The sequence below is a fragment of the Muntiacus reevesi genome, chromosome 9 (genome assembly GCF_963930625.1).
Source record: "Muntiacus reevesi chromosome 9, mMunRee1.1, whole genome shotgun sequence".
Lineage (NCBI taxonomy): Eukaryota > Metazoa > Chordata > Mammalia > Artiodactyla > Cervidae > Muntiacus > Muntiacus reevesi.
The window spans coordinates 37,045,563-37,110,073 of NC_089257.1; the positions used below are offsets into that span (position 1 = coordinate 37,045,563).

The 64,511-nt window shown below is 44.5% G+C and overlaps 2 protein-coding genes across 2 annotated transcripts; one reads left to right on the forward strand and one right to left on the reverse strand.

Annotated features, from left to right (window-relative positions):
• Nucleotides 1-3,016: 3,016 nt before the first annotated feature.
• On the forward strand, nt 3,017-3,982 carry LOC136175985 (olfactory receptor 2AT4-like). The gene has a single exon (XM_065946154.1). It carries the CDS (start codon nt 3,017-3,019, stop codon nt 3,980-3,982), a length of 966 nt encoding a protein of 321 aa, XP_065802226.1.
• A 40,623-nt stretch (nt 3,983-44,605) lies between these two features.
• NEU3 (neuraminidase 3) lies at nt 44,606-60,640 on the reverse strand. The gene is made up of 3 exons (XM_065943963.1): nt 60,085-60,640; nt 55,659-55,870; nt 44,606-48,661 (listed from the first exon to the last, which is right to left on the reverse strand). Exons 1-3 carry the CDS (start codon nt 60,107-60,109, stop codon nt 47,582-47,584), a joined length of 1,317 nt encoding a protein of 438 aa, XP_065800035.1. The 5' UTR covers nt 60,110-60,640; the 3' UTR covers nt 44,606-47,581.
• Between the last annotated feature and the right edge of the window lie 3,871 nt (nt 60,641-64,511).

The following is a 64,511-nucleotide window of genomic DNA, read 5'->3' on the forward strand; positions in this document are numbered from 1 at the left end:
AAGAGGCAGGAGCCCAGAATCCGGGTTGGCTGTGCACACGTGGGTTGTGAGACCTTGGGCCACACATTCTGACAGGTCCAGGCAAAGGAGGACTCTTACATGTGGGGTTCAAACCACATCCTCATCAAATTATTTCCTCCCATAGGAAATCAAGGCTGATGGAGCAGTAACCCTTGGAAACACGAGGGCACTCTGCATGCTTACCTGCTCCACGCTCTCGTGTAGCATTGTCTAAACGTTCTCTTCGCATTCTCTCCACAAGGACACAACAATCTCGGAAGGTCACAAATGAGGGAAACGAGTTCAGACAGAGAAAAGTGACTTGCCCAAGGTCACACACCTGCAGGTACGAGCTGGAATGGGACTCCAGTCCTTTCTGTCTCATAAGTGCATATTCTTGACCACTAAGGCGCACAGGACAGATGAAGGTAAAGCCCCTGGCTGGTAGCAGGTACTCAGGAGAGCTGGGAGAGCCATGTGACATGACTCTGCCAGACACAGAGTGGACACTCAGGAAAGGGTTCATTGGAGTGGAAACCCCTCAGAGATTTTATCTAAACCTCTCACTACACAGATGAGAAAACCAAGTCTCAGGGACCCAGAGTCACAGAAAGCAAGTAGCAGAGCTGGTCGAGGAGCCAGGACTCCTGGTTGCAAGGTGGAGTTCTCTAACAGCAGTTTGCCTCCTAACCATCTCTGCTCTCACCCCTCGCCAGTTGGGACCTTGAACAAGGGCTTGTCTTTCTCCAATCCTTGGTTTCCCATTTGCTGAGGGGCGTAACCACTCCCTGAAAGGGCTGGATGAAGGAGGAGATGATGTCCATCAAGTGCAGCATCAGGTTGGACACTCAGTGATTGGTCTTTCTGTCCTTCCCTGTCCCCACCTGCACTGTAACTCTCTCATAGACAGTCCCACCAGGGAGGACCTTCTGGGGCAAATTCTGTGCCCCATTAGTCCCTAAAGCACAGGATGGCATCACTCAGATGTAGTGTGTAATCTAAAGCAAAATAAGAGCCCTAACTAACCTATAAAATAAATGTAAGAAAGTTCAACCAAATTTGGATATTCCCTTTGATGGGCTAGTTGAAAGGTGCTTTGAAAGATAAAATGCCAAGTTCTTTCATAAAGTACTTTTGGTGTCCCTGTTTGGCTGGTGTCCCAATATGCCCATTGGATGGTCCAGTACCACCTGCAATAAAAAGCCATGTCCCACCCCTCCACTGAGGTCTCAGCATCCCTCCTTCATCGTCTAAGCAGTGGAACAGAAGTGGGATGAGAAGGGTACCAAAACAGATGCCTTTTAGGGCCCCACTGGCCTCCCCTTTCAGCCTTTCTGCCCCTCAGATCACCTGCTCTGCCTCACCCAGGACTGCAGAAACGACTCCCTGTCTGAGAGCAAAAATGTCTATGGTAGTGCAAAACAGGTTCACTTTTTTTTTGCTAGATCCTGGGGTCTGATTTTTGGAATATTATTTTAAAGGAAGATTTGCATTGCAGATACTAGTTCTCAGTGCTTATCCTATAGCGACTCAAGATAAAAACTTGAATTATAAATTTGTCTGATTATCAATGAAAAAGTGGAAAGGGAAACAGAAAACCTTGGTCTTAATATGATCTCCCCTGAAAAGCTGAACTTCTGGATTCCCCAGAAGACATGGGGAGTAGAAGAGAGTCCTCTCCCAGGAATCAAAGACCTGAGTTCTGGGGATGACTCTGCATCCAGTGCCATTGGTACCTGGGAAAGTTCCCACCGTTTTTGTGCTCAGCCTCTTGCCTTCAGGAGGAAAACTGGTTAGATCTGAAAATTAAAAGTTTTTTCCAGCTTTTTCATTGATGGTTTTATGCATAAGAGGTGTTTCTAGAAGAGAGAGAAATTAGAGGTGACTCTAGGAAAAGTGTGGGGCCCTGCTCACAGAATCACCAGGATTAACATGGACTTGCTTGCAATGGGAACAGAGATTGTTTAGCCCAAGGGGCAAGTATCAAGTAGATGGCCAATCAGTATTTCTCTTAATTCAATCCCCCCATATCTACGAAAACACTTCCTCCTGATTCCTTCTTGGCAGGGGGTAGGGGGGTTCTTTGGCCTTGGAGCAGTCATTGCAAGCAAACCTCCAGTTCCTTTCCATCTAAAATGCTTCTCAAGCAATGACCAGGGACAGAGAAGCCTAGTGAAGAATGGGCGTGCCAAACAGGAGTTTGAGCTGAGCTGCATGCCAGCAGAGAGGCAAGTTCAAGAGTAACACAGATATACTCCCTGGATTCTCTGTTGCTGCCCAGTTGCAGGAGAATCTATACTCAGTTCCGACTCCAATCAGGAATGGCTCTTTCCGCCAAAGGGATTTTCAGTGTCACTCCCGTCACTGCAATGTGACAAAGAGCCCCACATCCAGAGACAGAAAAGGGAGTACTCAACTTAGAGACAGGCAGAACCACTGCATCAAGCCAACAAGGAAGAGGGAGCCATTCCTGGTCAATAATTACGATGAGAAGATAGCATGTTGCTATAAACTTCAGAGAAATCAGGCCTCCCTAGCAAGGTGGTGACAAAGATGTCATTTTTTAAAAAACTTAAAGCAATGCCAAAGAGAAAGGAGCTCAAGGACATGGTTTAACAGACTCAATATCCCTGAAGGATCATATGCGACATGGACGAGGGGACCAACAGAGTTCTTCCACAGCACTTAGCACAACTGAAATTAAATAATTATGCAATTCTTTGCTTAATGTCTTTCTCTACTGCTGAAATTTCAGCTCCATTAAGTTAGAGATCTTCTTTGTTTTGTTCAACTTGTTATATACTCAGCATGTAACATGGTTTGGTATATTGTAGGTAATTTTTTAAAAGGAAAAAGGGAATTCTGGGAGAGGATGAAGACAGAGCCCATCATTTCTCTTCTAGTGTTGGTTACATTATACAGTGATCACTCTATAATTAATATTCCAGAATCACCGATTGCTCTGGTTTCCAAGTACTCCCACCACCCACTTCCTGGGCATCCACCTTAAACCATCATGGAGACTATAGCCTGTAATGAATCAGAGGAGTCATGGACCATCTTCTACCTTATGGGCATCCCTTCTCTGCCGAAATCCCTCTTCCTTCCTATCTTCTTCATCTTTCTCCTCCTCTACCTGCTCATCCTGGTGGGAAATGCCCTGATCCTGGTGGCTGTGGTGGCAGAGCCCAGCCTCCACAAGCCCATGTACTTCTTCCTGATCAACCTCTCAGCCCTGGACATCCTCTTCACCACAACCACTGTCCCCAAGATGCTGTCCTTATTCTTGCGTGGGGATCGCTACCTCAGCTTCTCTGCCTGCTTCCTGCAGATGTACCTCTTCCACAGTTTCTCCTGCTCTGAAGCCTTCATCCTGGTGGTCATGGCCTATGACCGCTATGTGGCTGTCTGCCGCCCACTGCACTACCCTGTGATCATGACCCCACAGACCAGTGCTGCCCTGGCAGCCAGTGCCTGGCTCACTGCCCTCCTTCTGCCCATCCCAGCAGTGGTGCAGACCTCCCACATGGCTTTTGAAAACATCGCTCACATCTACCACTGCTTCTGTGACCACTTAGCTGTGGTCCAAGCCTCCTGCTCTGACACCACACCCCAGACCTTCATGGGCTTCTGCATCGCCATGGTGGTGTCCTTCCTGCCCCTTCTCCTGGTGCTTCTCTCCTATGCTCACATCCTGGCCTCAGTGCTTCGCATCAGCTCCCAAGAAGGACGGTCAAAAGCCTTCTCCACCTGCAGCTCCCACCTCCTGGTGGTTGGCACTTACTATTCATCCATTGCCATAGCCTATGTGGCCTACAGGGCTGACTTGCCACTTGACTTCCACATCATGGGCAATGTGGTGTATGCTATTCTCACACCTGTCCTCAACCCTCTCATCTACACGCTGAGGAATAAGGATGTAAAGACAGCCATCACCAAAATGGCATGTCCCTGGAACCCAAATAATCCTGCAAAACCCTGATTGATAGTGAACTTTATTTTCTCACAAACACCAATAACAATAGAGGTAAAATTGGACAATTCAGATAGCCAAATAATTAGAACAATACTTCTTAAAATACAGTCCTAGGTATTCTTCCATTGTAACAAAATAATGATTTTCTTTCCTTGATTCACAGACAAAATGGATTGGGCTTTTCAGTTTTTAAGCTGTGACTCCCAAATTTCACAAGATTTGTGGTCACATTTCCATTAATTCAAACAATTTTGATTCTCAGAGACTTAAGTATTTGACTAGAAAGAAATTCAGTTTTTTTCCCTTGTAGAGCTTCTAATATTTCTAAATGCCCCCAGGATTGCTGACACATAGATATGAATCAGCCTTGCCGTTTTTGCTGGAGTAGTAACTTAGAAATTCTCTTCAAGGAAAACATCTGAAACTGCTACCATCTCAATTCTCATTTCCTGAAAATACACTGCTACTACCAATGTGTCAATAGCAGTCATGCAGGAAATTTACCACTGGTGTCTAGGCCTTCATAGCGTCCTGAAAGTAGAGCATACCCTTCCTTGAGCTTATGCTTAGGCAAGAAGTATTCCTTAGCAAACCTGTACAGGCACCAAAGCATTGCATCCATAACAATGAGAGCGAAGTCGTTTTCTCTTATTAGTAGCACGCGGTGTCCAGGACCTGCACTCTTGCTCACAATACAGCCCTAGGTATTCTTCCTGGCCCTAGACGCCAGCCCAAGCTCTTTATTCCCTTTCCCTATGCCAAATTTCCTCTTGAAGAATATTTTCCACCTATCACCTCACCTGCTAATTGGCACAGTCTCTCTGTATCTCCCGTTTTAAAAAAAGTAATTTCAACTTTTGTGCATCAAATGACACTATCGGGAGAATAAAAAGACAATCCACAATGGGGAAAAGTATTCATAAATTAAGGAATTAACATCCAAAATATATTAAGAACTCCTACCACTCAAAACAACAACAGTGACACCCAATTTAGAAAATGGGCAAAATATTTGAATAGACATTTCTCTGAAGGAGACATACAAATGTCAAATAAGCTCATGAAAAGATGCTTGACATTACCATCCATCTGGCAAGTCAAAACCATAATGAGATAGCACTTCTAACCACTAGGATGGATATTATCCAAAAATGGAAAATAGCAAGTGTTAGAGAGAATGTGGTACAATTGGAAAGCTTGAAAAAAAAATGATGCAGCAACTGTGGGAAAACAATATGATGGTTCCTCAAGAAATTAAATATAGAGTTAATGAATGATCCATCATTTCCACTTCTGGGTATATACCCAAAAGAATTGAAAGCAGAGTCCTAAGAGACATTTGTTCACCTGTGTTTATAGCAACACTATTCACAGTAGCCAAAAGATGGAAACAGCCCAAATGTCCATCAGCAGGTGAACAGATAAACATATACACCCAGTGGAATATAATTCAGCCTCAAAAATGAATGAAATTCTGATACATGCAGCAACATGGATAAACCTTAACGACATTATAAGTGAAATAAGCCAAGTACAAAGGGATAAATATTGTGTGATTCCATTTACATGAGGCACTTGTCATGGTCAAATCATAGAAACAGAAAGTGAAACAGTGGTTACGGGGAGCTAGGGGTGAGTGGGGAAGGGAGAATTACTGTTTTCTGCATATGGAGTTCTGTCTGGGATGACTAAAGAGTTCTGGAAATGTACAGTGGTGATGGCTGCACAACATTGTGAATGGACTCAATGCTACTTTATGTACATTTAAAAATGGTCCAAATGGTAAGTTTTATGTTACATATGTGTACCACAATAAAAGATATTTTTTTTAAATAAAAGATATTTTAACAAATAGTTTCAAATCAGACCACAGGTCACAGATCCTTGAGTAGCCCATGGGCTGGCTGCCATTTTGTCAGATGTCCATCTCTAGACCCACTGATCAGCTGTGGTCAGAGGAAGATGTATGGAGTTCATCACATGGTTTGACATGAACACAAGAATTCATGGAGCAGTTTGCCTTAAAAAGTGGGGTGGGAAGGCATTTGAAACCTGGTACATTTAGGGGACTCATTGTCCTATCGGTGTCAGGCAGGTGTTGGGAGGTTGTTGTGAAGATTTGGGTGAGACTGGGAAATTTCATCTCTCAAATATCTCTAGCCTGCCTCTACTGCTCTCCATCCCGCTTCATTCACTCTGGTGCAGGTGTTGGTTACCACCTTCTCTCTCCTAAAGGAGCACAGCCATCTCTCCAACCATCTCTCTGCCTCTGTGCCCACCCTCCACTTCATACGTGACCAGAATGGGCTTTCTGGCAGACAGATCTGGTCACCCTACCACCCTCAATAGAACTTAAAGGCTCTCTCTGCTCTGGCTCCCCCTAAGTGACTTCTTTGACCTCACATTCTCACCATTGCCTCTCTCATGGCAATTCTGAATTTCTTTCAGTTTGCCAAACACGCCAACTCATTCTCATTCTCACCAGTCACTCACCCTTCTCTCTTCCTCTTTGTCTATTTCAACTGAAATCTTAGTCAGGCTTCTCCTGAAACATCACATTCTGAGGAGCCTGCCCTGGCACCTTGCCCTGAAAAGTGAGGTAGATACCTTTGTGTGTGCCCCCTTAGCACTTCATTACTCCCCCATCATAGTGTCACGTTAGTTGCTCAGTTGTATGACTCTTTGCGATCCCATGCAGTGTAGTTCACCAGACTCTACTGTCCACGGAATGCTCCTTGCAAGAATACTGGAATGGGTTGCCATTTCCTTCTCCAGGGGATCTTCCCAACCCAGGGATCAAACCCGGGTCTTCTGCATTGCAGGCAGATTCTTTACCACCTGAGCCACCAGGGAAGCCTCATCATGGCACTTTTGAATTTTTACCTTTTGAATCTTAGGAGAAAAGAGCTCCGAGCTCATGATACCTATTAGACTGTATAGGCTTCTTGCTTGTTTTATCTTCCCCTTTACCTCCAAGCCCCCAATTCCCACTCCACTCCCCTTTCTCACATTATGTATGTTCATAAATATAAGCATATCTTTGAAAAGTAGATAGTGTTGTTATATGCATGTATGTACATGTTGAATTCACATAAAAAGAATTATGTTACACATCTCCATTTATCTCTTACATTTTCATTCAGTGTCTCTGTTGCTATTTATAAATCTAGTTTCATTGGTTCTTATTGGTATTCCATGATATGATTTCATCACATTTTACTTTTCTAGTGGAGGCCACCTAAATTACCTCTAACTCTTTGCTATCAGTGTGTCTTGATAAATGCCCTTGTGTATGTCCTTGTATGAATCCATGGAAGATTCTCCCTAAAAGATAGAACAAGGAGTCAAACACATTAGTCATGGGTGTACACAAACTTTAGCTAAACATAGTTCCTCTTCATTATTTGTAGATTCTGTGTTTGCAAATTCATTTACCTACTGAACCTAAAACCAATTCTTATGGCACTTTCAGGGTCCCTCAGGGACACACCCAGAGCAGCAAAATATCTGAGTCATCATGTGCATGTTACCAGTTGAGGTCTAACAAGAAAACACTTTACCCTCTTGTTTCAACTCATATCATGATCAAGTGTCCTTCCCACGGTCTACTTTTGCCATGCTTTTAGCATTTTTGTGCTCTTTTGGTAATTTCCCTGTTTAAATTGGTACCCAAGCACAGTGCTCAAGTGGTGTCTAAGACTTCTAAGCATGAAAAGTCTGTGATGTGCCTTGTGGAGAAAATACATGTGTTATTAAGCTTCATTCAGGCATGGATTATGGTGCTGTTGGCCATGAGTTCAAAGTTAATAAATCAATAGTGTATATACTAAATGAGGATTTTTAAATTAATTTTTATTGGAGTATAGTTGATTTCAATGTTGTGTTAGTTTCCACTGTACAGCAAAATGAATCAGTTATACTTATACCTATTGTTGCTGTTGTTCAGTCGGTAAGTTGTGTCCAACTCTTTGCGATCCCATAGACTGCAGCATGCCAGGCTTCCCTGTCCTTCACTATCTCCTGGAGTTTGCTCCAACTCATGTCTATTGAGTTGGTGTTGCTATCTAATCACCTCATCCTCTGCCACCCCCTTCTCTTTTTGCCTTCCATCTTTCCCAGCATCAGGGTCTTTTCCAATGTGTCAGCTCTTTGCATCAGATAGCCAAAGTTATTAGAGCTTCAGCTTAAGCATAAGTCCTTCCAATGAATATTCAGGGTTGATTTCCTTTCGGATTGACTGGTTTGATCTCATTGTAGTCCAGTGGACTCTCAAGAGTCTTCTCCAGCACCACAATTCGAGTGCCTCAATTCTTCGGCATTCAGCCTTCTTTATGGTCCAACTCTCACACCCGTACGTGACTACTGGAAAAATCATAGCTTTGACTATACAGACCTTTGTGGGCAAAGTGATGTCTCGCTTTTTAATATGCTGTCTAGCTTTTTCATAGCTTTCCTTCCAAGGAGCAAGCATCTTTTAATTTTGTGGCTACAGTCACACCACCCACAGTGATTTTGGAGCCAAAGAAAATAAAATCTGTCACTGATTCTACATTTCCCCCCTTTTATTTGCCAGGAAGTGATAGGACCAGATGCCCATATATACACATACATATATCCACTCTATATTTTCCCGTATAGGTCATTATAGAGAGTATTGAGTAGAGTTCCCTGTGCTATACAGTAGAATCTTATTAGTTACCTATCATATATAAAATAGTGTGTATATGTCAATCAGAAATACCCATAAAACAAGGTTATATATTTGATCACATCAGTTGATGAAAATGTTGTGACCAGAGGCTCACAGGAAACTAATCTTGTGCTCCTCCTAGAGGAATGACTGAGTGTATTCGCAGCAACTCAATAGAACACAGCTACCACAGATAATGAGAATTGACTGTGCTGAACGTACTTCAATATTGTTTCCTTGAATGGCTATGCCTTTTATACTCCAGCAGTAATGGACTATAGACTATAGCTCCCACCCCCCCACATCCTCACCAACATCCTCTTCCAACTCTCTAATTTTTTCCTTCTTTATCAGGCTAAAGTGGTACCTCATTCTGTTTCATTTGCATCTCTCTGATTACTAATGAAGCATCTCCTTGGTAGCAACTAGCATTTTCCCATATTGCTTATGGAAAAACTGCTTATTTTCTTTGGATTTCCTGTATTATTTCATTGCTTTCAGGACTTCTGTATGTTTGCTCCTTGTCAACTTTAAATATTACAAGTATGTTTTTCAAGTTTGTGATCTGCCCTGCCTGCATTGAGCAGAAATTCTTCATTTTGATATACTTAAATCCATCACATTTTTTACCTTTTAATATGTGGGGATTTAGCCTTTCCTCACCACAACATCACAGCTATTCCTCAATATTTTCTTTCACTAGCTTCCTAGTTTTTTTCTTATACTTTTACCTTGAATTCACGTGGAGCTCTTCTTTAAGTTGTAAGGTAGGAATTCTGCTTTATTTTTCTTCATATTTGAAACCATATTTTCCATCAGTCTCTTCTTCTCTCTTTTTTTTTGGCCATGCCTTGGGGTGGGATCTTAGTTCCCCATCCAGGGATGAAACTTTTGACCCTTGCAGTGGAGCCACAAAGTCTTAATCACTGGGCTGCCAGGGAAGTCCCACCAATTGCTCTTAAAAATCTTGTCTCTCCTCGTTGTTTTATAGCCCTATATTTATCAAGTTTCCATACACTTTGTGTACTTCTGAGTTATTTATTTTGTTCTACTGTCTACTTGCCTATTGGAATGTCAGTACCATATTATGATACTATTATAGATTTGTAGTATGTCTTTTTACATATATGATTCAGGAAGCCCCTTCTCACCTTTCATATTTTTTTAAGTTGACCTACCTGTTTGAAGTTGACTTACCTGTAAATTTTGGAAGGTTTGTAAACTCCCTCAAAAATGCAGTGAAAAATTTTTGAGACTTCATTAAGCTACCACTCCCACTTATTTGATACAGCTCCCCATTTATTAAAATCTTTTACGTCTTTATTTTAAACTTTTCAACAATCATGGTTATCATTTTTGATAGTATAAACTTCATCATTTGTGTTACTATTGTAAAAAGCATTTAAAATTTTTTTCTAGTTATTGCAGCCTGGATGGGAGGGCAGTTTGGGATAGAATGGATACAGTATATGGCTGAGTCCTTTTGCTGTCCACTTGAAACTATCACAACATTGTTAATTGGCTATACTTTAAAATACAAAGTTAAAAATTTTTTTCTAGTTGTTATGCTAGAAAAAGATCTATTTCTAGCTAGTATAGAGTTCCCCAGTCACAGCCCTTATCACACTGAATTATAATTCCCTTTCTATTGCCTGTATTTATTCTCCATTAGATGCCAAGCTATGTGAGGACAGGCACTGCCCCTGCCTTTTCCATCTCTATATGCCCAGCATCTTTCGTAGGGCTTGGCACATAGCAGTCGCTTAATAAAGAACTCAGTCCTTGGCACATGGTGTCATTTGATGTTCGTTTCCTCCCACTGTCTGAACAAAAACCACATCAGATTCCGCGTTTTATAGATGGATATACTCACACTCAGAAGATGTGTTTCCCATGGACTCAGCATAAATTAAAGAAAAAGTTGGAGTCACATCCCAGGTCTCCTGGCTGAGATGCATTTCATTTCCTTTACGCTATCTCTGCTGATTAAATGCCCCTTGTCTTAATCTCATGGGAAGAACAGATGGCAGATTCTCTAGTCAAGGTGTAAAACCAGAGACAAAGGTCAGTTTTCCTTGAGAGGGTCAAAGGACCTGAAGGATGATTCCTGGTGACACAGAATCCCAAGCTGTCCCTTGTTCTCATCTCCATACCAGTAGGTCTCAAACTTTTGTGTGGGTTGAAATCTCAGCGAAGGCTTGTTCAAATATAGGTTGTTTGGCCTCCTGCTCAGATTTTTAAAATTCAGTTTGTTCTAAGTGAGGCTCAAGAACCTGCATTTTCAACACAAGTAGGCGCACAGAAGGCACTCAGTAAGCATGAGGTTTTAAAATACCGTCTTGCAAAACCAACAAGTTGATAACAGTGCCCATTACAACACTCAGCACTGCCCTATAACTTTCTCCTTAAATGCAGTGTGAGAAAAAAATGCTTTGTTAAAAGTCAACTCTTTTCTTTTCTTTTACCAGGCAATGAAATCCTTCCTACCCAGATTCTTTTTTGCCTTGTTGGACAGGAAGTCAGAGCCTCTTTCTCACCTACTGTCCCTCTCTTATTCAAGTGCCTGAAAATATCTATTGCTCTTTTCCCTCCCTCTAGATTATTTTTTATATTTTGTCCTATTTTACATTGTCTTCAATTTCTACAGCTGTCTCAAACTGTTCTTTTACATAGAATATAAATAACATATATGTATTATATATGTTATATTAATATAATATATATGCATATAATATATAATATAATATATATGCATATATTATATATGCATAGGTATCATTAAGAAGACATCTGCTTAAAACAAATAATGACCACCAGAAAAGTTAAGGACTAGGTACATTTTTGTTTTATTCTCAGTAGATTTTCTAGGATAATCTCTAGTTTCAGGGGATTTTCCAACACCTGAACTGCTTAATTAATGTTAAAAGTGGCAAAACGGTGATCAGAAACCTGAATAAAATGAAGAAAGTACTACGATAATAAAGGGTAATACTATCAGGCCCTAGATGGGCTTCCCAGGTGGCGCTAGTGGTAAAGAACTTACCTGCCAATGCAGGAGACATAAGAGACGTGGGTTCAAACCTTGGGTTGGGAAGATCCCCTAGAGGAGGGCATGGCAATCCACTCCAGTATTCTTGCCTGGAGAATCCCATGGACAGAGGAGTCTGGCAGGCTATAGTTCATGGGATCGCAAAGAGTCGGACACAACTAAAGAGACTTAGCACGCATGCACGCATCAGGCCCTAGACAGCAGTTGCTGTCATGGCATGTTGCAAGAGCCTGGTGTGATTCATTGGTATTTCCATATCTTACAAGAAGCCCCCTCCAGGGCTAGGATCTCCATTCCAGTTGCCAGTGGACTAGTATTCAGAGAAGACTTCATTGCCTCCAGAAGGCTCACAGGACCCCTGGGAAAAGGTCTGGCAGGGAGCCTGTTGCCCTCTTCTACTGGCTCACCTGCCTAGTTATTGGATCCTATTCATGTGAGTAGTCACCACTGGAAGCTTGTGCAGGCTGGCCCCAAGAAGAAGAGAAGCAGTCCCAAGAAGACAGGGTGGTAAGTGCTAAGGGTGCTGCAGGTACGGGTTCGAGGATCTGCAAGCAAGTGTGAGGTCACTGGGCAGGGTGCAGGGCAGGTTTAGGATCAGACAACCAGGACAGAAATTGAACTGGGGACTCTGAATCTAACGCTCACTGCCTGTCCCGGTGCCTCCTCATAAAGGCCTCAGACATCAAAGAAGGTTCTTCCCTGACTTTAATTCCTGACAGTTCAGAGGTCTTAGGGTCCAGTGACCTGTAGTCTGAGCTCAGACTTCTCTGATTCTGAAGATTTATGATTACACAGCCAAAATTCTGACAGTAAGATTCAAATATCCTAATACTCTATTATCTTAAACCATTCTTAGTGTATAAGATGCTAACATTCTCAGATTCAAGGTCTGTGGTTTTAGATTGTAAAAATTTAAAACTGAGAAACAAAGATTCCAAGGAAAATAGGATTAAAAATAGAAAATTCCATGATTTTAGAGATTATAGATTCTTAGAGTCTTAAATGCTAAGATCTTTGGAATCTAATTCCCATTGACTTCAAATTCTTAAAAAATTTTAATTTGAAAAGTGTAGAAATCTAGAATCTTAAGTTATGACTTTACACCTAACTACTGGTGGTACCTGATCAAATAAGTCAACTTTCCAGCCCACCTGCCAGGAGAAGCTTTGCACCTTCTGACATACTTTGCATCTTTTGCTCAGGGGCAAACCTAAATCAATGTCAAAGCTGCTGATCTGCACAGTCACTTACTGGTAAGGCCAGATTGTGTATAGACTAAATGTCTTCTCTGCCTTCAGTTTCATCACTGTGTTGCTGGAATGGACACCAATTACTTTTTTGTGTGCCCAGCATCTCTTCTTTTTAGAAACTGCAACTCCCAACTCCATGCAAATCTGACGGGATTGTCAACCACACACAGCATCACCTTCCCTTCCTCATGGACACATGACCCAGTATGACTAGAAAATTTCCATATCCCGAACACAGCAATCCTTCCACACAACAACATATATTAATACAATGAGAAAAAGAGCTCTGTGAGTGCTCATAAACGCCAGGTTATGAGCAGTAAGGACAATGTATATACTGTGAGTCAAGTTTTGCTCCTGCGTGAATGAACCTAGTGTCTATCATACAGAGTGAAGTAAGTCAGAAATAGAAAAGCCAATATAGTATATTAACTCACGTATGTGGGATCTAGAAAACTGTTACAGATGAACCTATTTGCTAGGCAGAAATAGAGATGCAGATGTAGGGAACAGATGTGTGGACACAGGGTGGAATGAATCGGGAGACTGAGGGTGTTTTTTGTGCACTTCCATGTGTAAAACAGATCCAGATCCAGATCCTGCCATGTCTAAAACAGTGGAAACCTACCTTATAGCGCAGGGAGCCCAGCTTGGTGCTCTGTGGCGACTTAACTGGGATTGGGGTAGGGACAGAGGGAGGGGATATATGTGTACGTGAAGCTAATTCACTTCATTGTACAGCAGGAACTAACACAACATGGTAAAGCCACTCTATCACAATTAATAAAAAAAAAATTTGCTCCTCACCAACTTTTCCATGTGGTGGAAAGAGTCAGGGTTGGCTTATTCATAGACACAGTAGCTACAGTATTTAACACCCGCCATATTTTTTGGAAGCCATGAACATGTTTTAACTTCTTTTAAAATTAGAAGGAGAAAAGGAATACAATACAGCCTGTATTATATTCATCTTTAATAATATAATCATCTTTAATAATATAATTGTAAAATAAAATCTTTTATGTTTTGATGTAAGGAAAGGAACTCAAAAAGAAAAAAGTACTGATGATCCATTAAAGTTGTATGTGACTTTGGAAAGAACCTGCCTGAGAATGAAACCAGCATGGGAAAAATATCTCTGAGAGATGGAGCAAGTAGAGCATGTGAACCTCTGGATCAGCCATGTCAGATATGCAACCATCCCCTTGGATCCCCAGTTAGGTGAACAATGGATTCTGCATTTTACTAAAGTTGGTGAGTTGGATGCTTGTTATATTGTTGGCTTCCCAGAAGCTTCCTATGTTTGTAGAATTCCCCATCTTCTTCCACTAAAAATGCCTTTACTTGCTTGCCATCTTCCCTTGCAAGAAGAACCCAGGCATGTGAACTAAATTCTCTGGCCCAATAGAGATTTTTGTGAGCTACCTATATCCATTAGTAAAATTATTTGCTGATTAAGCCAGCCACAGTTGGTTTCTGCTGTTTGCAAGGCTCTACAGTACTTTGGCCACCTCATGTGAAGAGTTGACTCATTGGAGAAGACCCTGATGCTTGGAGGGATTGGGGACAGGAGGAGAAGGGGACAACAGAGGATGAAGTGACTGGATGGCATCACTGACTCAATGGGCATGAGTTTGAGTAAACTCCGGGAGTTGGTGATGGATAGGGAGGCCTGGCGTGCTGCGATTCATGGGGTCGCAAAGAGTCGGACACGATTGAGCGACTGAATTGAACTGAACTGAACAGGTACAGCTAGTTCAAGCTGGGCTTCTGTCCCTTGCAACAAGTGTTCGAACACACAGCAGAGCCCTCTCTGCCCTTGCCTCTTCCTCGGGGGACTAAGTCCATCACTGGTGGTATTTTCCCAGCAGTCAAAGCTCATTCATTCCTGGAGAGAGAATGGGTCAGACTGAGTTCTAGCCAGGGAGGGACCACAGGGACCAGGAAAGCTATAGAGTGCAGTTTGAAAAGTCAGTGTGATTTAAGGACTGTCCCTTTTTTCCTGACTCCAGCCTCTTGTTTACCCAGGACCTTCCCTCTGACACCATTTTTAGGAGGTGGGGTATAAGAAAAAGCACTCTGTTACTTTCTCCCACCCACAAGCACCACAAGCATTCTCCCACAGAGAAGTGTAAGAGAGGTGCCTCTCCCTCTTCTCAATGCCTAAATGGAGAGAAAATAATTAATAGGGAAGGAAAAAAAATTTTTTTGTTGCATGGCAAGGCATGTGGCATGTTACTTCCCCAAACAGGGATTGAACCTGTGACCCCTGAAGTAGAAGCACAGTGTCTTAACTACTGGACCTCCAGGGAAGTCCCAGGAAGATAAAATTTTAATCTATTTGGTGTCCTTGAAGTAGAGAACCCAATGACTGGGCAGAAGAAGCATCCCAAGGAAAATAACAGGAAAGTTCAATGAAATAAAGAACTAATTCTGCAGCGCTAAATTGTACAGCATCTTTCAAGGAAACTTGGTGCAGGAAGATTGATACCTACATGTATCTCGATTAAGTTATCAAAGTCTAAGGATAAAGGAAATCTATTTTGAGCACTTAGGGAGAAAACATAATTCCTGTATTTCTCCTAAGCATCATGCAGTGTCCCAAATAGTGGAAGGATGTTTCTGAAGTCATTCAAGCCCAAAGGCAACAGGCAAATATTTTGAGACATGAAGGAATTCAGGAAGTGTGGTGTCTATGAGCTCTTCATTAAAAACCTACTTCATAAAGAAATCCAGACAACCAAGAGATGAGTCAAGTAAAGAATTCTGGAATAGAGAAGCATGATAAAATGATAGCAGTGAGTACTAAATAATCCACTTAAATGCAGAACTAAGACTCAAGAACTTTGGGGATTATAACTGCAAAATAGAAATTAATGTTATAAACCTTGACAAGTTAAAATAAATTACTATCATTTCTGAGGATCCAAAGGAAGTGCAAACAAGTGTTCAAAGTTAATATCTTCTAAAATTGAAATGAGAAATTAAAAACAATTCCAATCTCTTAATGCTTTTTATAATCTTTTTGTTTTTTAATCATTGTGTTGTTTTTAGAAACTAATATCTCTTGATATAATATACATTTATCTGACCTTCATTGGTTTCTTCAGTTTCACTTCAGTTCCTTTTTCTTCTACCAAACTTAACTAAAATTTAACTACTTATTTATATGTGTATATATATATTCAGATTGTTTTCCACTATAGGTTATTATAAGATATTGAATACGGGGAGGAATAAATTAGGAGTATAGGATTAACAGATATAAACTATTATACATAAAAATAGATAAGCAACAAGAACTTACTATATAGCACAGGGAATTATTTTTATCTTTATTGGGACTTGTATAATAATAAAAAATAAAAGAAGCTTCATTTTAAAAATAAATAAAGAGGGTCTCTCCCAGTTATTGAACTAGTAAAACTGCTGACTTCCTCTCATAATCTCAACCTCAAGGGGCCAAAGAGGAAAAACACTGGGATGCTGAGAAAACGGTAATGTGATGGGGCCTTTTTAGAATTGGTATATTGGAGGGTGGAAGTTTTAGTTTGGGGCAGGAGGCAGCCTTGAAAGGTTGTAGGAGGAGAAAACAAAAGGGGAACTATTGGAGTTCTGCTTTGACTGCTTCCCGTTGTTGTCCTGGGACAGAAAGTGCCTGCCCCCCATACCAGAAACACTCAGAAGCCTGTTCCAAGTAGCCTCAGCAAAATCAGGGCAGTACAGAAACACTTGTGAGGAACTGAGAAACAGAGGCGTGAATAACTGACTCAGGCATTTGCCTGGTCGTTTTTCCTCTCCCCAAACCCAAAATTAAGTAATTATAGTCTAATCACAATCTGACCTTAATAGTGCTTCTGCCTGTGGGGAAAGGGGGTTACTTGACCTTCTGAGGACTGTCTTGTTGGGGAGGGAGGGATTGATCATGGTTTTCTGGAGGCTCAGCTGCTCTGTACATCCTGAGCTAGTTGGGACTGACAGAATTTGGGTCTTGCCTTTCCTGATAGTGGCAAACCAATATCAACAGGGGAAAATGAATTAGTAGACTAAAGTAACAGGGCATTTGAAGTGCACAACCTTTTAAAGGAAAAACAATATCCTGGGTAACGTACTTCAACAATATCAGAAATATTGAAGAAGAGAAACCAGGAATTATAGTTAGCTTATTAAATATATGTATAATGACACAATAAGAGGTTAGCACATGTATAACACAATCAAGGAAATAGAAAAGATCCATACAGAAACAGTAAAGATGAAAAGTGGTAAAGAATCCGCGTGCCCATGCAGGAGACACAGGTTCAATTCCTGGGTTGGGAAGATCCCCTGGAGAAGAAAATGCCAACCCACTCCAATATTCTTGCCTGGGAAATCCCATGGGCAAAAGAGCCTGGCAGGCTACAGTCCATGGGGTGGCAAAAGTCAGACATGACTTAGAGACTAAAACAACAACAATCTATGAAGTTAACAAAAGAATAGATATAACTAAGAAACCAATAGGAAATTAGAGGAATACTTTGAAAAAATTGCTCAGAATTAGGAAGAAAAGAATAAAGAGGAAGAAATATTTAATATTAGATATTTTTCCAAACCCACTTAGAGATATAGAAAATTTCAACAGAAAATAGGAAACTATGGTAAAGAACCAGATAATAATTCTAAAATTGAAAAATATCAAAAAATATAACTGAAATTAAAATTAAATGGATGAGTTTTACAGCAAATTAGACTGCTGAATCAAAAAAATGAGCTGGAACATGTTGGAATAAAATATCCAGAATTAGGCATAAGGCAAGAAAAGCATGATAAATACAGAAGAAAGAATAAGGGATTTATGGAATGAAGAAAGAAAGTCTAACAGGGAACCCCAGAAGCAATGGAGGCAGATAATGGGGAAGAGGCAATATATGAAGATCTAATGACTAAGAATTTTTTAAAACTGACTGAAGCCTACAAACCCTGACTGGGATAAACAAGTTTATCATAGTAAAGTTGTTAAAAACCAAAATGAAAACTAAAGTGTCAGTCACTCAATTGTGTCTGACTCTTTGCAACCCCATGGAATGTAGCCCACCAAGCTCCTCTGTCTAGGAATTCTCCAGGAAAAAATACTGACATAGGTAGCCATTCCCTTCTCCAGGGGAGCTTCCTTACCCATGGATCAAACCTGGGTTTTCTGCATTGCAGAAAAATTTTTTACCATCTGAGCCACCACCAAAGACCAATACGAATTCTTAAAGCAGCCAGAGAAAAAAGACAAATTCCCTTTAAGGAACAACCTTTATACATTGAGAATAGATTTTTCAACATAAGCAATGGAAATAGAAGATAATGTAATAATATTTTCAAAGTGATGATAGAAAATAATTGGCAACCAAAAATTCTATACCCTAAAGTGAAAGTATTCTTTAAAAATGAAAGACATTTTCTGACAAACAAAAGCTAAAAGAATTCATCATCATCAAGTTCATAAAAAAAGGATGCTTCATGAAAAAGGAAACCAAAGATGGGAAGAAACAGGCAGAGTGAGATTACACACCCACCCACTCTCACACACACGCAATGTTACTTTAGCAACAACTGACTAACTTCATGGTCCTTATAACGACCATCTCAAATGCTAGCGATATTAAGCCAGTGCTAATTCAATATCCCATCCAATTCACTACATGTGTTAAGACCTCTGCATGGGAAGTTCAATACACTATTGAGAGAAATTTAAAAGACCTAAGTAAATAGAGGGTTATATCTTGCTTATATACTTAATGTTGTAAAAATGTCAAATTTTCCCAAACTGATGTATATGTGCAATGAAATTTTAAGAAAAATACAAGCAGAGTTTTGTGCATGTATGTGTGGAAGTTAACAAACTGATTCTAAAATTTAAATGTAAATGCAGAGAACCAAGAATAGAAAGGATCATCTTGAGCAGAAGATGGAGAGGAGAATGAGGAGGAAGGAGAAAGAAGGACGTGGAAGAGAAATAGAAGAAGGAGAACTCGAAGAAAGTGGAGAAGGATGTGGGGAGCAGGAGGAGAAGGGAAGTGGGCAAGGAGAAGTAGGGGTGAAGGATGAGAGAGATTTGAGTTGAGGAGAGTGAAGATTTGAAGTAGCCAATAGTGGAGTAGAGAATGGGAGAGTGAGCTGACACTAAGATTTCTGGGTGATGCTGAAGATCCAGTTAAGATGGGTGCGGATTTGGGGTTAAGGAGACTCAAGTCCCCAACATCACAGTTTTCTGAAGTCTCTGGACATGTTGTTTCATCTGATTTTCATAACATGCCTGTGTGAGAGAGATGATTCTCTCCATCGTATAAGTGAACCAAGCAGGGGGATGATCAACTTGCATCTCACTGTGAGTGGGTTTTGGATCCCTAACCATAGAGTCTGTGGCCGAGCTGGGTAACCAGGGCAGGGGGCCAGGATCAGCTCACCGGTGCTTCCTCCGCAGAAGACTGGACAGCTGAGCCAGTGCAAGGAGCTCGCTTGTATGATCTTGAACAAGTCCCTGGCCCCGTCTTGGCCTCAATATCCCTATCTGGACAGATGGAGGGTGGGGTTCTGTGCTATGAGTCTATTGCTCTGGAACCTTATCTTCTATCTATCCCCTCTCCACGCTGGGAGGGTGGCATAGAGCTCAGCCTGCGTTTGAGGCTACAGAGAGGCCTCCTCAGAGAGGGAGCTCAGAACACTGGGAGCTCAGGAAGCAGTCAGCGATGTATGAGAGCAAGGCACCTGGAGAGCAAAGCCCTCCCCTCGCCTTTTCTTCTCACAGTCCTGAGGTAGATAACCTACCCCTGGGGCAGAACCCAGTGTGTGTGTGTTGGGTGGGGGGTCTGGGGAGGGAAACACACCTAGGCTTGGCCGGAGACCAGGGTTCCAGTTAAGCTTTGTCCCAACTTCGCAATGTGTCCTCACCAAGTCCTTACCCTTCTCTGAGCCTCAGTTCTCTCTCTGGAAGATGAGAGACTTGGACCAAGATGTCTTTAAAGACATCTGAATCTGACTGCTTGGAATGTTAAAAGTTGCTTATAGATTCAGTGATCTCAATGTTCTTAAAAAAGGCTGCCTTCAATGGACATTCTGAACTAACTACTCCCCATTGCCTTTTATTTCAATCAAATTGATAAAATTTGTTCGTTTAAGGAGCATTTATGAAGAAAACACTATAAGCTAGGCATAGGAAACAGAGAGATGAACTAGACAGAATCCAATCTTCATGGAGCCTGTATTCAAGTGAGAACACAGACAACAAGAAATAAATAATTATAGTTTAAATAGTGCTATTAATGAAATAAACAATCCCCAAAATACATAAATAAATAAATATAACATAAATAAATTAAATAAATAAATAAAACATCAGATACAGGAGTGGCAGACCCAGCTACTAAGGGTGACTTTAAATAAGTCACTTTCCCATTATGGGCCTCATTTCTTTCTCTAGAATAACAATCCTGGGCTGGGGGAGGGGAAGAGCACAGGGGAATTTTCCTGCTGCACTGCCAGGAAAGTGAGAGAACCTGAGCTACAGGAGGGGCCCACACCCATGATCCAGGTGAGAGGAGCAGACTCACCCTTGGGTCACAGGGGGAAGGGTAGAGTGGATGGGGGACAGCAGGAGGGACAGGAGAGAGAACCCTCAATCAGTATCACCGAGCACTTGCTCTGGGCTGTGCACTGTGTCAGGGGATTTAGGTCTCATTTCTAAGTCTCACAACAAACCAGCTATGCAGGCATCTCTGTCCCCATTTTATAGAAGAGAAAAGTTTTGAGAGAGATGATATGACTTTACTGAGAGAGATGATATGACTTTACATAGTAGCAGAAAGAGGATTCAAGTTCAGTTTTCTCTGACTCCAAATCTGATACTGATTCAGGTATTAGAAAGATTTTAATGGGATACAAAGAAGTATAATCCTGAGCCGTATAATAGTGAGCCTTTGCATTCTTTGGAAATGGAAGGGAAGAGATATGTGAGGGCTGAGAGATAAGGAGAATCTTCCTGGAGCAGGTGGGTTGTCAGCTAGGCCTTTTAACTGTAAGTAGGTTTGAGGCAAAGAAAAAGAGAGAAACAGAGAACATGGGGCCCTGGACTTAGACCTACTCACTGGCTCAAGGGAGGGGTACCTAAATTAGGTGGCTGTGGAGAGATGAGGCTGGAAATGTGGACTAGCTCAATGAAGAGTCCCAGTGTGCCTCACTGAGGATTATGGTCTTGGTTTCTGGGCATTCAGGAGCTGTAGGACATGTGCAAACAGGGGAGGGACATAGCACAGGAGTATGGAATTGAAGTCATGGGACCTAAGTGGTCACGATTGCCACACTTACTAGTCATGTGACTCTAGACAATTTGCTTCAGAGAAATGAAGCTTCAACACCTTGTCTATCACATACCTGACTTAAGAGTTGCGTTGATCATTATATCCTCAAGCACTTGGTCCAGGATCCATCAAGTAGTGAGTGTTCAATAGTTGTTCACTAAATGAAATAAGATTAAAAACTCCTTATCCCAAAGACCTAAATGTAAGAGCTAAAAGTATAAAACTCTTAGAACAAAACATAAAGGAAAACTCCACAACACTGGATTTGGCAATGATTGTTTGAATATGGCAACAGAAGAAAAAATTAATTGGGCAATATCAAAATGAAAATCTTTTCTTCATAAGAGGGTACTATCCAAAGAAGTAAAAAGACAACCCCCCAAATGGGAGAAAATATTTGCAAAGCTCAACTGTAACAATGACAAAAAACAAACAAACAAACAAAAACTTCAAACAATCCAATTTAAAAATGGGCAGATGACTTGACAGACATCTATCCAAAGAAGATATACAATTGGCCTAAAGCCCATGAAACAATGCTCAACATCACTAATTATTGTGTGTGTGCGTGTGCACACACTAAGGGAAATACAAATTAAAACCACAGTGAAATATCCATCACTGTTCAGTTCAGCCATCAGAAAGCTATTATCAAAACAAACAAAAACAAATGTTGGCAAGGGTGTGGAAAAACCGGAACCCTTGTGCATTGCTGGTAGATCATGAATGAACCTAGGCTAGCCTAGGGCCTGACCCCTAGTGACTGCTCAGTATAGGACAATGTTATGGAGGTGGGGGCAATACGATACTAGATATAGTACAACACTGAATTTCTATTCTTAGATGATGCAAACAGTTCTGTGATTATCTTCGCACTTGCACTTTTCCTGTAAGTGAACAGGGTACCCCGAGATCTACTCTGCCCTCAGATCCCAGGACACAGGATGGATGGGCCTGCCTCAAGCATACACACACTCCTGCCTCCCTTCTCCCTACCTCCCAAGCTTCCAGATGCCCTAATTGGCCTCCAGAGGGGAACCGAATCTCATTGAAGGGCACTAATTAATTCCTAGAAATCCAGGTCCCCATATCCTCCTCTCACTCCACCCCAACTCCCCTGTTACTTGTTCCAGACAGGAAAGGAACTCTGCAGACTCCCCGAGGAGGGAGAGGCCTTGGGAGGGGCATCACGTGTGTGCTCTGTGCTGACTGTTGTAATGGGGCCCCAGGAGACCCGGCTGCACCAACGCAGACCTGGAACGAAAATGACTTCTGAGTACCTTCCCTGAACCTATTCTGGCTGACACCCATCCCCACCTTTGCCCTCACTATAGGCACTTGTGTTCTCACCTGGCTTCCCCGTGGGCAGTTAATTTTGGTGTCTCTGTTCAAATCGCTCTAGCCGTCCCATGGTTCCGGAGGCATGATCTGTGCCACCGCCCTGGCAGGGTGTCACTGCTGAAGTCCTGCGCTCACAGAGGCACTTCCAAGACACACTTCTGTTTATCCTTCAAGCCCCGGGGCAAACAGTCCTCTGTAAATCTTAGCCAAACGCCAGACAGGCCACCTCACCCTCCCTGGGGCACCCATGGTTTGTGGCTCCTGGCAGAGTTCTTAGGACTGCGGGCCTGGAAGCAGAACTGGTCACTTGCATCTCACTCCTCCTGGCCAGACCCCAGGCCCACAGACAAGTAGAAGCTGAGGCAAGGAGGCCTCTGTCTCAGTTCTGCTCTGCCATCTCCTCTTACTCCAAAGTGATGCTCTGCATTTCATTCATAGAAGTTTTTTTTTTTTAACAGATTCTATAGTGAAATAGAAAATAATACATAAAAATTTCCTGACTGCAGGACTCCTCTGAGCCTCCACTGTGTTCATGACCTTTGTGAATCTCTAAGATTACAATTCACATGTACCCAGTCCAATTGGGGGAAAGATCATTTTAGAGCTTTATCTTACACCATATGCCCAAATAAACCCTAAGGGAGTTAAAGAAGGAAATGTAAAAACTATAAAAACTAAAGGGAAATTAGTTCCAGACCGTGGATTCTGCAAACCTGGGACTGAGACTAATTCACAGCGTTCTGTCATTAAATAGTGAATAGAATGAACACAGGGTTTGTGATATCACTGACAGACAAGCTATGCACGTACCTTGATTCTGCATCTTGAGTAAGCTGCTTCAGCTGTTAGATTGACAGGCTTCCATTTTGACCATGTTCCTCCTTTGAAACTACATCCAGGAAACTAGTAACCTGACACTTGGAAAAGCTCCCTAGTGGTGCCATCTAATTTGACATCACTCTGAACCTGCATAAAGCAGCCTTTTGTCCAAAGCAGTGACTTACCCGTGGGCCTCTTTCTGGACTCTGTGCTCCTGCAGGGCAGGCTGTGTCCATCCCTCTTCACTGAGTACAAGCCCTACTCAGCAGACGCTCCTCTCTGTCTCTGCAAAACTTCTGTGCAAGTCCCCGGCTCATCACCCCATGTCGCGGTGTGGAATGTGGTATGATAGGCAGGCTCCTGGCTGGGGACCTGGGGCCTTGAATTCCTAACATTCTGGGGCAACTGGGCAAATCCTACCCTATCTGTACCTCAGTCAGGTAAAGTTCAGAGAACTGCAAACCCTGACAAAACCAGACCATCCATGAGGGTGTATGCTCAACCAGTAGAAGCACCTGCCCCTCCCTGAGTCCATCCTGCTAGGCTCTCTTACCCTGAGAGGTAGCATAAGCTGGTTGCCCCTCCTACCCATGCCTCTGGAATGTCTTGTCCCTTCCACAGTCCTACTCCAGCCCATGCCCTCACCCCGGACAGCAGGTGCAGGAGGAGCCCCAACCCTGGCTCTGCACTGACTTGCTAGGTGGCCACTGTCCCCTCTGGACCTCAGTTTCTCCATCTGTAAAATGAGGAGGAATTATAGAGATCACCTCTGGGCCCCCTGTGGCTCAGACATTCTCTGGTTGTCAGCAGTAAGAGGAAGTACAGGCAGCATCATTCCCACCTGAGACTGTGGGGGCTCCATGGAGCAGGCACCCCAGGCAGTCTGGATCTCCAAAAGCTTCTAGAAGGGCTGGAGAAGGGGCCTGGGACAACACTGACCCCACCCAGTGCTGCTTTCAGGGCCCCAGGGTCTCTGGGCAGCCAGTTTGGGGAGGTCCAGGCCTGGTGTTAGAGTTGATGAGAGGGTAGGGCGAAGGCCTTGGAGAACAGCTTGAGTAAAGGCATGGAAGAGGGGAGCGAGGAGTGCAGCTTGAGAGGGCAGACTGCTGGGGGACAGGAGGAAGAGGCGAGGCCCGCTCACACCAGGTCTGCAGTGCCAAGCCGAGGAGCTCAAATGAGCACAGCCGGGAGCTGAGGGAGGGTTCACGACAGGGAGGGGCAAGCGTGGCCAGACACATGCTTTAGGAAGGTCACTCAGACTGGAGAGTGGGGAGGGGGTAGTAGACGCTGGGAAACCAGTGAAGAGGCCACTGCACTGGTCTTGGAGGAAAAGATGGGCATCAAGATGCAAGCAGTGGCCCTAATGGAGTGGGGGATGGATGGATGTGAGGGAACCTTAGAAGGAGGGCTGATGAAATGGCTCTGACTGGCTCTGGGCTTGGGGCCCCAAATGCCTCCCAAAGCATGAACAGAAATCTTTCAGATGGGGAATCTGAAACCTGAAGACGTCAAAGCCCTGGCCCAGGTCACGAGCAGCAGGAGGGTGGGGACACCAGTCCAGAACCCAGGTGCCTGGCAGCCAGCCCCAGCCCCTCTCCCACAGCGACACAAATTACAAAGGTGAAACTGGACTCTGCATTCTCCTCGGGCCTCAGACGCCAAGCCAAGCCCAGGCATGTGGAGCATCAGGGGCCAGAGCAGCTTCTTCATCTTTGGCAGCATTTCAGCTTTTTTTTTTTTTTCTTCCTACAACAGAGAGTCTTCCACTGATGATGCTTAAAGGCTGCCTATAGTCCAACTCAACCCCCTCTGTATTTTACAAGGAGAAAGCACATAGCTCAGAGGCAAAGAGAACCACCTAAAGCCACACAGCAAGGTAGTAGCCCAGATCTTCCCAAATCCCAGAATAGCTCTCGCATACCCTGGTAATAAAACCCACAGCCTGAAACCCTGGGCCTGGAGAAGGAAGAATCTGACCAAAGATCCTCAGAAGTGGATGGCAGAAGCAAGACCTCAGGCCTGGGTCAGACCCCTGGGGCCAGCTAGCTGCTTCCCCTGCTGTGTGCCGCCTCCATGGCTGCACTCCTGCGAGGAAGTCTGTGCCCTGACCCCATCCCCCAGCCATCACTGTGTCCCCATCTGTCTTGCTGGGGCCGGTGTGGGGATGTCTCCAGGCTGCCTTCAATTATGAGCCAATAAATATGAGATGTGCTTGGTGAGGAGGGGCTGCTGGGGCTGCCAGTCCCACCCCCACCGCTCTCCTGCCAGCCTCTGCACCGAGGAAGATTGGATTTTGTGTCGTTCATTTTTTATCTCCAGTCCATGTCGGATGGGGAGATAGAGGGCGTGGGCAGTGGATAATTTTATCCTTCCCCCACAGTCGGGTGCAGCCCTGAGATGGGGTGTGGGGTGGCCTTGGATAGCCTGCTGTCCTCCCAGGGGGAGATGCCCCATCCCTGGGCTATCCCCCATCCCTAGCCATCAGCCCTGGGCTATTCTCTCTGCTGGGGCAAAATGACGTGCGTAGAAGAAAGAGCCCTGGGTAGGAAGACAAAGGACCTAGGTTCAAGCCTTGGCCCTGCTGCTGACCCACTCTGAGACCTTGGAGAAGTCTCTGCAGACATTCTGTTTGTCCCTTCTCTACACCAAGTCCTGTGCTGGCAGACAGGGGCCACAAAGAAACATCAGAACTACTCCCTGCCCTCAAGGAGCTGGTACTTGAATTTCAAATAAACAAATATCCATGGAGGGGTGGCAGACACTAGCAATGATGTGAAGGGTGAGGATCTGCCAGAAAGGAGTGAAGGAAGGGGGAGAAAGATTTTCAGGCAGAGGGCAGAGGTACCTGCTTGAATGAAACCCAGCAGAACACAGTAATGCCTAGAGACCCATGAGAGTGGGTGAAGCAAAAGGTAGGTGGAACAGGGGAGAGAAGAGTTTTAAGTAGGTAAGTATTGTGATCAGATTTGCATTTTAGAAAAATCTCCCCAACACTGTGAAAGGCAGATTTCAGGGGGTGGTGATGGAGAATGAAGGCAGAGAGTTCAGTGAGGAGGCTGATGCAATTGTCCAGGAGAGAGAAGATGATGTCCTAGATTAGAGCAATAACAGAGAAGCCAGAAATAATAATTATCATCATTATGATGAATACTGCCATTAAGTGTTACCATGGGACAAGCACAGTGCTAGGTATTTACATCATTGTTTCTAATCCTCACAACTCTCCAAAGTAGGCTATTATCCCCATTTTGTAGATAAGGAAATTAAGCCTTGGGTAAATTAAAAGAGAGTTGCCCGAAGTCACATAGCCAATAAGTGACAAAGACAGGATTTTGACCCAGGTCTGTCCAACCCTAAAGGCCATGCTCTTTCTACCGTGTTCTACTTCCTAAAAAGGAAGGCACAGCTTCCAGAGAGGCTAATAGGGCATAGAATCCATCTGATTTTTTTGATTGCTTAGATGTGGAAAAAAAGGACAGAGAGATTTGAGGAAGATGTGCAGGTTTCTGGCCAGGGAAGCTGGGTGTATTGAGGGAGCATGGGAGGAGCTGGTTTGGGCACAGTGGATGGGGTTTCAGTTCAGTCGCTCAGTCGTGTCTGACTTTTGTGACCCCATAGACTGCAGCACACCTGGCCTCCCTGCCCATCACCAACCCCCAGAGTTTACCCAAACTCATGTCCATTGAGTCGGTGATGCCATTCATGCCATCTCATCCTCTGTCATCCCCTTCTCCTCCTGCCTTCAATCTTTCCCAGCATCAGGGTCTTTTCCAGTGAGTCAGTTCTTCACATCAGGTGGCCAAAGTACTGGAGTTTCAGCATCAGTCCTTCCAATGAACACCCAGGACTGATTTCCTCTAGAATTGACTAGTTTGATCTCCTTTCAGTGCAAGGGACTCTCAAGAGTCTTCTCCAACACCATAGTTCAAAAACATCAATTCTTCAGCACTCAGCTTTCTTTATAATCCAACTCTCACATCCATACATGACTATGGGAAAAACCATAGCCTTGATTAGACGGACCTTTGTTGGCAAAGTAATGTCTCTGCTTTTTAATATGCTGTCTAGGTTGGTCATAACTTTTCTTCCAAGGAATAAGCTTCTTTTAATTTCATGGCTGCAGTCACCATCTGCAGTGATTTTGGAGCCCAAAAATATTAAATCAGCCACTGTTTCCCCATCTTTTTGCCATGAAGTGATGGGACTGGATGCCATGATCTTCGCTTTCTGAATGTTGAGGTTTAAGCTAACTTTGTCACACTCCTCTTTCACTTTCATCAAGAGGTTCTTTAGTTCTTCTTTTTCTGCCATAAGGGATAGGGTTTGGTGGTTGGATTAGAGGTCAGTTGGATATCTGGTTGTGGAGTCAAGTTCTACCCAGGAGACAGAGATTTGGGAATTGTTGACAAATAGATGGTCAGTTGTTTGAGTAGGCTAGGTCATTATAGGGAATTGTATAGCAAATGGAACACTGAGACTGGAACTTTGGAGAATTCCAACCCCTAGAGGATGACCAGCAGGAGGACATATAGGGAATCAAAGTGGTGCAATATGAGGTCAGCCCAGGAGCAACAGAATTACTTCAGGAAGGCAAAGAGCAAGTGATTCCTGATTTGCCAACTAGTTAGTAAGGTGAAAGCTAAAACTGGGTTTAGGGAGCCACAGAGACCAGACATTTTGAACCTTGCAAAGTAGTCTTCATGGGCACAGTGTTACTAAATGATGAGAGGGGCCTGTGCACATCCTTCCCTTGGCCCTGAGAGCATTTATTGACCCCTGGTATGCTAGTGAATCCTAACCAACCTCTCCCAGAAATCCTGAGTCAGATGAGAAAAGTAGTATTATTAGGAAGGGAGGTAGAGGAGATATGTGAACAGAAGAAAAAAGAAGATTGAAGGAGCAAGAGAGAAAGGTTGAGAAATGCATGAAAACTGTTAGAGAAGTATGATAACTGAGAACCCACCAAGAAGAAAAGGAAACTTTATTTTGATCCCACTTTCTAATAAAATTGAGTTATCAAGGAAGAAGCCATAGCCCACCATAGCTGAATGTTAAATGAGTAAAGAAAAGAACTATGTGTAGCAAGGAAACTAGAACAGTACAAGTGTTAGTTGTTGCTGTGAAAGACGTTTGGGCTGTTGCTTTACACTTGAGTGACATGTTGGCTGGGTATAATACTACAGTGCATGTGGACAGAAAAGCACTCCAGCTGGATAGAAAAGATTTCGACTCAAGGGTCATCATCAACTGGGTTGTACCAAAGTACTCAGCATTTGCCTTTGCTCTTTTTTCTAATTTTGATGAAAAATTTGTTGGAGAACTATTACAACTGTAACATGCTTTGCCATTTATGTAGCTGATTTCATGTTTGACTGATAGGGTTTTTTAGGCTGTTGATGGGGATAGATTTTTTTTCCTCTGGAAAGGTAGGAGTAAAATCTCCACATGCTTAGGCCAGTTTGATGGAGTGGGAGAGGTGGAAGCTAGTGTGAAGAGGGGTAAGAAAGTACAGACAGACAGCAAGTGGAGAAACTCTTTTTAGAAAATGGGTTGTGCTGCTGTAATGAAGAAAGAAATAGAAGTAGCTATAGAGTAACATGGAATGGAGGATGTTTTTGAGATGGGAAAGTCACAAACACATTGAATGCTAAGGAGTCAGTGGAGAGAGAGCTTAAAGAGGGGAGGAGTGATTGATGGAATCAGTTCTTAGAGGAAGTGGGCAGAAAATGGGCTCCAGGGACCTTGAACCAGAGGTCGGAGAGCTCTGTGGCCACTCTGCTATACAGAACAGTGGTTAAGCCCAAGGTCTATAGGGAGATGGTCTGGTTTTGAAAAATGCATCATCAGGATGGTTTGACTTTTTTCAAGTTATTTAACCTAAGGTAGAAGTGTCAGTTCCTTGTTTCCAAAATGGGGATACTAACAATTCCTGTCCGATAAAGTTACTATGAAGATCAAATGAGTTAATACATGCCAAGTGCTTAGAACAATGCCTGGCACATATTAAGTGCTTGATAAAAGATAACTGTTAGTGGTCAACACAAATTAGCTATTAGCTAACTCATCTTGTAAGACAGAGAGAAGTGGGGAGAGATGGATATGGCCTGTGGAAACGCCACTCGGAAGGAAGGAAAGATGATAGCGCTCACAGCAGCAGCTCTGCTCTTGGGCTAAGGATTTGGAGTTAGACAGAGCTGGGTGCACCTCATCATACCAGCCAAACCTTGGTGTTTTCACCTGGACAGGGCTCCATCTCAAGAGGGATTGTGATGAATTCATAAGTGGGTAAAGCACTAAGCACAGGGCCAGGCACTTGGAGGTGCTCAGGGAGTGGTAACAACTTACAGCGATCACCCTCCACATTCCCGGGGCATAGACCTGGACAGGAGGTCTGCTGAGAGGGAGAACAGAGCTGGGGTTGGAACTTTATGTCCTAGGTTTGCTGGGGTGCAGGATGAGGAGTGCTGGGTGCTGTAGAGGGTCTAGATCAAAAAATCACCTCATCCCAGGTCCAGCCTGACCAGGAGATGAAGAGAGGCCAAGAAGAGCTGCAAGGGCCAGGGGGTCTGAGGCTAGAGGCCTCCAGGAAAGTGAAAACAAAAGGAAGGGGCCAGAAGAAAGGTCTGTGGTGTGAGACGAAGATTTCTGAGTATCATTCAGTCAAACTTCTGAGCACTTTCAGTACACCCGGTGCCAGGTGCAGTACTTTACACACCTGAGTGCATCAGACCCCCAGTCCTCATCCATTGGAAGCCTGTCAGCCCAGGCACCCATCCCTCCCACAGATCTAGGAGGGCCACATGACCTCAGTTCATGTGCAGACCATGAATGGTTCTGCAGTCATTGGCAAGGTTGGGCAGGACAGATGAGTAGGGACAGTCAGATCTCCTCTGTCATGCACATTAATTGTGAAGGGTGGGGAGAATCCAGTGCTAAGTGAAGATGACAATGTAGCCCAAAGGGAGGGAATATGGAGTTGACTTGTAGCCTTGAGAGGTCATGTGGAAACAAAGGTCATGGGAGAGCAGGACCTCTGAGGAAGGAGAAGCTGTGGTCAGAGAGGAGAGGGGTGGAATTAGCCTTGGGAGTAGTGGAGGCAAGCAGATAGCAGCAGAGACCCATGGGAACGGAGGTGGGGAGAGGCACAGCCCACTAGTGGCTCCGTCCCTCCCAAGGTCTGGGTCTGATTCCAGGCCCCAGGGCTTCCTTCTTCTCCAACTCCCCTTTTTCTGAATGAGTTCAAGCATTTTTCTGTTCTTTGCAGCTAAAGAAATCCAAATAAAGTATCACTATATCCCCATTTTACAGATGGGAAGACTAAGGTTGAGGTGGGAAATGACTTTTGAAAGCCCATAGTTGGTTGGCTAGGTGGCAGAGCTGGAATTAGGATCCAGGCAACTTCTTTCTCCAGAGCCCATTCCTCCTCCTTCCTTAGCCCCCAGGAAGCCGGGACCCATTCTCTTCATCCCTAGCTCTTATCCTCAGACCCTGTTGCTCCTTAAAGTCCAGAGTCCTGCTGAACAGAGTCAGATGCCAGCAAGAGGCCTTTCTGGCTGAGAGGGATGGCTGAACTCGGGACTGATTGGCTTCCACTCAGGGCCTCTTCTTAGGCTCCCTCAATCCCTCATCCCTTTAGAGGCTCCCCATCCCACTGGGGACCTTGGCATTCATGCAAAGAGCACCTGCAGTGACTGGGCATCAAACTTTAGGGCTCTAGGGAGAGGATAAGGGGCTTGCAGGATACATGCGGGGGGATAAGGGCCAGATCTGAGCAGGGGGGTGAGAATAAGTTCCCCCAGAGTAGGTGCCAAGTCTATATAAGGCCCAGGGATCTCCTTAGAGCTTCACAATTTCCTAGCAAAGTCAACATCATCGTCCCCCTTTTACAGCTGTAGAAACCGAGGCTCAGAGATACGAAGTCCTTCCCGAGGCTACATAACCAGTAAGAGACCAAGCTGGGATTTGCTCTCTGGCCTCATGGGTCCAGGTCCAGGCACCTCCTGCTGCTATAACTGCCTCTTTTCCCCTGAATCAGCTTTACCCAGAGAAGAGCTCTCCCCCTGCTCCGCTCTGGAATGGCTGTGGCTCTGGGTCTCAGTTGAGTGGGGAGGGGGCCACTGGGTTCTGAGGTCCCCCCCCGCCTGCTCTTTCAGTGGGCTACAGGCTCCACAGCCAGGCATCATCCAGGCCACTCCCCCTCCTCCCTAATAATTAATCTCCAGCCAACAGTCCCAGCTGCAGTGCTTTCATCATCCAATTACCGGAGTTGCTGGCACAATAAATCTTGGTCACACAAATGCAGGCAAATCTGCAGCTATTTTCATGGCCATTACTGTGCATAGGACATTGGGACTCAGGTCATTTGCCTTTCTGACGCGGAGAGCTGCTCCCCGCCCCGCGCCCCCCCCCCCCATCTTTTCTGTCAGCTTTCATTTCTCATTGGTGGCTGCCCCTCCTCCTCCCCATCCCCTTCTAACCATCATCCCAAGCATGCAGTCTTCCTTCCCCTCTCCTATCCACAGTCAGTGTGGCCAAGATTAGAAGACTGAGGGCACCCATCCTAGCCAGCAGTGATGAAAGGAACACAGAGCTGAATTCCAGGAAGGACTCGAAGGACTCCCTCCCAGTTCTTCTTGGCCACAGGCAGGCATGGAAGGAGATCACAGCAATTCCCAGGCTCCACACAAAGAACACACAGGTTACAACAGGGGAGGAGGGATCCATGGACTGTTCAGATGACCTCAGATCACATAAGGGTGACACCATCCACAGAAGAGGTGTGTGAGGCCTCTGATAGAGTCAAAGGAAAACTCAACCATCATCTATGAATGAAGTCTTAGCAACAGAGGGGGCAGAGGGGAAAGAATGCTGTTCCAAGAAAACCATGCCCACCTTCTCTCAACTGATGACAGTTGTGTAGGTCCACCAGTCTCAAACAGGAGTGAAGCAGATCTTTTGCTCATGCACAGCCCAAAACTCCCTCCTCTGGAAAGACACCGCCCTTCTCAGGGCGTCTGTTTTCTTTGGGGACAACAGAGTTAATGAGTGATGCCTCAGGACAGTTTTGAAAGACTGGCCAAGACTGCCCCTGGGTCACCACCACCAGGCAGTGCTAAGATTCCAGGTTGTCTGTGCTCAGCAGGGAGTTGGGGGAGATTGCCACCTGCTGGTCAGTGTTGGCAGTGCCAAGGAGCAACAGTCAAAATTCTGGTCTGGGAGTCCAGGGAGTAGATCCAGGCTTGACTTTAACTGTATGACCTTGAGCAAGTCACTGCCACCCTTTGAATCTCACTTGTTCTCATCTAAAATGTGGTATAATGATGCCAGCCTTGCAAGGCCATGGTTAACATCAAACTAAACTGCGCTAATGTACCTCTCTTGGGCAGGCCACTTAGTAAAGGTTTGCTATACCTGAATCTTGTCCTAACCAGACTCAGAGCAAGGGTCAGCCCCAGGAGACAGAATAGGAGGTGAGTGCCCCATATCCAGATGCAAGGCAAGCGTATCCCAGGCCCAGGTCAACATCTCTCAGCCATGGCAAGCAGGAGCCAGCTCTTGGCCCCAACATCCCCCAAAGGAGCCAGGCATGAATTCCCCAGCCCAGAGCTCTCTCTCAGCCATGCTCAGGCCAGACTCAAACACCCAAACCCAGGATTTCCCAAGACCACCTGTACTAATTAGAAACAGTTGTACCCTCTGGGCAGTGGCAGCCTGACAGGTCCATGGACTGGACTGAAGGCCCCATTTGCCTCTCAGAGAGGCACTTTTATATGATACACCAAAAGCAGCAAGGCTGCCCAGAGACAGCATTTACCTGGGCTCCTGACCCTAAAACCCATCTGCCAGGACCTAGCTGACAGGACCAGCCTCAGCTCCCCAGCAGGTATTGTAAGTATGTCTGCAGCTGCGGACACTTTGTCAGGCCCCATCTGGCTCAGAGAGGCCTGATGAGGTTTCTGCCCTCCATCTCCGACTCCTGAAGCACTGGGCTACTCACTGGCCTGGGAAGCAAACATGGAACCCTACCCCAAGCCCTATGTTACCATCCTGAGAGTTTGTCTTGCCACTCACACTGTTCACTGAACCCAGGGGTAGATAAGGCATGACTGGGGAAGCTGGAAAAATACTCGAGAAGCTGTGAGGAACACAGACATCTTTATTCTCTCCGGGCAGCAGCAGCAGCTGCAGGGAGTCTTCAAAAACTACTGATATACTAAGAGACAAAAGTGGTCCATGGCCAATTGGGTGTGTAGGCCCAGTGCTACCAAGGTCAGCAATATCATTGTTTACAGAACATAAGGTATGAGGCCGTGAGAGAGTGGGGCAAGAGAGCGAGACTGACCCCGTGTTGTCAGTTAATTTCCCCACAATCCACCCCCTCAGGGTCTTCTGTCCCACTGTTTACAAAGGCTCGGTCCTCTGCAGCCTTTTTCTGGCACACATTGCTGCCGCTTGCATCCACATTCCACAACAACAGTGAAGGCTACAACAACAAATCACTATAGAGTGCAGGCTACATACCCAATACAGAGCAAAACTGAACGCCAGGTACTGGACAGGCTGGCCCACCACTCCTGCAGTTAGTCTCCAGTAAGGCTTTGCATGTCGTGAATTTCTCACATCCTGTGGCTCCACACAGAGCAGAGCAGGGAACTCATGATAGACCACAGGGAGTGTACAAATGCACCTTTCAAGACTGAAGCAGCTCCCAGTGGTCCTGGCCAGGTGACATGCACACGAGGGGACCATGTGCTCGTCACCCAGGGTACAGCCTAAAAGTCCTGTTGCAGCCCCTGCCCCCATGGGGCTAGGAGAATTACCCACTGCATGACGGGTGCCTTTATCTTCCATAGCCAAGTCCAGTCCACCATCTGTCCTTGTGCAATCTCCGTTGGGACTGACAACAGGATATTACCTTGAGTTCCGTAGCCAGGCTTTAGGAGAATATCTGTTGTTGCCACCTGCAGTTGCATCTGCGCAGCAGCACGATGCAGAAGAGCCTCCACAGGGGCGACTCCACTCTTGCATGATTTTTCATTAAGAACACATGAACGCCCCCCATAGGCGTCAGGTCCACTCCTTCAAGGAGGGGGGATCAATAGAGACCTGCAAGCCTTGTTTTAACAAACCATTATATCACTCAATCATACCCGCTGCCCCTGGGTGATCATCAGTCAGTCAATTCAGTTCAGCCACTCAGTCGTGTCCAACTCTTTGCGACCCCATGGACTGCAGCAGGTTTCCTTGTCCATCACCAACTCCCAGAGCTTGCTCAAACTCATGTCCATCAAGTCGGTGATGCCATCCAACCATTTCATCCTCTGTCATCCCCTTCTCCTGCTTTCAATCTTTCCCAGCATCAGTTCTTTTCCAGTGAGTCAGTTCTTCACATCAGGTGGCCAAAGTATTGCAGCTTGAGCTTTAGCATCAGTCCTTCCAATGAATATTCAGGACTGATTTCCTCTAGGATTGACTGGTTTGATCTCCTTTCAGTGCAAGGGACTCTCAAGAGTCTTCTCCAAAACCACAGCTCAAAAGCATCAATTCTTCCAACTCTCACATCCATACATGACTATGGGAAAAACCATAGCTTTGACTAGATGGACCTTTGCCTGTGGGTGATATGGGACATGAAATACCCATTGAATTCCCAGTCTCTGTACCCAGTCCTGGACTTCCTTTCTGGTGAAATGGGTACCCTGATCATTCTCTATAATTAGAGGATGGCCATACATGGCTGTCACGTAGTCAAGCGCCTTAAGAGTACAGTGTTGGTCAGCCTTGCATGACCAGACAAACAGAAAACCTGTAGCTGTATCTACAGCTGTTAAAAGTGAAGCTGGCATCTCTCAAAGTGGCAGAGGCCCTACAAAGTCCACTTGCCACTGAGTCAAAGGAACTCTCCCCCTCACCACCTGTCCAAAGGAGGCTGCCAGCCTGTGGGGGTGAAAAGCTAGCTTCCCGGGCACATGTGGGACAATCATGGCAGGCACCTGCTATTTCTCTCCAAGAAATAGGAAGATCCCACCCTTTGGGAATTGCTCACATGGTTTTTGTCCCTGCATGATGTAGGCGTCAGTGTAGCCAAGCCGTCACCTCATTAGGTTACACTTTTTAAAATCTGAGGATACAACCTTTACAGTACACTGTCTACATCACCGGTACACAGCCTTTATAGTACCCAGTATATATCATAGGACACAGTTTTTTACATCTGCAAAAGAATCAGAGATTAGTAGCACATCATCAATATAATGAAACAGTTTCATTGATGCAGGGCAGTTCCATGCTTCATTTAGAAGCATGCACTTGCAACCAGCCCATGACAGATTGTTGGGCTATGCAGATATCCTTGGGGAAGGACCTGGAACGTTCACTGACACCCTTCCCAAGTGAATGCAAACTGGTCTTGACTCTCAGCAGCTATAGCTATTGGAGAAAAAGGCATTAGCTAAGTCCACCCCATAGTGCTAAGTGCCCAGCACTGTAGTTAACTGGTCCATCAAGTCGTGGATGGATGGCACAGCAGTATGCACAGGCGGTACCACTTTATTCAGTTCCCCGGAGTCCACAGTCATCCACAGAGCCACTGGGCTTCCCGACGAGCCACACAGGGAGGTGAATGGGTTCTGTGCAGGACGTACAGTGTCCATTTTTGCCAGCTCAGCAATGGTGGTGCTTATTTCTTTGTGGCCACCTGGTAAGACATTATTGTCTCATAGTCACTGCCCTCCAGGGTGTCAGCAACACCTATGGGGGATGCTTTGCATATCCCCTCATGCCTGCTTTTACAACATGCACTCGGAGGCGGAATTCTCCCACAGAGATCCGCAACACAAGACCTTTAAAGACATCTATCCCCAAAACATATTCTGGAACTGGGGACATGTACACAGTGTACACTTGCACAGGAACTCACCCAATTTCCAATGGCAAGGACACAGCCTTTACTTCAATGTTTTGGCCACCATAGCCCTCAATATATGCTCTGTGGCCAGGAAACTTTTCTTGTCTGCCATGTACCAGGCTGCATTCAGCACCAGTGTCAACCATTATGTACACTGGTCAGTGACCAGTGAATTGCAAGTTCCACATGGGGTCTCTGGTGCTCCCTTGGGCTCTCTGGGTGGGTGCCTTGGCTTGAGCCCTATTCAGAACAGAACAGGGCATCAGCAGAGACAGCTCCGGTTGGCACAAAGCCCTCTATCTGAACCGCCCGTACCTCATGCTGTGGGCACGTCCCACATGTAGTAAATGCTGCTCCAGTCTCCACTGCTTCCAGCTCTAGGAGTACACCATTAGGCTGCTTATCAGTTTTATTTCTGTCAAGTCCTGCTGCTAGTCAATCAGCCCGCATTTGTACCTGTGTCACCCAGGTGGGGCAGCTCGGCTGCCCTTCGGGGTTTTCACAGTCCTAACCCCTTTAGCCTGCCACCACCCCTTTGTGTTTCTCAAGCTAGCCAGATGGGGTGCCCCACACAGGGTCTAAGTATAGCAAGCAGGGATCCAAAAGAGGTGGGTGGAGCATTGGTTAAACCAGCCTCTCACATACAGCCAGTAAAATACTCATCATCTGGGCTCTGAGCATTTAGGTTAAACATCGCCTGTCTCATGCCCAATTCTCTCACCACTTGGGTTAACTCGGAATAAGTATGCTATTTACTCACGATATCCAGGAACTCTCCCGCTTTCATCCACATGGTGCAGATGGCAGCATTGATCCATTTCATCAGACTGTGTTAGATGAGGTGCACCCTGCATGAGTTGCCTGACATTCTGTAATCTCATAGTCTGAGACACCATAGTCCCCAAGGTCATGCAGCTCCACCAGGTCATTCTAGCATCAGTACCTGTTGCTCTAGTTCCTCTGCACATCTCTGCAGTTTGCACACTTGCACAGCATCACAGAGAGCCAAACACAGCCAATAAAATCCACCTCATAGGGTCAGCGGTAGTGTGCACCACTTTATCCAGCAAGCAAAAGTTTGATGCTTGTAACGCCTTTACAATACTCTTTGTGCACTCGTGCAGCATCACGGAAAGCATTCTCCATGTTCACCTTCAAGGCAGTCAACAAAATCCACCCCATGGTGTCGGTGGCCATGCATGCTGCTTTATCCTGCAACCAAGAGCTCGCCGCTTGTAAGGCTTTTTCGATACTCTTTGTGCACTCACGCAGCATCAGGAAGAGCATTCTCCCTGTTTGTCTTCAAAGCAGTCAATAAAATCCACCTCATGGTGTTAGCAGCAATACATACATGCTGCTTTGTCTGGCTAGCGAGAGTTCACAGCCTAAAATGTCTTTTCAATATTATCCAGTGACCCATTCACCGCCTCCCAGTCTTCCATTGGGGCCCACGTCAAGAGGACAGTGGCCACCAGATACCACATGCTCTGTGGTGGCCACTGGCTTCCTCCTTCCATTGGAGTCTCAGGCTCCCCTACCTACTGGGTGAAGGCATCTTTATTCTCTCTGGGCAGCAGCAGCAACTGCAGGGAGTCTTCAAAAACTACTGATATACTAAGACAGACAAAAGTGGTCCATGGCCAAGTGGGCGTGCAGGCCCAGTGCTATCAAGGTCAGCAATATTGTTGTTTACAGAACATAAGGTATGAGGCCGTGAGAGAGTGGGGCAAGAGAGCGTGACTGACACCGTATTATCAGTTAATTTCCCCCACAGAGTTTTAAGAAAGTCATTACTCTTCTGCATAAGAGAATCTTCACATAAGGGATGGAAAGCCCAAGATTCAGCTGATTCTTGCTGCCACCACTATGCTGGCCTTCGAAAGCTTGGCTTTCCACTTTCAAGGCTTCAGGTCAAATGTCTTAAAAACAATTCTTCAGTGTCAACAATCCAGTGGAAGCGAGGTTGCAATGTTAGATCAGGCTTTAGGGAAGTAACAGCACAAAACATGGCATGAACCTGGCTTGCTGGAATGGCAAAGGTGTTCCTCAGCTCTAGCCTGACAGCCACTTAATGGCACCTCCCTGAATCCAGGGTTCACTTTAATTTGAGCTACCAGGGATCATCCTCTGGATCACTTAGATGCCATGAAATCTCAACCAAAGGCATAAGGTCAGGAAAGGCATGAGTGTCTTATCCTGCCTAAGCCCCCTCTTTGCATTCCCAATTTTGGAGATTCTCTATTTCTCTAAGTAATTGAAACTGGAATGGTCATTAATTTGTTCATTCAATGAGTATTTATTGAGTACCTACTATGCTGGGGATGTAATGATATAATGAACAAATGAGCATGGTACCTTCCCCTCAAAGCTCATATCTGTCCATAGGACTTGGCCTTTACATGGAGTCAATGGCCTAGAACCATCATTCAGCTTCAGTAATAGGAACGTGAGCTTTTAAGCCAGGCACATAGATGGGTGGGTGCTGCTGCTCCCTGATCATTTTCCAATGTCTTGACCCCAAAGAAATCTGGATCTGAGGCCCCTGAGTAGAAGGAGTTAAAGAGAGTGGCAACAGGAAACAGTAAGGAGGACCTTTGCCTTAAGGCCACAAACAGTGGGACCAGCAAGGGAAGAACATGACAGTTCAGACCGATACAGGTTCGGATTGCTGTCTGACTGATGGGTACTACATGAACAGTAGCACTCAGTTCAGTTCAGTTCAGTTCAGTCCACCCAGTCGTGTCCAACTCTTTGCAACCCCATGGACTGCAGCAGGCAAGGCTTCCCTATCACCAACACCCGGAGCTTGCTCAAACTCATGTTCATCGAGTCGGTGATGCCATGCCACCATCTCATCCTCTGTCCTTCCCTTCTCCTCCTGCCTTCAATCTTTTCTAGCATCAGGGTCTTTTCCAATGAGTCAGATCTTCTCATCAAGTGGCCAAAGTGTTGCAGTTTCAGCTTCAGCATCAGTCCTTCCAATGAATATTCAGGACTGATCTCCTTTAGGATTGACTAGTTGGATCTCCTTGCAGTCCAAGGGACTCTCAAGAGTCTTCTCCAACACCACAGTTCAAAAAACATCAATTCTTTGGCACTCAGCTTCCTTTATAATCCAACTCTCACATCCATACATGACTACTGGAAAAACCATAGCTTTGACTAGATGGACCTTTGTTGGCAAAGTAATGTCTCTGCTTTTTAATACGCTGTCTAGGTTGGACATAGCCTTTCTTCTAAGGAGCAAGTATCTTTTAATTTCATGGCTGCAGTCACCATCTGCATTTTTGAGCCCCCAAAATTAGTCTGTCACTGTTTCCATTGTTTCCCCATCTATTTACCATGAAGTGATAGGACTGGATGCCATGATGTTAGTTTTCTGAATGTTGAGTTTTAAGTCAACTTTTTCACTCTTCTCTTTCACTTTCATCAAGAGGCTCTTCAGTTCTTTGCTTTCTGCCATAAGGGTGGTGTCATCTGCGTATCTGAGGTTTTTGATACATCTCCTGGCAATCTTGATTCCAGCCTGTGCTTCACCCAGCCTGGCATTTTGCATAATGTACTCTGCATATAAGTTAAATAAGCAGGGTGACAATATACAGCCTTGATGTACTCCTTTCCCAATTTAGAACCAGTCTGTTATTCCATGTCCAGTTCTAACTGTTGCTTCTTGACCTGCATACAGATTTCTCAGGAGGCAGGTCAGGTGGTCTGGTATTCCCATCTCTTGAATGTGATCCATGCAGTCAAAGGCTTTGATGTAGCCAATAAAGCAGAAGTAGATGTTTTTCTAGAACTCTCTTGCTTTTTCTATGATCCAACAGATGTTGGCAATCTGATCTCTGGTTCCTCTGCCTTTTCTAAATCCAGCTTGAACATCTGGAAGTTCATGGTTCACGTACTGTTGAAGCCTGGCTTGGAGAATTTTGAGCATTACTTTGCTAGTGTGTGAGATGAGTGTAATCGTGCAGTGACACTGACAGTCTCAGTTCCCCACAACCATGGAGCTGGTGAGAGTGTGAGTATGAAATAGATAATAGATGAAGAGCTAAGTACTATAACACAGTGCTACTTAGGTGAAGAAATTATACTCAAGCTAACTGCCCAGGTTATTCAGTCTTTACAAGGCTCAATTGCCCTGCCTGTGGTAGGAGACAATGTCTTGCCTCCCTGGTTGTTGTGAGGATGAGAGACCACGTATGGAGGTTCAACAACATTGTGCAATGAGCTCACACCTGGCACTGCTACAGCCCAGGGACTGGCCCACAGCAGGGAAAGGCAGAGGCAGCATTGCTATCTCCAACTTGTGGCTCAATCAGAGACCTACCCATAGGCCCCTGACCTCACTAGGCACTAAGTCAGCTTCACCTGCTATCAAGTTCTATGTTTAGTCATCAACGGAACATATGCTCTCATTTCTGATTCTATTCCTAGTTGATGACAAGAAAATCTATGTTTAGGATGACTCTGGGTCTTGGAAGGCAGCTGCTCTGAAAGTTGAGTGTACTGGAAAGTAATTTCCAGCTAGATCCAGGCTCCCAAGGAGAGAAACAAATGCACTTCTCCTGGTTGAAATAGAAGACCTTTGGTTTGAGAGGCCCCTCTAGACATCTTGTTACTACAGGGATCATGACCACCAGACTCTCACTAGCTGCTTAATGCTCACCATGTTCCAGGGGCTTAAGAGGCACCATCTCTGCCTCACATTAACCTACAAGGTTAGCATCACCCACTGTTCTGCCTCTTATTTGCCATATGACAGCAATATTGGTTTAGAATCAGGTCTGAGTTCACCACTTACAGGTGTGAGACATTGGACTGTATCATGTAATTGTTGAATTAAGTGAAAATGTATGTGTAACTCAAAACACATAGTAGGTACTTTGTGTTACTCCCCTCACATCTTTCCTCTACTGTGCTATGCCTAATCCTATGGTGGGCACAGAGACAAGCAATGACTCAGACCAAGTCCCTTTCTACTTGAGGTTGAGATTTCCCTCTTCTCTATACAGACTGGGACATTCCTAACTAATGGAGCAAAGGTCTAGGGAAAAGGCAGAAGGTTGGACAAAATTACGAGGCCTGTGGTTTGCTAACGATGTGATGGTGATGAGGCAAAGTGGCCATCCAGCCTTAGAGTGCCCTCCTCAGTGGGCCCTGCCTTCCTCCCCTCCCTTCCATCTATCACCCTCATTTTCAGCATTCTACTGTCCAGTGTTGCCAGTGAAGAACAATGGAAAATAGATTCTCTCTTATTTACAGGAAATTGTACCATTTTCCCAAACCCTTTTGAGGATTCACTATCTCATCAGATCCGCACAACTCTCTAGTGAGTGGCAGGGCTAGAAGCATGCTCCTGCTGTAGCTGAATATAAGGGTCCCAGAGAGGGCCTGTGGCTGACACCAAAACACCCATCAAGTCAGTGTCATCTCAAAGACCCTGAATTCCAGACTCCTCCTAGTCCAGTCTTTTCTCTACTTATTCCAAAGTCTGAGCAAGGTACCCTTTCAGTAATACTGTTGATCAAACTTTAGCAGACTATATTGAAAGTTAATTTCTCATGGCTTACAGTTCTGCTCCAGGGAGTGACTAACAGGTTGTGGTACCAATTAATCAAATTTTCTGTGAGTATGGGTAGGTAGTCTTTCGCTTGCAAGCTGTATACATCTAACCCTAACTAACTTAAAAAATAAAATAAAAATCAAACAACTTTTGGGGGTTATAGGTTCCTGTAACAGGAAGGACCCTAGTGGATATCATCAGGACTATTGCTGCTTGGCTTCGATTCTTTTAGTCTTCTGCCATACTGTCCACTGGCCAAGGAGAAGGTGGCTGTCTGTTTCCAAGCCTCCAACCTCCCAGTTCAGTGCTTCCAGGAGAAAGAGCTTATCTGAAATGGTATTTGTTTTCCTTTGGATCTGCTATTTATTATTAAATCCCAAGGAAAGTAGGGGGGGAAAATCTTATAGTAACTAAAACTCTAGAGAGGTTTGAAAGTTAGAATTTCCAAAAGGTGTAATTAACAATATGGAACAAAATTAAAACCATGGCATCAGCTCTTTTGTGCTGTTTTGGTATAAGGATATGTTTTATACTGTTTGGATTTATGCTTTATCTACTATTTGAAATATCCAAAAAGGATCAGCTATACTAAATTTGTAACTGGCATTTATGTTTAAGCCAGTTTAATCAAATTTGCCATTGTTTAAATATTCAAGAGGTTTTCAATGTTTTACTGAACATGAGTTTAATAAATTGAGCACTAAAGTCTACACAGTAGTGCACATTCTTCTCAAGCCCAGAGGTCCTTCAGACATTAAGCAATCTAACAGAACACACAAAAATAAAACAGATCACCAGATTTTTCAAATGATTATATAAACGATTTTTGTAAAACAATTTTAAGAATTAGAAGTTCTCTGAACTTCATTTATTCTTTCATCTTTATATGACTATATGATGAAAGGCCCATTTAATAGTTTTCCAACCGTCAATTTAAGAAAGCAGATTGACATATAGAAATATCTGGTGAAATTCAGCCAGTGCAATGACCATTTCAAAGGAACAGTCAAGTAAAAATCGTAAGTTAAAGTTGTCACCCCACTTCACTAAATATCTGTGGCCTCTCCAGTGACAATTTGAGAATAACCTCAAGGTTACTTTCAAAATAGAAAAAGATGTGTAATTACAGCATGGGGCTGGTGTCAGACAGGGCTGATTTGGTACACCCCAGTTCCTATAATAGCTGGCATGTAACATACAACCAAACAATTATATTAATCTCTGCCTTGCTTCCCTCAGTAGGTAACTATGTTCAAAGGACAATGTGTAAAAGTGCAAAGGATTATTATTAGTAAGGGGATTTCTGAAAGTAAAAGTTCTTACAGAATGCAAGAAAAGTGCCTCAAATCCAGTGTTTGAGAGAAGCTGGCTACAAACTAGACAGATGTATTAAGATGATAATCACCTTAAAACAATAGTCAAAAACAGTAGCCATCAGAATTAAGCTCTTTATTCATCTTCCTTGTTTCAAAGAGTCGTGGCAGTTCTTAGAGTACAGAGAGCATTCCCGGCATGTGGTAACAGAGAGCAAGGCACACTGGAACATACTAAGCCCCAGCGTCTCCCTGGAGGAGTGACAGTTATAGAAAACCCAATCAGGGACAGAGGGAAATGCCAGTGAAATAAGAACCCCAAGTCAAGGCTTGGCTTTAGACTTGGGCTGGGATGCTGTGACATCCAGGTATGAACATGCTCAAGCCAGAGAGCAGCTCATTCCAAGAGCGGGCTGTGACTGGCCTGGATGCAGCCCCTACAGAGAAGATTCATTTAGGGTATGTGTTCAACAGGCTGAGCACATCAGCCACAGAGAGACACAACATGCTCCTCCCATGGGGAAACATGCCCTGGCCTCTCAATTAGCTCCAGAAGGCCAAGAGTCTGACTCCTTTGTTCATTCAGCGCAACTTTACTGCTGCCTATTATGTGCCAGGCCCTGTGCTGGGTGCAGAGGACAAAGCGAGGAATCAGACACAGTCTTTACCATCAGGGAATTCAGAATGCGCTAGCAATATCACAAAGATAAGTCATGATTCAAGGTAAAAAGGATGCAGAAAGGAAGCAGACAGACTTGGTCCTCAAAGAGTTTACAGCCTAGTGGAGGCCTATGGGCAGCCTGTGCTAAGGACCAAAGAAAGGCACATGCCATATGCTCTGGCAGCGCAGGAAGGATGACATGATAGATACTGGATGATACAGTAGGGAAAACTCACAGCTTCTTAGAGAAGACTGAACAGCCTCAGTTGGCCAAAGTGGAAGGAATGGATCCTACTGCCTTGCGCGGGGGGCTGTGCAGCTGTGGGCCGACCTCCAAGCGTACCTCAGGCTACCCAACAGGGAGGGTGCAAGGTCGCTTATCTGTGGATGTGGCTGCATGATATCCTGTGGATATATGAGGGGAGACTGGTGACCAGGAGAAACAGATCCAAATAAGGGCCCAAGGTAAAGGTTAGGGCTTCCCTTGTAGCTGAGACAGTCAACAATCTGCTTGCAAAGCAGGAGACCTGGGTTAGATCCCTGGGTCGGAAAGATCCCCTGGAGAAGGGAATGGCAACCCACTCCAGTATTCCTACCTGGAGAATTCCATGGACAGAGGAGCCTTGTAAGTTATAGTCTATGGGGTCACGGAGTCGAACATGACTGAGCGACTAACACACACACACACAAGGTAAAGATTTGGAGCTTAGAGTGAATGAACCAGGAGGCAGGGAACATGAGCAGGACCGGCAGGCTGAGTAAGTGGGAGGCTGGCCTGGGTGTACACCAGCAGACGGAGGGGTCTACTGTGCCTTCCTGCGGTCCCAGCGGTGAGTCATCTGTGCTCGACGGGGAGGGCCTCTCAGCTCACAGACCACAGCCTAGCCGGTCCTCTCTTCCTGGCACCTAGTCTGCTTTTCTCTTTTCTTCACAGCTGTCTTCACCTGCTCTATCTTTCCCATTCTCCCAACCCAACTGTGGCTGAAACAGGTTCAGTTAGGAGTCAGGTATCATGGTATAGGTCCCAGGGCCCTGAAGACCTTGGTTAACCGACACTACAGCTGTTTTGGATGGTAACCTGGCACAGAGACAAGCTTCAATTTATGTTGGGTTGGAACTTGTCTGTAGCTCAACCTGTGCAGGCCTCTTTCCCTCCCACACATTTTGTGGAACAGCTCTGGCCTGTGGTCATTTCTTCTTAACAGCAGCCACCACCTACACCCTCTCTCCAGCCTGGGCTTCCTGCGTGTACCCCTTTCTCTCCCTTCCTAAAGGTGTCAGGACTCCTCCCTGCTGTGCTTTTCCTTCACAGCTGCCATCAGTCCTCTGTTCTGCTCTCTGATTCTCATTGTGGATTACCCCTGTGTCCAACCCTCTTTTCCTGCTATTACTGAAATATGCACATACCCCCTTCACCTATTAAGAATTTCATTGCTAGTCACCAAGGAGAAGCGAACCTGAAGCGGAGAGGAAGGAGAAAGGGAAGGGCACTTTAAAGATGGATGGGACTTCTCACGAGAACTGAGCATCTGTGGTCCACCCTGGCATGTGACTGAGCTCCCTTCCTTGACTCCCTTCTTGGATGGTCCCAAAGAAGTCCTCGTATTCTCATTTTCTCCATCCTTTAATTCTCGTTTTAGAACCCAGCCATCTTCTCTATTCTGTCAATCTGGGGTGTGGTGCTCAGGAAAGCTTTGCTGAACACGGAGTTTCTAGTCGGGAGCGGCTGCCCTTTCAGTCCTTCCCTCCCCGGGTCCTCCCTGTGCCACCGACGCTGCCCACTCTGAAATTGCAGCCCCTGCCACTTGCCAAAGTGACCAAGGTCTTCTCTGACCTCATACAGAGGACAGCTTCATACAGAGAAGAGAGAAGTATTCATTAGTTCAACCAACAACAGAAGGTCCTACACGCCAGGCTAAATGTAAACACCCTTTAGTAGGCAGTGAGGAGCCACAAGCAATTTTTAAGCAGGGACTGGCAATTACAAAGTACCTCACATTATACACAGGTACTCAATTATGGAAATATTTAGATAAATGTAAAAATGAGTAAGTGAATGATAATAACTGTGTATTAACTTCAGCAAATACATTTGCTGAAGTTAAGGGGATTCTTAAAAGCCCCACTAAGCCCTGGGCTTAAGCCATATGCTAAAGTAGGTGAAGTTAATCTCTACTTTCATCCTATAGGACTCTCTGCCATCTGACTGGTACAACTGCATCCCCCAACTTTCTAGGCTGTGTTCCATGACGAAGACTTACTCTCCAGGGTCATTACTCAGCACCAAATATATTTACCTGCTGCCTGTTTAAGGCATTATCCTCCCAAAATAGGGACAAAAAGTGTATCTCTCATGATAAGAGTATCTGTCACAGTAACAGGCTTATGGGGGGAAATGATCTAAAACAACAGCAACCATCTGCTATCATCTGAGAACCAGCAATGGCAAAGTCTGTCCCAAATCTATTAGATAAAGAAGCATCTCTACTTCACTAATAGTAGAGATGGTCCAAATTTCAGTAGGTCTGAACAAATATGCTTGATTCAGAGGTTTGTGAGTCCAGAGATCTTCTGAATGGTGACAACCATCTCCATTAAAGGAGAAGGCTGAGTGAAGACAACATTTTGAGGAAAAACAAACAGCAGCTTGGACAAGTTCTGGGGCAGATGACTCCAGGCACAATTAAGAGACAATTAAAATAATGTCATCAGCAGCTACTATCACTCCCACTTAGAGCCTAACATCTATAAAATATCCCCCAGCTACATTTATTTTCTTGAATTTTATCCCTCTTCTAGCCCCCTAAACTGTGAACTCCTTGACAGCAGAGATAGCAGGAAGTTTTGTCCAATGCTTTGAAGTCCTAACCCATGTTCATTTCTCATCAAGAAATATCCTAATAAATGAACTTCAAGTTCATCTCTCATAGGAGTCATGCCATCAGAAACATTAAGTACCATTATTGAAGATCACTGACATTGAACATCTCATTTTCTCCTTCAGAGGTAATGCTTTCTGGACAAGGAAGGAAAGGTTGAGCAGAGCTGCAAAGCTGGAGAAGGTAAGTGACCTATAATTCTGCTGCTTGGCCCGATTCCTCTAGAACAGTGAGTCTGTAGAGCTTCGCACATGATCAGAAGGATGTAAGCGCTTTTGTTATTAAAAACAAGACAGTCCACCCACATCCTCCTTTGTGCCATGACACCTGCTTGTAACCTCATACTTGGATGAGTGGCAAGTCATTTGAAAAGCTGAGCCTGCTGACTTTCATGTTGAGATAGTCCTATATACAGCCAGGACTTGCTGATCAGGGAGCATGCAGGCACACTGCCTTTCCTAGGGATGGGAAGGAGAGAAATCAGACCCGACCCTCTCATTTTACAGATGGAGACCTGAGGCCCAGAGAGTACAGGTGACATGTCCAAGGTCCCGAAGCAAGCCAGTGGGAGAGCCAAGATGACGTCACAGTCTCTCAACTCACCGTTCAGTGCTCTTTCGAATGCAGTAGCTATGGCAAGATGATCACTTTGCTCTTTGGAGAATGAGCAGTGAAAACAGGTAGGGAACAGAATATTAGGCATTTTGTTTCTCTGCAGACTTCAGTAACCTCTGTTATCCTGGCCTCCACTGTCCTGCTGCGATTGCCTTCTATAGTAGCCTTCTATGCAAAGTTGGGTCCTAAGCCAATTAGTTGTTACTTGGCTCAGAGTTCCTACCAGGGGTGGAGCAGTCCCCTTGCACGTGACTCAGGATCTCTTGGTCTGTAAACAGGCGGAAGGCGATCTGCTCACACTCCCACTTGGTCCCACATTCAAACAAACACCCAAACAAGCCCTCGTTCTCCAGAGCAGCCAAATCAGAGTACCCACAGGGCCCGCAGTGCAAGATCCAGGGGCGGGACCAGCAGGCAGCCTCCAAGGGGTTCTGGTTGAGGTAGATGCCTAGGTCGACCCTGCGTTTCTTACTGGTTGGGTGTGAGTACAAGAGCCATGATTCTGACAGGGTTCCAGCTTCCAGCTGTGGCCTCACTGAGCTGCACAGCAGAGGACTCTGCTGAATGGCAGGTGCCTCTTTGCTAGCAAGATCCTGGCATCCACCTGGGATCTCCAGGGGCCGGAAACTCACCACACTGCCTTGGCAGCCATGAGGTGGCTCACAGAGCTGATGGCTCAGGACTGGTTTCTGAAAGCATTCACCATGGTCAGTGCTGAGGGCCTCTGCCCGGCATCTGTTTGGTGTCCGGGCACTGCAATATAGCACAGGGTGGCCGGTCTTCCCAATCACCTCTGCCACTTCACATTCCACTGTCACCATGGGCTTGATAAGCCTGCCATGTTGCCATGTGGCTCCTAGGTCATCGCTATAGATCATCAGGGAATGAGGCCTAGCTTTATATGGCAGCCGAAAGCAAGAGAACCAGAATGGGATGTAGTAGGCGTACGCAGGGATGATGAGCCTCCCCGACTGCAGCTGGATGCCATGACCTGGGCCCACAGCAAAAGTGGCCCAGTGTGTCACCTCTGGGCCAATGACCTCCTCAGTCAGGTCCCTCACCTCGCTCCATGAATAGCCAGCATCCTGGCTGCATATGAAGCAGAGGCGTGCAGCATTCCTGCCTGACATAATCTGTTGACGCTCGGTGACATGGCCTCGCACACAGATGAAGAACAGGTACACACAGCCACTCTTCCGCTCCCAAACAGGACAGGGGTTCATGGTCCGGTGTCCAGGTAATGTGGCTTTCATCAGGGACTTCACGGGTTCCCACTAGACAAGAGGAAGGGAAAAAGCAGAAGTGAAAGACATGAGGCTCATTAAAAGCATTAGTACTTTTCAGTTCAGTTCAGGTCAGTCGCTTGGTTGTATCCAACTCTTCACAATCCCACGGACTGCAGCATGCCAGGCTTCCCTGTCCATCACCAACTCACAGACCTTGCTTAAACTCATATCTATCAAGTCAGTGATGCCATCCAACCATCGCATCCTCTGTTGCCCCCTCCTCCTGTCTTCAACCTTTCCCAGCATCAGGGTCTTTTCCGATGAGTCAGATCTTCACATCAGGTGGCCAAAGTATTGGAGCTTCAGCTTTAGCATCACTCCTTCCAATGAATATTCAAGACTGATTTCCTTTAGAATTGATTAGCTTGATCTCCTTGCAGCCCAAGGGACTCTCAAGAGTCTTATCCAATACCTTAGTTCAAAAGCATCAGTTCTTCACTGCTCAGCCTTCTTTATGGTCCAGCTCTCACATCCATACATGACTGCTGGAAAAATCGTTAACTTTGACAAGATGAACCTTCATTGGCAAAGTAATGTCTCTGTTTTTTAATAGGCTGTCTGTCTTGCTTTGTCATAGCTTTTCTTCTATGCTCCTCTATGCAAGCAGCAAGCATCTCTTAATTTCAAGGCTTCAGTCACCATCTGTAGTGAATCCAAGAAAATAAAGTCTGTCACTGTTTCCATTGTTTCCCATCTATGTGCCATGAAGTGATGGGACCGGAGCCATGATCTTAGTTTTCTCGATGTTAAGCTTGAAGCCAGCTTTTTCCCTCTCCTTTTTCATTTTCATAAAGAGCCTCTTTAGTTCCTCTTCACTTTCTGCCATAAGGGTGGTGTCATCTGCGTATCTGAAGTTACTGATATTGCTCCTGGCAATCCTGATTCCAGCTTCTGTTTCATCCAGCCTGGCATTTCGCATGATGTGCTCTGCATATAAGTTAAAAAAGCAGGGTGACAATATACAGCCTTGACCCACTCCTTTTCCTATTTGGAACCAGTCTGTTGTTCCATGTCCAGTTCTAACTGTTGCTTCTTGACCTACATACAGATTTCTCAGGAGGCAGGTCAGGTGGTCTGGTATTCCCATCTCTTGAAAAATTTTCCACAGCTTGTTGTGATCTACACAGTCAAAGGCTTTGGCGTAATCAATAAAGCAGAAGTAGATGTTTTTCCAGCATTCTCTTGCTTTTTTGATCATCCAAAGGATGCTGGCAATTTGATCACTGGTTCCTCTGACTTTTCCAGATCCAGCTTGAACACCTGGGAAGTTCATGGTTCATGTACTATTGACGCCTGACTTGGAGAATTTTGAGCATTACTTTGCTAGTGTGTGAGATGAGTGCAGTTTGCGGTAGTTTGAACATTCCTTAGCATCGCCTTTCTTTGGGATTGGAATGAAAACTGACCTCTTCCAGCCCTGTGGCTCTGCTGAGTTTTCCAAATTTGCTGGCATATTAAGTGCAGCACTTTCACAGCATCGTCAGCTTGAAATAGCTCAGCTGGAATTCCATCACCTCCACTAGCTTTGTTTGTAGCGATGCTTTGTAAGGTCCACTTGATTTTGCATTCCAAGTTGTCTGACTCTAGGTGAGTGATCACACCACCGTGGTTATCTGGGTCATGAAGATCTTTTTTGTATAGTTCTTCTGTGTAGTCTTGCCACCTCTTCTTAACATCTGCTTCTGTTAGGTCCATACCATTTCTGTCCTTTATTGTGCCCATCTTTGCATGAAATGTTCCCTTGGTATCTCTAATTTTCTTGAATAGATCTCTAGTCTTTCCCATTCTATTGTTTTCCTCTATTTCTTTGCATTGATCGCTGAGGAAGGCTTTCTTATCTCCCCTTGCTGTTGTTTGGAACTCTGCATTCAAATGAGTATATCTTTCCTTTTCTCCTTTGCCTTTCGCTTCTCCTTTCTCAGCTATTTGTAAGGTCTCCTCAGACAACCATTTTGCCTTTTTGCATTTCTTTTTCTTGGGGATGGTCTCGATCAATGCCTTCTGTACAATGTCACAAACTTCGCCCATAGTTCTTCAGGCACTCTATCAGATCTAATCCCTTGAATCTATTTGTCACTTCCACTCATAAGACCTCTTAAGAGGTTTGATTTAGGTCATACCTGAATGGTCTAGTGACTTTCCTTACTTTCTTAAGTCTGAATTTGGCAATAAGGAGTTCATGATCTGTGCCACAGTCAGTCCCATTCTTGTTTTTGCTGACTGTATAGACTGTATAGAGCTTCTCCATCTTTGGCTGCAAAGAATGTAATCAATCTGACTTCAGTATTGACCATCTGGTGATGTCCAAGTGTAGAGTCATCTCTTATGTTGTTGGAAGAGGGTGTTTGTTATGACCAGTGCATTCTCTTCACAAAACTCTGTTAGCCTTTGCCCTGCTTCATTTTGTACTCCAAGGCCAAACTTACCTGTTACTCCAGGTATCTCTTGATTGTATCTCTACTTTTGCATTCCAGTCCCCTATGATGAAAAGGACATCTTTCTTGGGTGTTAGTTCTAGAAGGTCTTGTAGGTCTTCACAGAACCGTTCAACTTCAGCTTCTTCGGCATTAGTGGTGGGGGCACAGACTTGGATTACTGTGATATTGAATGGTTTGCCTTGGAAACGAACAGCAATCATGTTGTCATTTTTGAGATTGCACCCAAGTACTGCATTTCAGACTCTTTTGTGACTCTGAGGGCTACTCCATTTCCTCGAAAGGATTCTTGTCCACACTGGTAGATATAATGGACATCTGAATTAAATTTGCTCATTCCAGTCCATTTTAGTTCACTGATTCCTAAATGTCAATGTTCATTCTTGCCATCTCCTGTTTGACCACTTCCAATTTGACTTGATTCATGGACCTAACATTTCAGGTTCCTATGCAATACTGTTCTTTACAGCATCGGATTTTATTTCCATCACCAGTCATATCCACAACTGGGCACTGTTTTCACTTTGGCTCAACCTCTTCATTCTTTCTGGAGTTATTTCTCTACTCTTCTCCAATAGCATATTGGGCATCTACTGATCTGGGGAGTTCATCTTTCAGTGTCATATCTTTTTGCCTTTTCATACTGTTCATAGGGTTCCCAAGGCAAGAATACTGAAGTGGTTTGCCGTTCCCTTCTCCAGTGGACCACGTTTTGTCAGAACTCTCCACCATGACCCGTTCATTTTGGGTGACCCTACATGGCATGGCTCATAGTTTCATTTAGTTAGACAAGGCTGTGATCCATGATATCAGTTTGATTAGTTTTCTGTGATTGTGGTTTTCATTCTGTCTGCCCTCTGATTGATAAGGATTGTCCGTTTAGTCAAAGCTATGGTTTTTCCAATAGTCACGTATGGATGTCAGAGTTGGACGATAAAGAAGGCTGAGCACCGAGAAATTGATGCTTTGGAACTGTGGTACTGGAAAAGACACTTGAGAGTCCCTTCGGCAGCAAGGAGATCAAACCAGTCAATCCTAAAGGAAATCAACAAGGAGCTCAAACCAGTCAATCCTAAAGGAAATCAACACTAAATATTCATTGGAAGGACTGATGCTGAAGCTCCAATACTTTGCCCACCTGATGCGAACAGCCAACTCACTGGAAAAGACCCTGATGCTGAGAAAGACTGAAGGCTGGAGGAGAAGGGGGTGACAGAGGATGAGATGAATGGATGGCATCATCAACTCAATGGACATGAGTTTGAGTAAACTCTGGGAGATAGTGAAGGATAGGGAAGCCTGGCATGCTGCAGTCCATGGGGTCTCAAAGAGTTGTACAAGACTGAGTGACTGAACAACAACCACATAACTCAGCAATTCAACTTCTAGGTCTGTACACAAAATAACTGAAAGAACAGTCTTGAAGAGATATATTCATGCACCTTCTTGTTCAGCATTATTCACAATAACCAAAAGGTGGGAGCAACTCAAGTGGCCACCAGCCGATGAGTGAATAAGATAAAAGGGATGAATGACTAAACAAACTGGATAAATGAAATAATAAACTAACATACAAATTATTCAGCCTTTAAAAAGAAATCCTGACATATTCTACAACATGGATGAACCTTGAGGATACTACCCTGTGAAATAAGTCAATCACAGAAAAACAAAATATTGCATGATTCCACTTATATGAAACATCTAAAGTAAACAAACTCACAGAGACAAAGTACAGTATTAATCTCTAGGGGATTGGGGAGGGGGAAATTAGTTGTTCTATAAAATTGTGGTTATACACTAATGAATAAATTCTAGAGACCTGTTACACAACAATGTAATACAGTTAACAATACCACAATGTATATTTAAAATGGTTATGATCGAGGGATTTCCCTGGTGGTCCAGTGGCCAAGACTCCTAGCTCCCAATGCAGGAGTCCTGGGTTTGATCCCTGGTTAGGGAACTAGATCCCATGTGCCACAACTAGTAGTTTGCATGTTGCAACTAAAGATGCCACCTGCCACAACTAAGACCCTGTGAGGCCAAATTAAAAATGATTATGATGGATAGTTTTACATTAGGTGCATATTACCATAACTAAAAATGTTTTTAAAAGAACAAAAAAAAATCTGAAAAGGTCTTGAAGGTTTTAGCTGACCATCTATTTAACATTTAAGCAGCTACCAAAAAATAAATGCTACTTTACCTTAGGCTGCATTAAAAGGATAACAGATGGGATAGCCACCCCACTGCTGAGCTGGTCAATCTATCCTAGGGGTCATAAGTTCAGTATGAGTATCATACTTTGCAAAAAGACACTGATCTCCCACAACAGGACTGAAATCAGTTTTCAAAGGACCAGAAATCAAATCAAGACTATGGCCTAAGGAGCTGCTAAAACAAAGAAAACCTGGAGGGTGTGGATACTGCTTTCAGATACATTGAAGAGCAGTTCTCCACAAAAGGAACTTTATAATGTACAGATGTACTTCCCCATAAGCCATAACAAGACCAACAGGTAATTACAGACAAGTACAGAGGATCTCTGAAGCTGAAACTCCAGTACTTTGGCCACCTCATGCGAAGAGTTGACTCATTGGAAAAGACCCTGACGCTGGGAGGGATTGGGGGCAGGAGGAGAAGGGGACGACAGAGGATGAGATGGCTGGATGGCATCACTGACTCGATGGGCATGAGTTTGAGTAAACTCCAGGAGTTGTTGATGGACAGGGAGGCCTGGAATGCTGCGATTCATGGGGTCGCAGAGTCGGACACGACTGAGTGACTGAACTGAACTGAACTGACAGAGGATCTCATTTCAAAAAATAAGTTAACAGTTGCCACAAGATTAAATTTCTCATTCGAGGAGTTGTGTAAGTAGATCCTTAATAGAAGATGATTAATGTTGAGTTCCTACTATGGAACTGCTATTATTAATTATATTTTGCAGACAATGAAACAGAGAAGAGTTAAGTATTCACAGTCATAGTCAATATATGATAGGTCTTGCCTGACTCCAAAGCCATGCTCTTAACCACTAAGCTACCAGTAGCAACCAATGGAATACAGAAGATTTCTATATTGGGAAAGAAGCTGGGCTGATACTTCTTCTAATTTTAAGATTCTACAATTAAGTAAATGAGAGAATGAATGTGAATAAAATAAAGTGAAGAGAGAATGAATGTGAATAAAATAAAGTCAAGAGAGAATGAGTTAAAGTGGACACATTTGTGACTGGATGTGACTACTGGATAGTGAGGTTATGTAACAGGTATGGTCTGATAAAAATACTTAACTGCCCAACTGTCTGTGGCAAAAAGCAGAGCAACATAACCACAGGCACATCCTGCCCCGGAGGAAACAAAAAAGTTAGAACTCCAAGTTGGGCTTAAGGACACCAGTGATATAAGCAGAGGTTCAACCCTGGGAGGCCATAAGAAAGACACATGATAAGGTGTAAGAGCAGGGAATGGAAATTCCCTAAAGTAAAAAACTTCCCCAAGGGGAAATGTGAGTAAAGCATTAAAAGCAGCCAGGCTTGCTTGTAAGGCCCAGCTTCAGCAGAACAGCATTTGCACTAAAACAGCAAAGCAAAGCATCCCTAAGGACATTAAGTTTTAAAGGTGAGATTTCTGAGAGTAGAAAAAGCAGGGCAGGTTAAACAGATTAAAATACCTCATAAAAAATGTATGTATGTTTATGTGTCTATTTATTCAAATTCACTGTCTCACTTGATCCTCACTTCAGCCATCTCTGAGAGATAAGTCAACAATAACAAAAATGGGTTCTAAACTAACCCTGTAGTTCACAGGCCCAAGGGCAGTTAACTATTCTCTCCCCCATTAAGAACACAGTTAAAATGTGCTACCTAGGGACAAGGGCACCAACCCCAGTTCTCTATTCATTAAGTGTGTGTCTAAGGCAAGTCACTTTACTTCTTATAAAATGGGGATAATAATATGTACCTCACATAAAGCATGAAGGAAGACGAGGAAAGGAAAGATGGGGGAGAATACGGATGTTGTTTTTCTCCCCTGCGTCTTTTGCTAGTTGTGGTCCTGAACAAGCTACCTATCTGTTGGAGCACCAGGATCCCTCATCAGCAAAACTGGACCAACAATGCTTACTGCTTTCAGTGAGTTATGAGAATAAAAGAGAATGTGAATGAAAAGCACACCACATGCTGGCTGAACTGAATACACAAACCATGGAGGCCTCTATTCAGAGACTGGGTTTGAAGCTTGCTTTACTACTTTTTTATAGCTGTTTGACCTTGAGCAAATAGCAATCACTCTGAGCCTCGGTTTCCTCATCTGTAAAATGTGACTGACAACAGTTTCCATGTCACAGAGTGGCTGTGAGATTCAATGTGCCCCTGGTAAACAGTAAGTGTTCAATAAGGGAAAGCATTGCTTTTACTGCTCCTTTTCCCCTCCTCAGCTTGGACACAAGGCTTTTCCTGCACTGATGAAAAAGGCAGAGACTCTGACATGCTCTAAGCAATGCAGAATATGAGACCCAGGCTCAGATCTGGGACAAGGAGTCACCTGTACTGAGTGCCCAGTCCTCAACCCTCGTCTCAGCACCAGGTGGAGAGCATCCTCATCCTTGCTCGAGGAGCGCTTCTCTGCAAAGGCCAGGAAGGTGCGGGCAGGGGGCACGTAGATCAGGGCTGGGATCCGGTAGGTGACCCCTCTCTTGTTCTCCTGCTGGAACAGAGGGCTGCTGAAGGAGCACGATGTCACTTCTTCCATGACCTCTGCAAGGATAGGAGGGAGCTCAGTGTGCGTCCACATCCAAAGGCTCGCTCGGACACAAGTTCTGCTCTATTATTTCATTTCTGGAGGTCACCGGGAGGCAAAGATGTACTCAAACATTTATTTTTTCTATACAAAAGCAACATCACGATCTCAAAAGCACAAAGCAAGCAATATGCATTCTTATTTAACAAGTCTATACTCCAGGCTCTGTGGGAATCCTGTGTAGCCTGTGTCAGGTGTCTCTCCAGAGAGATTCTGTATGTGCTTCTGCCAAGCATTCAGAGGCATTACCAGCCTGGATGGTTTCTAATAGTCAGTTTCCTGGCTTGGAGTTTTTAGGTCATTCAGGTAATATAAATATAAACCCAAATCCATACGAGAGAATGCCTCTGGTTCAGAATTCTCCAGGCAAACTTTTCCCTTCTCTTGGAGCCTACAATAAGAAGCAATCTTCTTTGTCATCTCTGTCAGTAGTAAGATTTCTTTTTCCTACTCCACTTGATCAGAGGATATAGATTTTCAAGGTACCTGACTTCATGCAGGGATCTCAGTTCCAACCAGAGTCTAACACAGATGGGCCTATAGTGTCATTCACTGTAACAGCAGGTTTTAAATATTAAAGCCCAAGCTTTGAGGTAAGCAAGACCAGCAAACATCTAGGGCAGCTGAGGTCACATAAAGGGGCTAACTTCTCCAGTTGTCAGTTTACTCTTGAAATTTTTAGGCCTCTGGGGATTTCTCTTGTTTTCTTGGAAATTCAACTATAAAAGGCTTTGTTATACTTATCCACCATTTACAGATTAACTAGCTTGCTATAATGCTGAAAATGGAAATCTCTAGGTACATTTCTCAGGTGTTCAATTTCTCAGAGGCCCAAAAAGGGAAGCCAGACAGACAGAATCAGAATTACTATTTTTTCTCTCACCACTTGTTGTCCAAGCCCTGTCTTCCAAATCATTTGTAAAAATAATCAGGCTGTAAGAATGAGACCCACAAGGCCTTTTTCATTTATTTAATAAATATTTCTGAGTGCCCACTAGAAGTCAGGCCATAAGGTAGGTGCTGAGGAGACAGAAAGGGATCAGAGGTCCCTGCCCACATCCAGGTGAGGGGAACAGACATATATACATTGACAATTACAATATCATGTAGTAACTGCTACTTTAAGAGGTCAACATGAGAGCGTGCAGGAAAATAGAAAAAAAGCAACTGTCCAGATCAAGGCGGCAGTGGAGTTTTGAAAAGCTAGTAAGTCAAGTGATCCCCTGTTTCATATCCTTATGCTCTGGGTCTGGGGCATTCAGATAGGCACACACCTCACTCCCTCACCTTCTTCAGCTCTACTCAAACATCATCCAATCAGTGAGGCTTTCCCTGACAACTCCCTTGTCCCTCTCTATCCCCCTTCCCTGCTCTGTGCTCCATGCCACCTATCATCACCCATATGTTACACTTATTTAATATGCCCTACAGAATAGAAGTTCCATAAAGGGCATGTACATGTCTGTTTCATTCACTGCTATGCCTCTACACCTAAAACCCTGCCTGGTAATTCATAGGCTTGACAAATATTTGTAGAATGTTTGAATGAATGGGTGAGTTTGATCTTAAAGGCTGAACAGTGGGTTAGCCAACTGAAGGATAAAAAGGAGAAGAGGGGAGGGAGTGGATATGAAAAGCCTAAAGATCACAGAGGCACACTGTGAGCTGTGGGGACTCAGAGTAATCCAGTATGACTACAGTGGAGTGCAAAAGCTGTGAACAAAGATGGCACTGAAGGGGTCAGGCGAGGGCAAATCCTGGGAGGCTTCAATATCGTATTAATGTGTTTATCCCATGGGTAGAGAGCCACTCAACAGGTTTTGGCAGATGAATGCCAAGATCAAGTACACATTTCAGACCACTCTCTCAGGTAGCCTTCTGGACATGAACTGAAGGGGAAAGTTACACTGCTTTGGGCTATAGGTTCCTAGTGTCTGTCAAGACAAGTTTTGTCATTCACAGCATATGAGTGATTTATTTAGCATGTGAATTCACTCAGCATGTGAATAATTCATTTCACTGGTTTCTAACCTCAAGTGAGAAGACTCATAGCTCACTATCCAAAAGGATGGGGAGGTGGCCTCCTAAGTCCAGAAGAAAAACCTCCCCTCACTCCAATTCTGGGTTCTCGTCTTCCTCACACCATACTTGAGCACACCTCTCCTTAATTCAGGCTCTCCTGCCAGAGGGTTAGGCTATGTAATGGTCTAGAAAATAAGGTTTGGGCCAAGCCAGGACTACATGAACTTGGGCATGTAATTTAACTGCTAGATCCTCATTTACAAAATTCAGTAGAATGGCTGAAAGAATTGAGGTAAAAAGTGTAAATGGCTGTTACAGGGCCCATGACACAATATGAGCTCAATATATGACAGCTGTTATTTTTGGACTATCAATCACTACATATTCTAGTGTTACTCCTTGAAACCTGTGAAAGAGGAGGATGAAGACAACAACCACAATTACAACTACCCTCTTTACAGTATTTAAATCCCTCCGTCCCTCTGGAAGAGATCACATTTTAAACTCTTATAAGGATATGAGTTAATATCAATACTATTAATCATCAGCCAACACAAGATTATTAGTCAACATCAAAACAGAATGTGTCTGGGTGATAAGAATAAAGCACAGAACAAGCATAGGAATGGGCAGGGAGGACCAGGAAAAAAGAAAGGGACGGGGAATGGATAGAACATATAAGGAAAAGCACAACTTCTTACTGTGTGACCTTGCACTAGTCACTTAATCCAGGTTTTGGATTCCTTGCTTATAAAATGTGGATGACAATAATACTTACCTAAGATGACTGAATGAAGAACCACTCAAAAGTGCTTCTTTAACTTTAAGGCACTTTGTAAATAAAGGTATAAATTCAGATGCCTTCACAATTTCACTTATGGTTTTGCTATCACTGTAACAATTAGAGTCCTTTTCACTGTTTACTAACTATGCTGATCATGTTGATGGCAATGGTAACACACGTGGTGGCTGTGACATCAATACCCAAACTATTTCACACAAACGATGTGCCAGGAGCTAGGGACAGAGAAAAATCAGATATAGTGTTGGAGAAGACTCTTGAGAGTCCCTTGGACTGCAAGGAGATCCAACCAGTCAATCCTAAAGGAAATCAGTCCTGAATATTCATTGGAAGTGCTGATGCTGAAGCTGAAACTCCAATACTCTGGCCACCTGATGTGAAGAATTGACTCATTGGAAAAGACCCTGATGCTGGGAAAGACTGAAGGCGGGAGAAGAAGGGGACGACAGAGGATGAAATGGTTGGATGGCGTCACCAACTTGATGGACATGAGTTTGACCAAACTCCAGGGGTTGGTGATGGACAGGAAAGCCTTGTCTGCTGCAGTCCATGGGGTCGCAAAGAGTGGGACACAACTGAGCAACTGAACTGACTGGGGTTGTTCATTTCAGCAGAGAACTCAACACTACTAACTACTGCTCCATATAATCACCTTTCAATCAAGATTTCCCTGCTCTCTTATTGGGAAGTATAGTGTAACATGGACTTTAAGACTGACTTGGCTTTGACAGTTACTAGCAAATTCAATTTACTTCTGAGCCTCAGTTTCCTCACTTGCAAGGGAGAAAATACCACCTATTTCTCAAGCTTGAACAACAATGTAATTCCAGACTCCAATTAATCCAGTACAGCAAGCAGCCTCCAGTGAACCCTAAGGGAGACTTCCCTATTTTATTCACACCTAACAACGAATACTTGAGGGGCTCTCATTATATGTTAGGTCTTTGAAGATCCTATGGTCCAAACTCCTCTCATGGTACACAATAGGATTCTCAGACCCACAGAGGGGAATAAACTCCTCTAAGACCACTCAATGAGTCAGTAACAAAACCTGGACCAAGGCCCAGGACTCTGGGCTCTATGAAGCCCGGAGACCCTCTCCAGTAAGAAGAGTTTTCCCAGTCTCAGCTCCCTTCCATATCAAAACAAGTTAGGCTTCAGTCGAAGGAAAACAAAAACAGAGCCAGCCAAGAATACCTTCTGGCAGTGTCTGAGAGATTAGCCCACTGGGGTGTCTTGGACCCAATAGACTGGATTTCCTAAACCCAAAGAATGCTGCCGAACCTGTCAGCACGGTCACTGCGCCTCACGTTTTGGGAGGCCCTCCAATCTTCCAGCCCCACTCACCTGCGCGGAACCCCGGCTCCTCCATCTCTCTCGGGCTGATACGGTCGCTGGGTCAAGCACTCACGTCTCGGACACTGAAGCCCTGGGGAATGATCAAGCCCGGGGAGACGGGGGCAGGAAAGAAACTGCGGACGCGGACACAAACCACGAAAAGTGAAGAAACACGGCGACAGAAACTTCGAGAGTCTGGCGGCGGGGCTGACAGATTCGGGAAGCCGGTAAGAGAAGGTAGGAAAACAAGTCCAGGAAGCTCGCAAGCCGCAACCCGCGGGCGGTTGGGACCGGCAGTTGGCGGCGACCTGGAATCAGCTCCGCCCCCTCGGGGCCGGCGCAGCCGAGGCCCCGCCCCTCTCCTTCCCGCGCCGAGTCCCTTAGCGGTCCGATCTGGTTCATTCCTCCTCTTTCCGGCTCCCAGTTCCGGCCCAGCGGCGGCTTGGAACTTACCCCTACCTCTCTTAGCAGCCGACACCACCCGCCTCAACTCAGGCCCAAGTTCAGTCTCCAACTGACACACAGCTCCCTGGCTAGGACCCTCACCCTTCCACTCCGCCCACCTCCGTCTTCAGTCCCTTTTCCCCACGCCATCCCCTTGGTTGCCGGTCTGTTGATAGGCATCACCGCCTAAAACTTCCCTAGACAACTTGAGTCGAACGAGAAAGTTCCGGATCTCAAAGGGGACGCCACTACAAGTTCCAGCGGTCCAGAGCATTGGGCAACCCACCCTTAGGAAAATAAAAATTATATTTATATTTTATGTGTGTGTGTGTGTGTGTGTGTGTGTGTGTGTGTGCATGTACATATATTTTGAGTAATTGATAGTAGATTACAACCGCTGAACAAGTTAAAAGCCCACGTGTCCTCGTAGATACGCACAATTGAATAAATAGGGAAGAAAGGACAGCTCTTCCTATAGTAAGATTCTAATTAATGTAGACCATGCACAAACTGAACGCAGTATGGTTTATGCTAAATACCTGCTTTCCTTATGAGAGTCTGGAATTTTGAAACATGCCAGGCAGAGTGCGCCCAGGTAACCTGCCCCGAATAAAAACTGTGGGTGCCGAGTTTCTAATGAGTAGGTTCTCTAGACAGAGACATGGCTCGCATGCTGCTTTTGTGTTGCTGGGGAAAGTGTGCTCAGTGTGATCCGTCGTGAGAGGGAGTGGCATAAGAAAGCCTATTCAAGGGTTTTTTCAGACTCAGCCTGCAGTCTTCTCTTATGATCCAGTGTGTGTCCTTATTACATTGCTGTAGTCGATGTTAGCCCTAAGTACAACTCTATACCTGGTCCTCTGAGTACTTCTGATGCTGAGCAGGGCCCTATGGGGCTTCTAGGCATGGGGGTCTTTTTGTCCCCCATTTCTTATAAATAAGACTCCAGCCTCTGTGACCTGGGTTGAAAACGGCAGAACTGTTATTAATTAAAGGTGGAACGGCCAGGAAACCACCTGAAGCAAGATTAAAGGAACCACAGAGTCTCATCAAGATCAGGAGATTGAACCACCTAAGACCCTGAATGTGAAAGTGTAGTCCCTCAGTCGTCTCCACCTCTGCAAACCTATGGACTGTAGCCCGCCAGACTCCCCCATCCATGGGACTTTCCAGGCAAGAATAGTTGAGTGGGTTGTCATTTCTTCCTCCAGGGGATCTTCCGGACTCAGTGATCAAACTCAGGCCTCCTCCATTGGGGGAAGGTTCTTTACCATCTGAGCCACCAGGGAATCCCACCTAAGACCCTGCACATACACTAATCTTGTCAGCAATTCTACCCTTTAGAAACATTGCAGAAGAAAGAAAAATACAAGACTAGTACTGCCTCGATCCTTATCACATACTCCTTCCTGACTCTGTAAACTCTAGCTAGGAAATCAAGAGATACCTGGGGTAACAGGCAAATTTGGCCTTGGAGTACATACAAAATGAAGCAGGGCAAAGGCTAACAGAGTTTTGCAAGAGAACACACTGGTCATAGCAAACACCCTCTTCCAACAAAACAAGAGAAGACTTTACACATGGACTCTCACCAGACGGTCAATACTGAAATAAGATTGATTATATTCTTTGCAGCCAAAAATGGAGAAGCTGTATACAGTCAGTAAAAACAAGACCAGGAGCTGACTGTGGCTCAGATCATGAATTTCTTATTGCCAAATTCAGACTTAAATTGAAAAAAGTAGGGAAAGTCACTAGATCATTAAGGTATAACCTAAATCAAATTCCTTATGATTATACAATGGAAGTGACAAATAGATTCAAGGGATTAGATCTGATAGACGGAGTGCCTGAAGAACTATGGATGGAGGTTCATGACATTCTACAGGAGCCAGTGATCAAGACCATCCCCAAGAAAAAGAAATGCAAAAAGGCAAAATGGTTGTCTGAGGAGGCCTTAAAAAACGCTGAGAAAAGAAGAGAAACTAAAGGTAAAGGAGAAAATGAAAGATATACCCATTTGAATGCAGAGTTCCAAACAACAGCAAGGGGAGGTAAGAAAGCCTTCCTCAGCGATCAATGCAAAGAAATAGAGGAAAACAATAGAATGGGAAAGACTAGAGATCTATTCAAGAAAATTCGAGATACCAAGGGAACATTTCATGCAAAGATGGGCACAATAAAAGACAAAAATGGTACAGACCTAACAGAAGCAGAAGATGTGAAGAAGAGGTGGCAAGACTACACAGAAGAACTATACAAAAAAGATCTTCATGACCCAGATAACCATGATGGTGTGATCACTTACCTAGAGTCAGAAAACTTGGAATGCAAAGTCAAGTAGGTCTTATGAAGCATCACTACAAAAAAAGCTAGTGGAGGTAATGGAATTCCAGTTGAGCTATTTCAAATCCTAAGAGATGATGCTGTGAAAGTGCTGCACTCAATATGCCAGCAAATTTGGAAAACTCAGCAGTGGCCACAGGACTAGAAATGGTCAGTTTTCATTCCAATCCCAAAGAAAGGCAATGCTAAAGAATGTTCAAACTACCACAAATTGCACTCATCTCACACACTAGCAAAGTAATGCTCAAAATTCTCCAAGCCAGGCATAAACAGTACATGAACCATGAACTTCCAGATGTTCAAGCTGGATCTAGAAAAGGCAGAGGAACCAGAGATCAAATTGCCAACATCCGTTGGCTCATCGAAAAAACAAGGGAATACCAGAGAAACATCTACTTCTGCTTTATTAATTATGCCAAAGTCTTTGACTGTGTAGATGGCAACAAACTGTGGAAAATTCTTCAAGATGGCAATACAGAACACCTGACCTGCCTCCTGGTAAATCTGTATGTAGGTCAAGAAGCAACAGTTAGAACTGGCCATGGAACAATAGACTGGTTTCAAATTGGGAAAGGAGTTCATCAAGGTTGTATATTGTCACCCTGCTTATCTAATTTATATGCACAGTACTTCATGCGAATTGCCAGACTGGATGAAGCAGAAGCTGGAATCAAGACTGCAGGGAGAAACATCAATAACCTCAGATATGCAAAAGACACCACTCTTATGGCAGAAAGTGAAGAGGTACTAAAGAGGCTCTTGATGAAAGTGAAAGTGGAGAGTGAAAAAGCTGGCTTAAAACTCAACATTCAGAAAACGAAGATCATGGCATCCAGTCCCATCATTTCATGGCAAATAGATGGGAAACAATGGAAACAGTGACAGACTTTATTTTGGGGGGCTCCAAAATCACTGCAGATGGTGGCTGCCCCCATAGAATTAAAAGACGCTTGTTCCTTGGAAGAAAAGATATGACCAACCTAGACAGTATATTAAAAAGCAGAGACATTACTTTGCCAACAAAGGTCCGTATAGTCAAAGCTAATGTTTTTCCCGTAGTCATGTATGGATGTGAGAGTTGGACTATAATGAAAACTGAACACTGAATTGATGCTTTTGAACTGTGGTGTTGGAGAAGACTCTTGAGAGTCCCTTGGACAGCAAGGAGATCAAACCAGTCCATCCTAAAGGAAATCAGTCCTGGGTGCTCATTGGAAGGACTGATGTTGAAGCTGAAACTCCAATACTTTGGCCACCTGCTGCCAAGATCTGACTCATTGGAAAAGACCTTGATGCTGGGAATTATTGAAGGTGGGAGAAGGGGATAACAGAGGATGAGATGGTTGGATGGCGTCACCGACTTGATGGACATGAGTTTGACCAGACTCCGGGGGTTGGTGATGGACAGGGAAGCCTTGCCTGCTCTAGTCCATGGGGTCACAAAGAGTCGGACACGATCGAGTGACTTAACTGAATCGCACTCACCAGGGAGGGGGTCAGAATTCTTGAGGCGACAGACGCTTTTGGCTGGCAAAGTAATAAAGCCACTCTTTCTTTCTCCTCCATAACTCTGTCTCCGTATTTCTGTTTGGCATCAGTGTACAGAAAGCAAAGATTTTGGCAATACATCTAACAATCTCTGAATCTAG

Coding starts and splice junctions, on each gene's coding strand:
- LOC136175985 (XM_065946154.1), top strand. CDS start 3,017: ATGGAGACTATAGCCTGTAATGAATCAGAGGAGTCATGGACCATCTTC.
- NEU3 (XM_065943963.1), bottom strand. CDS start 60,109: ATGGAGGAGCCGGGGTTCCGCGCAG. Junction 55,871..60,084: donor GGAGCCGGGGTTCCGCGCAG/GTGAGTGGGGCT, acceptor CTATCCTTGCAG/AGGTCATGGAAGAAGTGACA. Junction 48,662..55,658: donor GGACTGGGCACTCAGTACAG/GTGACTCCTTGT, acceptor CCTCTTGTCTAG/TGGGAACCCGTGAAGTCCCT.